At 51.5% G+C, this 56,242-nt stretch overlaps 4 protein-coding genes and 2 long non-coding RNA genes across 12 annotated transcripts; 2 read left to right on the forward strand and 4 right to left on the reverse strand.

The window, feature by feature from the left end:
- Positions 1–2,505: 2,505 nt before the first annotated feature.
- On the reverse strand, positions 2,506–10,137 carry LAG3 (lymphocyte activating 3). Of its 2 annotated transcripts, none has more exons than XM_069585834.1 (9): positions 10,025–10,137; positions 8,618–8,705; positions 8,168–8,315; positions 7,555–7,814; positions 6,649–6,912; positions 5,963–6,238; positions 3,447–3,689; positions 3,025–3,152; positions 2,506–2,740 (listed from the first exon to the last, which is right to left on the reverse strand). In XM_069585834.1, exons 2-9 carry the CDS (start codon positions 8,676–8,678, stop codon positions 2,570–2,572), a joined length of 1,551 nt encoding a protein of 516 aa, XP_069441935.1. In that variant the 5' UTR covers positions 8,679–8,705; positions 10,025–10,137; the 3' UTR covers positions 2,506–2,569. The 2 variants fall into 2 exon arrangements, with proteins under 2 accessions (XP_069441935.1, XP_069441934.1); XM_069585833.1 differs by lacking the exon at positions 10,025–10,137 and adding an exon at positions 9,093–9,266.
- A 390-nt stretch (positions 10,138–10,527) lies between these two features.
- PTMS (parathymosin) lies at positions 10,528–15,936 on the reverse strand. The gene is made up of 5 exons (XM_069585838.1): positions 14,898–15,936; positions 11,700–11,771; positions 11,442–11,520; positions 11,255–11,316; positions 10,528–11,079 (listed from the first exon to the last, which is right to left on the reverse strand). Exons 1-5 carry the CDS (start codon positions 14,940–14,942, stop codon positions 11,029–11,031), a joined length of 309 nt encoding a protein of 102 aa, XP_069441939.1. The 5' UTR covers positions 14,943–15,936; the 3' UTR covers positions 10,528–11,028.
- LOC138437868 (uncharacterized) lies at positions 14,415–26,886 on the forward strand. Its single transcript, XR_011256186.1, has 2 exons — positions 14,415–14,501; positions 26,109–26,886. It is a non-coding gene; the product is annotated as an uncharacterized lncRNA (long non-coding RNA).
- Positions 26,887–27,128: 242 nt separating this feature from the next.
- Positions 27,129–32,891, forward strand: MLF2 (myeloid leukemia factor 2). 3 transcript variants are annotated; one of them, XM_069585835.1, is made up of 10 exons: positions 27,129–27,344; positions 27,474–28,274; positions 28,864–28,941; positions 29,194–29,320; positions 29,569–29,604; positions 30,209–30,262; positions 30,585–30,713; positions 30,848–31,007; positions 31,721–31,942; positions 32,452–32,891. In XM_069585835.1, the coding sequence occupies exons 3-9, from the start codon at positions 28,892–28,894 to the stop codon at positions 31,906–31,908; spliced, it is 744 nt and encodes a 247-aa protein (XP_069441936.1). In that variant the 5' UTR covers positions 27,129–27,344; positions 27,474–28,274; positions 28,864–28,891; the 3' UTR covers positions 31,909–31,942; positions 32,452–32,891. The 3 variants fall into 3 exon arrangements, with proteins under 3 accessions (XP_069441936.1, XP_069441937.1, XP_069441938.1); XM_069585836.1 differs by having other exon boundaries at positions 27,141–27,223; XM_069585837.1 differs by having other exon boundaries at positions 27,154–27,403.
- Positions 32,892–32,976: 85 nt separating this feature from the next.
- Positions 32,977–35,468, reverse strand: LOC138437869 (uncharacterized). Of its 2 annotated transcripts, none has more exons than XR_011256188.1 (3): positions 34,930–35,445; positions 34,646–34,813; positions 32,977–34,157 (listed from the first exon to the last, which is right to left on the reverse strand). It is a non-coding gene; the product is annotated as an uncharacterized lncRNA (long non-coding RNA). The 2 variants fall into 2 exon arrangements; XR_011256187.1 differs by having other exon boundaries at positions 32,982–34,157; positions 35,364–35,468.
- A 13,316-nt stretch (positions 35,469–48,784) lies between these two features.
- Positions 48,785–55,105, reverse strand: COPS7A (COP9 signalosome subunit 7A). Of its 3 annotated transcripts, none has more exons than XM_069585840.1 (8): positions 54,922–55,105; positions 54,251–54,455; positions 52,298–52,373; positions 51,993–52,081; positions 50,997–51,199; positions 50,109–50,214; positions 49,790–49,941; positions 48,785–49,642 (listed from the first exon to the last, which is right to left on the reverse strand). In XM_069585840.1, the coding sequence occupies exons 2-8, from the start codon at positions 54,410–54,412 to the stop codon at positions 49,603–49,605; spliced, it is 828 nt and encodes a 275-aa protein (XP_069441941.1). In that variant the 5' UTR covers positions 54,413–54,455; positions 54,922–55,105; the 3' UTR covers positions 48,785–49,602. The 3 variants fall into 3 exon arrangements, with proteins under 3 accessions (XP_069441941.1, XP_069441940.1, XP_069441943.1); XM_069585839.1 differs by having other exon boundaries at positions 54,809–55,037; XM_069585842.1 differs by lacking the exon at positions 54,922–55,105 and adding an exon at positions 54,743–54,819.
- Between the last annotated feature and the right edge of the window lie 1,137 nt (positions 55,106–56,242).

Consider the following 56,242-nt stretch of genomic DNA (forward strand, 5'->3'; position numbering starts at 1 on the left):
CGCTGGGCTCCTCTGTCCATGGGATTCCCCAGGCAAGAGTACTGGAGTGGGTTGCCATGCCCTCCTCCAGGGGATCTTCCCGACCGAGGAATGGAAACTGCATCTCCTGCAACTCCTGCATTGCAGGCGGATTCGTTACCTCTGAAACCCTTGTGACACGGAAGTAGACAACCAATACACTCCCTTCCTTCTTTTTTTTGGCTGTGTCACGCAGCTTGTGGGATCTCAGTTCCCAGACCAGGGCTTGAACCCCGGCCCCGTCAGTGAAACCCTGGAATCCTAACCACTAGGTCACCAGGGAATTCCTCTCCCTTTCTTTTAAACAAGGACCTAAGCTGATTCCCCTCACAGCCCCCATGGGCTCCCTGCCTCCTGGTGGCCCCTTCCCCTCCCTCCAGCCTGGAACATCGGTTTGAAGGTAAACTTGCTAATACAGGGTGAATTTACCTGGCTCCCTGGAAGGCCCTAAGAGGACACAAAAAGGGTCCAAGCTTATCTTGCTGGCTGGGGAGTGGGGCTGGGGGCCAGAGGGGCAGGAGGAGGAATGTGAGACCCCCTAGGAGAGACCCCTCAGAGACAGTGGGAGGGGAGAATTAACCAAAGGAGAGCTGCTGTTCCCTGGCCCCACCCCCTGCCTGCTCTTCCTTCCTCCCTCTGCTCTTCTCTTCCTCAGTGGGTGGAGGAGCAGGTGGCCTCTGTCCCCTCCCTGTCCCCTTTGTGCAGGAAATCGGGGAAGTCCCTGCACGGAGCCCATGAATCCTCAGTGACTCCCCTCAGAAGCCCAAAGGGCAAGAGGGTGTCACCCCACAGAGAGGAAAATGCCACCCACAGAACTTTCCAGGAAACCCCTGCTCCTTTAAAACCTGCCCAGAGAGCGGGTCTTGGGTCTCCTGGCAGCCCCCCAGCAAGGGGTGGGGATGGTGTTTGACAGGATGCTCAAAGAGACTTCAGGCCTCTCCTTACAGTGACACCATCCCTGGCCAGCCCAGAGCCTCTTTTGTGCACTTCTGCCTGTGACAACACAAGGGTCACCACCATCCTAAGGTTGGGGACCTCAGGTGCCCTCAAACCGATGCCCCTCCCCACCAGGGCTCTGCAGCCATGAAGAGGCCCCTCTCCCGGTTCTGTCCCAAAGTCTCTGACCATTGTGCCTCCACAGGGCAGGTCTTCAGCTGCGTGGTTTGTGTCTGTGTCGCTGAGCAGGGCACACCAGGTCGGGAAGTGGCAGGAGGTGGGGGTAGGGGACAGCAGCAGGCTGTCCCTTTGCAACAACCCACGTCCGTGCGCTGCTGCACAACCACTCCTGCCCACTTGACCTGTGTTTCCCCTTCAGCCAGAGTGACAGACCCTTCAGCCTGAGTCCAGGCTGGGTGCCCACACACTGTAGGCGGAGGGTTGGGTCCCTCTGGGTACGGTTGGGCTGAGTCCCGCTGTGTGTGTGTGCGTGCATGTATGCATGTGCTCTGCTAAAGCACTGTCTCTCAAGCCGCAGAGGAACATTCCTCTCTTAGACAGACAAACAGAAAGACAGAGAGAGGGGGATAGGCAGGCTTGCTGGTCTCCTCCTTCACAAATGGATGCTTGGCCCTTTTATCATCTGATGTTTGCAACAACCCCTTTGGGTGCGTCATCATCCCATTTAACAGGTGAAGAAACTGAGACTCAGAGACTAGCTCTGGTCACATCAGCTCATCCAGGATCAGAAACCGGGTCTCCTGACCTCGGAAGCTTTAGCGGCAGCCAGTGTCTGCTTTTCTTCCCCACTTGGGGACTTGTTCCCAGGACTCCCCTGGGGCCCCAGTGATGTGCCCTGAGGGTGCCCAAGGCAGGAGACCACTACCAGGTTACGCTCACGTGCAGACCATGGACAGTGCAGCCACAGAGACAGAGCCACCCCACCAGCTGCTGAGCCCCCTGGTCCAGGGTCCCTGCACCGCTAATCTGCCCCGGCTCTGTGACCTCCGGTGGTGTGTGACACACAGTGACCGCTGGGTGGCAGTGTGTTCTTATGCCTGGGAACAGACAGGTCGCCCCTGGCTGTGGAACATGGGGGTGGGGTGGAGGCTGTCACTCAGAAAGGTTGAGAGACCCCCTCTCGGAGAGGACTCGACTGGCAGGGCTGCTCCAAGAGTGTGTGTGTGTGTGTGTGTGCGTTGCAGCCAGAGGGCCAAGGACAGTGCTCCGGGTCAGGCGCACATAGGGGGTCCAAAACAGCAAAAATAAAGGAAACCAGGGCAGCCAGCACAATGTGAGTGGAAGGACGGAGGAACGGGCTAGAGGAGTGAGGGCTTCTAGGACGTTCAGGAAAAGGACTACTCAGGAGAGAGAAAGAGCAAGACAGAGAGAGAGACCAGGAAGAGAGACTCTCCAAGAAACCAGGAATGGAAAAGGGGAAGAGGTGAGCCTGGATGGGGAAAGTAGGTCAGAAGGCCGGTGTGAGAAGGGAGCCCCAGAGGTTGGGCAAAGACAGAACATCCCCTAGGCAAGAAGGGGCCAGACTCAGGCTTGCTGCTGACGGGGAATTTATTTGGATTGAGCTGCGGAGACAAGGGTGGCTGCCTGCTGCAGGTCAGGGTTGCTCTGGCTGCAGCTGTGGCTGAGATTCCGGCTCAGGTTCCGGTTCCGGTTCTACCTCCGGATCTGGTTCTGGCTCCAGCTCTGGCTCCAGCTCCCTTGTTTTGCTCGAAGCCTGAGAGGGGTGAGTCCCATTCTCTAAGGCAGAGAATCTTCTGGGTCGCCACTGTGGGAAGAAGACATGGAGGGTAGGAGGAGGAAGAGGGGAAAGGGAAGAAGCTATTCTTCCCAGCCCTCACCCTGCCCATCTGGTCCCAGGCCTCTCAGCACACCCTACTCCACCCCGCCCCATGAGCCTTCCTTGGGTCCTTCGGGCCCAAGGCATCCCTGGAGCGCAGAGGCTCATGAAGAGGGACTCTGAAGCAAGTTCAGGGCCCGCTTTGCTCATCTTCCTCAGAAAGGGGTGCCAGACAGCATGCTGAGGACTGGGGAGGGAGGTTCCCAGCTCACCCGTCTTCTCCAAAGGTGAAAGCTAAAGGCTCCAGTCACCAACAGAAACAGGAAGAGGAGACCAAGGATGAGGAGAGGGAGGTGAGCTGTTCTCGCCGCCCCCAGGGCTCTCCCGGAGCGCTGGGCACCTACGGAGAGAGAACAGGATTTGAACAGAGACACACACACACACCACACACAGGGTCTCAGCTGGAGGGACGTCTAGCCACACTCCCATATTTTACAGACAATGAAACCCAGAGAGTTTAAGGGACTCGTCCAGGGTCACTCAGCTAATTCGTGGTGGAAGTGGGTCAGGCCTTGAGAAGAGCTCATAGTCAGCTCCCTGGTTGGAAAGGGAAGAGTTGGGGTGGGGTTCGGTCTGGAAGTGGGATGGAGGGGGCTGGTCTGGAGCTGGGGTTGTGGCGCTGTGGGTCTCAGACCTGGATGAGACAGCTCGGTGAGGTACACCGCAGTCCCGAGAAGTCTCTGCCCCTGGTACAGACGGCACTGCCAGGGCTGAGAGAGGGGTCTAGCGTCCGGTGTCAGCAGCCAGGGGCCTGGGGAACTCCTCTGAGACTGCTTGTCCAGGGGGCTCCACACAAAGCGCTCTTGTCCGGATGCCGGAGTCACCTCACAGAAGGGTTTTCTCAGGCTGCCGGATGATCCGTAGGGCTTGGGAGTGACTGAAAAAATAGAGGGAAGAGATCTTTGGGGGACCTGACCCCATTCCTTGAAAGCATAGGTTCCACCCAAGTCTTGATTCACCTGGGCTCTGACTGGGTGAACTTGAAGGGAGGAGATCGGGGTCAAGGCCAAATTAATCTCCTCAAGACAAAGCTCTGGTGAGGTCACTCGGCTACCCCCAAACTTTCCAGGCTCCCTACTGCCTCGGGGGGAATGTTCAAACTCAAACTGGCCCGGAGGGATCACATAAACAGGTATCTTTTCAGATTCTTTTTCATGACTTTTATTCAAAGACTCAGAACCCCCAATATCAGTCACGTGAGTTGGTCCCCAGAAGACTTTGCACTTTTTCTGCCTCCATGCTATGGCTTACATCTGTGTCCCCTAAATGAACCCTATTCCCATTTCTGAATGTCTAGAAAGCAGACCAACTGATGGCTCAGATGGGAAAGAATCCACCTGCAATGCAGGAGACCCGGGTTTGATCCCTAGGTCTAGAGACAGAGCACCTGGAAGCCATAAGGTGAGGGAAGGGGGTGGGAGGAGACAACTGATGGAGGACCTTGAGCTGACCGTGGTGTACAGGCCCCTGAAGACTTGATGGCATAGATACCTGAGTTTAGCCCCAACCTGGCTCTTCCCAGCTATGTGACTTTGAGACAGTTCCTTCTCTGTAAAACACAGACAACAATATTTCTCCCTGGTGGTCCAGTGGTTAAGAATCATCCTTCCAATGCAGGGGACACAGTTTCAATCCCTGGTCAGGGAACTAAGATCCCACATGGCAACTAAGCCTTTGCATCACAACTACTAAGCTCTGATGCTACAACTAGAGAGAAGCTGGCATGCTACAATGAAGACTCCACAACCCACAATGACGTGAGTAGATATTTTAAAAATTCATAATAGTAAAAAAGAAGATGACCTTGGACAGAAAGAACTGGCAGACTGTGGCAACCGATTAGGAGGAAGGAGGTCAGGTTTCAGGATGAGTAAAACATGATTGGAGCTACTGATGCAGAAGTGACTTAGCAAGAGGACTGGGTATGAGGAAAAGATGGGGTTCAGAGTGAGGCTGAGTTTGGGTACCATATCTAGGTAGAGAAACATGGGAAACAAGTGCAAATTCAGCCCTGGTCTTTGAGATATGGGTTATTTATTAGTAGATTCATTTATTCATTCAACCAATATACATTATTAAGCACCTACTATGTGCACACATACATGCTAAGTTGCTTCAGTCATGTCTGACTCTTTGCAACCCTATGGACCATAGTCCACCAAGCTCCTCTGTCCATGGGATTCTCCAGGCAAGAATACTGGAGTGGGCTGCTATGTCCTCCTCCAAGGGATCTTCCCCACGCAGGGATCGAACCAGCGTCTCTTATGTCTCCTGCAGTGGCAGGTGGCTTCTTTACTACCTATGCGGCACTACTATTTAGTGGCTATAGATGAGCACTGCAGACTCGGACATAGTTACCGATCAATCAACACATACTTTCTGAGTCTGGTGTTTTCTCCTATGTTTCTTTTACACTGTCTTGAAAAGCCCTCGTTCAGTAAATATTTGCTGACTGTGAAAGTCGTTTAGCCATGTCTGACTCTTTGCAACCCCATGGACTATACAGTCCATGGAATTCTCCAGGCCGGAATACTGAAATGGGTAGCTTTTCCCTTCTCCAGGGGATCTTTCCAACCCAGGGATCAAACCCAGGTCTCTTGCATTACAGGCAGATTCTTTACCAGCTGAGCCACAGGGAAGCCCAAGAATACTGGAATTGGTAGCCTATCCTTTCTCCAGTGGATATTCCAGACCCAGGAATCGAACTGGGTCTCCTGCATTGCAGGTGGATTCTTTACCAACTGAGCTATCAGGGAAGCCCTATTTGCTGACTAAGGGATGATTTATCAACTCCCCCCAGTCCAGATTGCCTCCTGCAACTTTAATTCAATCCCTGGCTCCAAAATGGGCAAGAATTCTGAAAATAAATATTCCACTTCTTTGGAAACATTCAAACTTTTGTGACCTCTCCTTCTAACTTCTCTGACCCTCCCCCCAATTCAGAGCTGGGGAGTCCCTTACAGAAGGGTGGAACATTTATCCAGTGACTCAGGGGAGATTTTCAGTTTCTGTTCATTATACGGGGGTGAGAAAAGAAGAGGCCAAGGGGGCAGCCTGCACAATTGTGCCCAGGGGGCTGGCATCATGAGGTGGACTTGCCCAGTCTTTGCCCAACCAACCTGCCCTTCCTGTCTTGTCCCACCTGCTAACCTGTGATGACTGCCAAAGTGACAGTAGCACTGAGCTGCCGCCCTTGCAGGTGGATGCGGCAGGTGTAGGTCCCGGCCTGGGCCTGACCCACAGCCTCCAGCCGAAGGGTAAAGTTGCCCCGGTCTCCAGCCACCAGGAGATCAGGGCCTCCCCCGGGCAGGGTCCACATGGCAGTGAGAGAAGACTGGATCCCCACACCGGGAGGCAGGCGGCAGGGCAGCTCCACCTTGGAACCGGCTCCAGCGTACACTGTCAGAGGGGCTTGGGGCTCCAGGCCTGTGGAGAAAAGGGAACCTCGAGTTAAAGCTGAGGAGTACAGAGGGGCTGGAGCACTAGGTCTGCAGGGGAGGCAGGCAGAAACATGAAGGAAGTGGTCCAGTTTGAAGGGTGTTAAGGAGCAGAACAAGGTGGATGAACAAAGGATGCCAAGAATGCCCAAATGCGGGCCGGCAAGCAGAAGACCAAAGGCTGGCAAGGGAGGCTGGATGGCCGAGGGAAAAGCTCGAAGGGGAAAAGCTGAGGAAAGGCCGTAAAGGAAAAAGAAATGGGTGGGACAGCGAGGCCCAGAGTAATCACAGGTGTCATCTGCTGCCGGAGACTTGATCTGGGGGCTCAGAAGTCAGCAGAAGGTGTCAGGGGGCAGGAAGGGGTTGTGGTCAAGTGTGAAGGCAGACTGGAGGAGTTACCCAGAACATTCAGGTTGTACGTGATGGAGACATTGAAGCCATCTCTGTAGGTGAGACTGCAGCCCCAGGTCCCAGAGTCCGAGGAGCTGACTTGGGGCAGGAAGAGGAAGTTTCCAACTAAGTGGTGATGTGGGGACTCCTGAACAGGGACTCTGCCTGGGCCCCGGAACCAGTGCACGGAGGCTGGGAGGTCAGGGCGGCTGAAGGAGCAGTTCAAGACGACCCAGCTGGAGGTCCACAGAGGCCCTGGGGGGCTGGCGGTCACTGGACAAAGACAGAGAAGGTTGATCAGCTTGCTTGCCCAACACGTCAGGTCAGCTAAGCTGGAAGCTCCCGGAAACAGGTACCTGGTTGTAGACCTCCTTGTCTTCTCCCTCCCAACCCTCCTCCAGACCACCTATCCAGCCCAGAGCCTGGCCCCTGGAGGTGCTTCACATACAAGCCCAGGAGTCCGGTGCCTATTTCCCCCGCCCCCTGCCTCCAGTTCACTTGGCTTGGGCTACCCTCCGCTTCTCCAGGTCTTGCTTGAGGATCTCCCTAAGCCCATTCTCGGAGTTACAGGTATCTAAATTGAGTCACTCCAGCCGCTCAGTCTCCCCTCCAAGGGGTGCCTCCCCTCCTCCAACCTGGCACTCCAGCTGTGGGTGGGGGAAGGAGAGCTCAAGGGGTGATACGATCTCTCCACCGAGCCCTCCCCTCAACACACGTGCTTGTCTGGGGGCACCTCCCATCCTGCAGGCAGGCTCACCACCCCCTTCCGCCCCTGGGCTGGAAGCTCTCCGGCAGGGCCTGGGGCGCATCCTTAGAAGCACAAGCAGCCTCTGCCCTGCCCTTCCTGCCTCCTGGGCGGCGGGATACCGGGCGCCCTCCTCCCAGCCTCGCTCCCCGCGTCCCGCCCCCACCTACCCGCCGCCTGGCCCACGCGCAGACGGAGGCGGCAGGCAAGGGCGCGGTTCCCGAAGCGCACGGCGGCGTGGTACTCGCCGGCGTCGGCGCGTCGGGCCGGGCGCAGCCACAGCGAGAAGTCCCCGCGCTGGAGGCCCATTTCTTCCAGCTGCACGCGGGGCTGCAGGGGCAGCTTGCCAATGCGCAGGCCTCCGGGGGCCAGCCTCAGCACTGTGTAGCGGCGGGGCCCGGGACCCCGGGGGGTGGGCGCCGCGGAGCCACTGGACGGGACAGAAAGATGGGACTGAGAAATCCGAGGGGAAGAAGCCCCGGGGAAGAGGCAGTCCAACCACACCTTGAGGATGAAGGAGCCCACCCAAAGGGAAGATTTCTGAACTGCTAACCGTCCTGTCCCCTCGTTCTGATTGGGCGAGCACCATCCACTACCGGAGAGGCAGCCGTGCCTGGGGATGCAGGTGTGCGAGTAGCAGTCTGCAGAGGATGGGGGGAGGGGCAGGAATGGGGGGGGGCACCTCTGTATTTACAGAGGGCTGGCTTGGGCTTTAGAGCCTAAATCTAGGTGCCATTACCGCTGAATCTGGGGGTCCCTGTCATCGCAGTTTGGGGTGCATACCTCTCTGGTACATGCTGCCAAGTGACTTGTCTTGTACGCGGAAGGCTGAGATCCTGGAGGGGGATTGTGGGGCTGCAGGGGAGCTGGGCGGGAGCCCCCTCCTGGGCCCACACCACTGGGACCTCTGCCCCCGGCTCTGGAGCCTCCACTGGGGAGGAAAAGAGAGGCCAAGGGGAGGGGCCATGAGCCTAGAGACTTCAAAGCAGAGAAGGAGCCTCAGTGTTTCCTGAGGGAGAAACTGGGGAGAAGGGAGACCTTGGGTTTCTGCCCCTTCCCTGCCAAGGGAGAGATGAAGAGAGGCTTTAGGGGCTGAAAATGGCCCCAAGGAAGGCATAGGAGAATCCACCCGATCTAAGGACCTTGGCATCTGTGTGGTCACCGGGAGCTCCCTGCTGAATCTCTGCTATGGATCTGGAGGTCAACCCTCCCAGAGAGTTGTCCCCATCTTACCTGCAGCTGCCCATAGGAGTTGCAGAAACAGCCAGACCTGGAACTGAGCCTCCCACAGCATCTCCCCCGAGGCCTGGACCACACAGCCCTCCAAAGGGAAGAGGTCGGAAAGTGGGGAAAGACAAAAGTTGAAAGTGGGGAAAGACTCAAGTTTGAAAGAGAGGTTCTGCAAGGAGGGAGCCAGAGGAAGAGAATCTAGAAAAAAGAGGGATGGAGGCTTGGAGAGAGAGGGAGGAACCAGTGACCAGAAGCTGGAGTCTAGAGGAGAGCTAGCCAGATCAGGCAGCCTGAGGCCGGGGTCAGGGGAGGGGTTGGGGCCCCCAGGGAAGAGCAGGGTGCGGGCAGGGGGAGGCCCAGTGGCTGTCTTGAGCTGAGGCTGTTCTACTGCTCCCAGGGCCCTGGCCCCTGTCCTGCCTTCCCTCCACCTTCCCCACTTCCCCTCCCCGTTGCCCCCCCCCAACACCCCAGGGCTCACAGTTTCGCTTCGCAGTGGAAAGTCTGAGGGGGCTGATTCCCAGCAGCGTTACCCTCCACCCTTGTGGTGGCGCTTCCCTTGTTTATTTCCTCAGTCCTGGGTGTCCCCACCGCCCCCTCCCCCTCCCCCACCCTTGACTGTTCTCTTTCCCGGGGGAACTTCTGCCTCTGCCTCGAAGTACCCATTTGCTCATTTCTGAATTGCCTCCCCAGGCCCCAGGTTCATACTTTCTTGGAAAGCCCTTCCCTTGGTGCTCATCCCTTAATGTCCCAGAACTTCATTACCCTGTCCACCTGCCTCCCCACCCATCAAATGACCCCTAGAAGCTTTACTGAACTCTAAAAGATGTTAGGTCTGAAGGGCACACCTAAGCACAGGGGATAGAATAGCTACACTGTATTGTTTTCATTATATACTGGGCATTGCAATGCAGGGCACTTTGTACAGTAACTCATGAAATCTAATCTTACCCCCCATTGTACAGATGCATAAACTGAGGCAGGATCAGAGATTAAACAATTTGCCAAGGTCAGGGAACGTGAAGACAAAAGTTGTGTGTGTGTAGTCCTGATGCCAGGTGACTTATATATGTCTTCTCATCTTAATTTTTTGGCCATGCTGCATGCAGGATCTTAGTTCCCTGACAAGGGATCAAACCCTCACCCCCAGCAGTGGAAGCCTATAGTCTTAACCACTGGACTGCCAATGAAGTTCTCAGTCTTCTCATCTTTTGGGGTGAATGGCATCAATGAATCACACACTCCTGTGATTAGACCTCTGTGTAATCAGCAGGCTCTCCCAGTCCAGACCTTCTGAACTGAGAGAGTGATATGGAAAAAATGCAGAAATCCTGCAGCTCAAACTCAGGAAAAACTGAAGCAGAACTAGGAAAGGAAGCCTGAGAAGGCCAGAGGGGAACGCATGCTCCCTACCCCGCCCAGGCTAAGGAGCCAAAACTCAAGCAGGCCTGGGACCACAAGAGCCCTGGAGTTTTCCCAGCTTGACCAGGAGGTAGCTGACTTCCTCAGTGCCAGCCAACTCTCACTATGTCCAAGGAGGCCAAGATTTAGGCCGCCTGCCCTCTCCCACTTCAGGGGCGGGACTTCCTGTTTCTGAGGCTACTTCTGTGCCTGGCTCAGCACAGTAGGGCTTGGTAGCTTTCCACTGGCCTCAGCAGTGTCTAGCCTGGTGTGGGCTCGCAGCACAGGGGGTGTGTATGGCTGGGAGGAGCATCACCAGGAACTCAAAACCGGGACGCCAGTCGGCTCTCAGAGCCACAGCGCCCCCTGTCCACCCCGGAGTGCAGCAGTTATCTTCTCAAGGGGGTGGAGGGTGGGGTGGTAGGAAGGTACTGCTGCTTTTTCAGAGGGGAAGGGTCCAGACAGAATGTGCCCTGGGCCACCCTCCTCGCTGTCCCGGGAAAGCAGGAGACAGGTTAAAAACAGAAGCGCGACCGTTTCTTTATTAAATTATACAAAAAAAGGGAAGGGGAGGGGGGCAGCTGTGGGGCGCGGACCCAACCCTGGCCCCACCCCGTCCTGGCGCTGTCTGAAAGGGATCTGAGGGAGGAGACCCAGGGATCAGGCAGGGTAGGGATGGGCAGGGCAGGATGACGTGAGGCTGGGATGCAGAGGTTAGGAAGGAGAGGCTATTGAAGGAGGGAGAGGCTGGCTGTGGGAAGGGCGGGAAGAGAGGAACGAGAGGGAGGCGGTGACTGGGGACCAGCTGGGGAGCTCAGATGGAGCAGGTAAGGAGGTGGAAGATGGCAGTGAGGAAGTAGGTGCGGCATGAGAAGGCTGGGGGGAAGAGAGGGCGGCAACTCTGGCGCGGGCCCAGAGCAGGGAGCCAGGTGAAGAGTGGTTGCCCGCGGCGCTCCCCACCCCCACCTCCAGGCCCCGAGGGGCCTCCCACCACCCCCAGCCCACTGGCAGGGGGCTCATGCCGACGCCCCATTTTCTGTCTTCTGCCGCTTGGGATCCGCTTCATCCTGTGGAGAGGGAAAGAGCGGGGGTAGCTGTCAACCAGGAGAGGGACCGCCCCCTGTCCTGCTCCAGCCCACCCCGCCCTGCACCCCTGCACCACCGTCATCTCGGTCCAAATCCAAGGGCTCCCGGCCCTGCTGCATCCCTGACAGCCCCTCAAGCCCGCAACCCAGCCCAAACCTCCTCTTCAGCAGCTCTCTTCAGCGCGGGCCCTTCGTCCTCATCTTCTTCTTCTTCCTCATCTGAGGAGCCAGAAATGGGTCATTGGGGGAAGGGCTGGAAGCTCCAGCAGAGACCCCCTGTGGCGGCCCTCAGCCCTGCTTTTAGTTCTTCAAACCCGCCCTGACGGTTCCCCGCCCCTCCCCACCTTCCTCGTCCCCTTCATCCTCCTCCTCGCCGTCCTCGGCAGTTTCTTCTTCCTCCTCCTCGGCGCCGTTCTCCTCCTCCTGCGGGGACCGGGAGAGGGAGGCGGCAGGTTAGCCAGTGCCTCCACCCATCGTCCCCACCAATGGCAAGGGGCCTGGGCGGGCCCCCGGGGCGGGGCGACTTGGTGGGCGGGGTCACGGAAAGGCGGGCCCCGGGGGTACGTGGCTGGGGGCCCAGTGGGCAGGTGACCCCTGCGCACCTCCACCACCTCTTTCTTTCGCTCTTTCCGGCCTGCCTTCTCCTCCACCTTCTCTTTCTTCTCCTTCAGGTCCTACAAGACAGAGAAAGAGGTCACCTTCCTCTGACCACACATGATCTGCTGCCCTTAATTCCCTCCAGCTGCGCTTCTCCCTCTGCAGTGAGCTTGTGCGTCAAGTTGCTCAGTCCAATCGGACTCTTTGCGACCCCATGGACTGTTGCCCGCCAGGCTCCTCTGTCCATGGGATTCTCCAGACAAGAATACTGGAATTGGGTTGCTATTCCCTTCTCCCAGGGAGCTTCCCGACCCAGGGATTGAACCCAGGTCTCCCACACTGCAGGCAGATTATTTACCATCGAGCCACCAGGGAAGCCCCAGTAAGCTTAGAGGGGTGGAAAATGGAAAAGGTGGCCAGGGCGGCTCGGAGGCCCAGCAGAGGTCCCAGGCTCGCCGCTGCCGCGAAGGGGCTGAGACCAGACCGCTTCCCCAAGGGAGGAGGAAGAGTGATGAAGCCAGGGGAAAGGCAGTCAAGGTAATCGCTTTCCACCCCCACCAAGCTCTGCCCAGCCTCACCGGCTGAAGAGTTCAGCTCAGCAAAGCAAATCCCCCTCCATCTGCTCGCAGCCCTGACGCCCCACCCCCTCTTGAGGTCCCTCCTTCGCCTGCCCCCTCCCACTGCAGGCCCGGCTCTGCCTTTTGTCTACCTCTGGGGCCTTTTCCGGAGGACTCTCTCCTGGGCATCCCTTCTTGCTTCCCCCTCAGCTTCGAAAGGCTTTGTTTCTCTCCATCTGTGTGCCTCCCTCATCTTCAGGCTCCTACCTGGCCCAACACTACAGGAATAGGGAGAGCCCCCGGGGGACAACTCCCAGTGCCCTCTCTCACCTCTGCCCACTCCTGGCCAAGGGGGCTTCCTCCTCCCGACCACCTGGAGTGTGTGCATGGGCACAGTGTGTACCCTGGTGTGGTATATGCGCTGGTGTGTAGAAGGGCAGGAGTGACCATTTCTGGGGGATGTAGGGGGAGCAGAGTAAGGGAACCGTGGAAGGGGAAGTCTATGGGACAGGATATAGTACAGGAAGAGACATAAGGTCTGTGTGGGTGGGATGGGAAAGCTGGTGAGAATAAGGTACCTGCCTGGAGTCCCCTCCCTCCACACACTGGTCCCTCTCTCCTCCTCAAGACCCCAGCAGGCACACCTTTGACGTCTTGTCTTGATGTGATGTGGCTGAGAGAGGTGCTCACCAGAGTCCTAGTCTCTGGGGACACCACATCGGTTCTTCCCATTGACATTCCAGTCCTCTCTCCACCCCACCCCTTGGCAGGCACTGTGGTGCTCTGGATGATCAGGTGGGATCTGGTGTTGGTGTGCAACTCTATATCCGATTCCATGGGGATGGAAGTTTTCTGGGTGAGTGGATCACCCTAGGAGGGTGTGTCCTTTCTGGAGCAGGGTTGGGGGTAAGAGAGGTTTGGTGAGGGGGTGGTTGGCCAGGCAGGACACTCAATTCCCTTCTCCCTTTATGGGGCACACAAAACACTAGCTCCTCTCACTCCAACTTCGTTTCCCCATGCCACTTTGCTGTCCTCATTTCTCTGCCAGATGGTCACTATGGCATTTCTCCTACCTGGTGGGCTTCCCCCTACAGCCTTGGCCTGGGGAGCCTTGGCTTCTCTTTGGGGGTCCCAGCACCAGATCTGCATGGCCCTGGCCCAAGTTTCTCATGGGGCTGATGGGGGAGAGTGAGTGAGTGCCAGGGAGGGAGGGAGTCTACCAGAGGCCAAAGTCCAAGGGGCCGGGCCCTCTCCTGCCCTGTCTGGCCCCGTCCTGTCCTTCTGGTCACTGTCCTTTTATGATCCCTTTTCCAGGGGGGTATGTGACCTAGGTCTTGTGCTAAGCAACTCTCTGGCCTCATTTACTCAGCACAGGCACACACACTGACACAGGCTGACACTGATTCACACTCACGGCACAGAGGGGCGCCCACGCGATCCGGAGACACATGGCCCGGTGTTTGGGCATTCTGGCACACACTCTCGAGGCAGCACAAGGGCACAGTGGAGCCACTCGCCACTCACAAAGCGGCAACAGGGCCCCGAACAGCTACGTCTCTGCATGCACACATGTAACTGACACGGGCAGTCCCACACACTCGCTGGATTTCAGACACACAAAGACACCTACTCAGTGAAGTCACATGCCACCGGAGGGCCGCTTGGCACACCTTGTCAGCTCTCACACGGAGCCCCTCTCTCCCACTGCCTCCAATCCCATTGGTTCCCCCTTTCACTTCCCTGGCCTCCGGGAGACCTCTGTGACCTCCTCAGCAGCCACCCCCGCCCAAGGTTGGGCTCCCAGCCCCCAAACCCTGGCCGAATTAATTTCCCCAAGCGACACTGAGCGGGTTCCCTAGGGAAATTAGAGGAAGGCTGGAAGAGAGGAAAGGGCGAAGGGATGAAGCCGGGGAAGGGAGCTGATGAGAGCAGGGGCGGCGCGATGCCATGCCATGCAGTGCTAAGCAGCCCCAGCTTTTTCGAAGGCTAGTGCCGGCCCTCTTCAGATATTTAGGAATTCAAGATTCTTTAAGTGTGGGGGGAGATACTGGAGGACGGTTATGGGGACTAGGAAAGCTGAAGGCCAGTGGAGGAAGGAATGGGTACAGATGGAAGGAGAAAATAGAGGCAGTAGCTGTCTGAGCAGAGGAGCGAGAGACGGTCGGGCCTCGAGGGGAGGGGCCTCGAGGAGCAACCTCCCGGGAGAGCCCTGTTTACACCAGAGGCTCTCAAACCGCTTAGCAGAGGAAGGTGAGGTCAGACTGGAAGGGGAGACGGGGGACGGGGAACCGGAGAGGGACGCGGGGAAGGGGACAGGGTAGAAGAGACGCGCAGAGCTCCGACGGGCACGGGCCGGAGTGGAAGCGCGCGAGCCGGGGCCGGAGAGGGGTGGGGACCGCGCGGGGCCGGAGCGGCCGGGCCGGGAGCCGGGAGCGCGGCGCTCGGAAAGCTAGAGGGCGCTGGCGCGAGCCGCGCGGAGCGGGGCAGGCAGCGCCAGGCTGGGGCGCGGGGGGAGGGTGGAGTGGGGTCCGCGGGGACCCCGCGTCCGGGCAGCAGTGTGAGGCCGTCGGGGGCGGCCAGGGGCGCACGACTGCGCGGAGCCCGGGGGGCGCGCGGGTGCCGGGCCGCAGCCGACCCCGCCCGTACCTTGGCGCTTAACTCGGCCGCTGCCTCCACGCTCTTCTCCGACATGGTGCCGGGGCCGGGGCCGGGGCTGGCGGGGAGTCGGGGTCCCGGGGCCTGGACAGAAGGGCCCTGGACGGCAGAGGCTGGCCGCGGCCGGAACCTGGCGCGGTGGCGGCGGCGGCGGCGACAGCGGCAGCGGCGGCCGCTCGGCAAGCTGGGGCTCAGGAAGAGGCGGCAGAGGCGCGCGGGGTGGGGCGGGGGTGGGTCTGGAGCGGAGACCCGCAGGGCTGCGGCCGTCCGGAGGGCGGGCGGAAGGGCGGTGCGGGCGGTGGCCGGCGCGCTCAGGCCGTGGTGGCTCGGTCCTCGGCTCGCCGCCCCCGCACCCGCAGAGCTGCCGCCGACCAGCCGCGGCCGCCCCCGGGCAGGGAACCCGCTTATAAAGCGGCGCTGCCCGACGGGAGGGGCTTCCCAGGGGTGGGGCAGGCGGGAGCTGGGAGGAGAGGAGAGGGGAGGGGGATGAAAGCGGAGGTTGGAGAGGTGGGGATAGGAGGATGAAAGCGAGGGGAGGGAGCGCGCGCGAGGCGGGAGGGAGCACTAGACTAGGAGGGGGAAATGGAGAGACTGTGGTCGCGGAGAATGGAGTGGGGCGCGGAGGTGGGAAGGGGTGGGGTTCCTGCGGGGAGGGACCTCCCCGAATCCCTACCCACTGCTTGCGAACGTCGAGTCTGGCTTTTGGGGGCGGACTAGAGGGATGGCCTGGATCCTGCCGACACCCCCTCCAAAAAAAAAAGCCCCTGAGATTTTGCTAAAGGATGGGGTGGGGGGAAAGCAGATGGAAAGGCCGGGCAGGTATTTGAGAAACCAAAAGCTGAAAGAGGAGGAAGAGGGCGGGAGCTACTTCCACTTCTCGCTGGATTTCCCCTCTCCTCCGGCATCTTCGTTCTCTGGGTGGCCTTGAGAGGGGGTGGGAGAGCAGAAAAGGCAGCCCACCCTCCGTCCTGCCTGAGGCTGACATTTGTGACCCCGGCTGGGTTCCTCCATTCCTGCTCTTGTCTAGGATCTGAGGGAAGTCAGAGGCCTTCCAATCGCCTCTCCCTTTTTTCATCTTCGACCTTTCTTATTTGCCCATCCCACCTCACTTTTCTCTGCCTGGTCCTTCCATCTCTCCTCATCCCTTCTCATCCATTTCTGTCTCACATCTCTCATCTTCTGTCGCCTCTTCACTCCTCAGTTGCCCTCTTCTACCTCCCATCTCTGTTTGTCTTCCCTCTCCAGACAACACTGTTCTTGTCTTATCTGAGTCTGTCACCGGCCTTGCATCTTTAGCTCATCTTCCTCCTCTTCACGTCCTTATTTCCCACATTTTCCCTCTCTTGGTGTCTCTTTCTTCTGCCATCTTCCCCAGCCTTTCTGGATTATATTCATAACTGCCTCCTCTGCAGGGGTTTCCAGGCCACAACTGTTCCACGCACCCTCAGCTCCTTGCCCTCAGTCTCAGTCCCTGGGTCATTTTGAGAAGCTTGGAGTTTCAGGAGGGGACAGCAGCTGGGATGTGTAGCAAAGGTCGTGAGGAAGATGGATGGAATGGAAGGCTGGGGTTTGAACCAAGATATCTTTGGTGTATGCGCACTCCTGTATTTGTCCCTCAGTCATCATTTTCATTTTCTTAATAAAGACATAACCGACTCATCGGCACCATTTAGTCTTTGAGTCCATTAATACTCCCTCTTTTGGTCCTTTGGTGTCCACACCTCCCAATTTCTCTTTCTGACTCTTCTGTCAGTTTCTCAGTCTCTGACTCCTCAAAAATCTTGGAGCCCCACCCAGGTTTTTCCTTGCCGAACTCTGTCCATCTTGCTCAGACCTTTCCATCTCTCGCTCTCTATTTCTCTGACACACTCGCTGATGTCTTTAGCGATCTCTGACCCTCTCCATCTCTGTTCTCTCTGGCTTCATTTACCTCCCTCTCCCCCCTCCTTTCCTCTTCCCCCCCCCCCCGCCCCGCCCCAGTCTCCCTGTCTGGCTCCCTCCCCGTCAGTCTCTTTCCTCTCCCTCCCACCCTCCTTTCCTCTTCCCCCCTTCTCCACCTCGCAGCCCCGCCTGTTGTCTCGGACACCCTGCTGGGCTCTTACCCTGTTGCCCTGGTAACCGCCCCCCACTCCGGTCACCTCCACTCCCCTCCCCCCCTCCAATCACCGCCACCAACAACCTCCATCCACCTTCCTCCTATTTTTCCTGAGAGCCAATAGAAACCCTGTTGCCAGGTGGAATGCTCATTTGAATCAGCCAATCCAGGAGCCTCACTGCTTGCCCTGCCTTATATGGGGATTTGAGGAGGGCCACTCCCCCCACTCCAGCCCCACAGGGGGCCGGCCCCTCCACTGCCCTTTCTCCCTGCCCCGGAAGGAGCCTGGGTCCCTCCCTCTCACCCTTCTATAAGGGTCTGGCCTCCCATTTCTCTAACTGAGACCACCGGGGTTAGTGTGGGCTGTGGGTTGGACTGTGGGCTGGGCCTAAGGCCTGGGGGGTGGGATCGAGGTGTGATTAGGAAGGGGAGGCGGAGGGAGCCGGGAATTTTGCCCAGGGAGGGGTGTCTGGGAGCGGAGGCAGCTGCAGTGGAAAATTCCAGGGAGGTGGAGAGGCAGAGAATGGGAATCCTGCCCCAAGGCCCAAGGGAGAGCCTTGAGAATTTAAGAGTTTGGACACTAGGGTCCGCAGGGACCAAAGGAAAAAGATCTAGAAAGCAGAAGGCCTGGATCTAAGTCCTTTCCTGCTTGGGAGAAACACCCCTTAGCCCTCGCTGTCTGGTTGGACAGCAGATCAGTCTCCCGAAGCTTTGGCTTCACGAAAGAAAAAGCTAGACAGGACACTTAGGATGAATTTGGAATGAGTAGGGTGCTGAAAGCGCACCTCCTATTCCTTGGGGTTGGTCTCTGGGCCTCTGGGGCTGAGAGTTAAATGACGCCACCCTGTCTGTTTGCTCCTTTCTAGAGCACCATCTCTGAGGCCTTGCCTGTTCTAGAGTTTTTACTACACAGCTCAACAGAGAACTTTCCACTAGTTGAATGGGGGGAAATTCTGCTTCTTACACATTTTCTGGAGGTGGGAAAAGGGAAGCCAACTAAGAAAAGGGGAGGCCTGAGTCCCCTGGAAACTCTGCCTTCCGACATCCTAGCAGTTCCCTCACCACTGTGTGGAAGATGTTCAACTCCAGCTATTTCCATCTCATTCTTAAGCGAATTCTTCCCCCTCTCCAACTTCCTGGTGTTTTGTTTTTTTCCTAGCTTGCCTATTTATCTGTTTGTTCAAGTGCTAAGGAAGGCCTGCTAAGTCACTTCAGTCGTGTCCGACTCTGTGTGACCCCATAGACAGAAGCCCACCAGGCTCCCCCGTCCCTGGGATTCTCCAGGCAAGAACACTGGAGTGGGTTGCCATTTCCTTCTCCAATGCATGGAAGTGAAAAGTGAAAGGGAAATCATTGCTCAGTCGCGTCCAACTCTTAGCAACTCCATGGACTACAGCCTACCAGGCTCCTCTATCCATGGGATTTTCCAGGCAAGAGTACTGGAGTGGGGTGCCGGTTAGCTATTATTCAAGGGTGGGAGGACAAAAACCTGAAAGCTGGACCCCTCCACTCCTCACTATGCTCTTCATCTCACTCACTGCCGATGAACTCATTTGCTATTCTTCATTTTTCCTTTGCTTAAAAAAAAAAAATTTAATTTCAAAACTCAAGACAGTGGAGAGTCAGAATCAAGAGGAGACAGACTGCTAAAGAGATTTCAACCAGCCTAACTTTGGTCAAGTTTGCTTTGAGGATGTTACCCACAGGAGCGTTCCTAAAGAAATCATCTTTCCTTATTCTTCCTTTTTTTTCTGTGCTATGCTGGATCTTTGTTAAGCTCTCTGGGCTCAGTAGTTGCAGCATGTCAGATCTTAGTTCCCCAACTAGGGATCAAATCTGCATTGGAAGGCAAATTCTTAACTGCTGGACCGGTAGGGAAGTCCCAAGAAATCCTCTTCATGACAACATGAAGCCACGTTTGTCAGGAACATGCCCCGTCAAGTTGTCAGTGTGGGAGACCTGGGTTCGATCCCTGGGTTGGAAAGATCCCCTGGAGAAGGAAATGGCTGCCCACTCCAGTATTCTGGTGTGGAGAATTCCTTGGACTGTATAGTCCATGGGGTCGGAAAGAGTCGGACACGACTGCGTGACGTTCACTTTTGCTCTTGGTGATGAGCCCCTGTGCTATGTGGTGGAGACACAAAGCTGAATGGAAAAGATCTGGTCCCTCCGTGCCCTCCAGGAAGAGATGGGAGAGGTCATTCAAAGTACAAACCTGAAAAGGGACAGGTATCCAGCACTGTCTTACACCGGACAGCACCTTGTCCCATGTCCAGGGGTGCTCCTTTTCTGGGATACCTCCCTGATCTCTCTGGATTCTAGACCTCTTGTTCCCAACTCCAAACTGCCTTCCTCACTCCCCAACCCTTACTGATGTCTCCTTCTCCTGAGAAGGGTGCCTGGCACAAGGATGTTCAATACATCCTTGAGTTGTACAACCCTGACACCACATCTTCAATTCTGCCTCAGAGCACTCTCAGCTTTCCTTCCTTGAGCAGCTGTGGAAGCACAGGGCATGCATCAGGGTATGGGCTGGCCTCTCTCTGACTTGGGGTCTTCTCAGCAACTACTGGTGTCCTGGTGGTCAGTCTGTCTTTTACGATATCAGCATCACAATAAAAATTTCTATGGCTTTCCTACTTCCTCATGAGCTTTCTTTCTAGCAAAAATCATTGGTTTTGGACTTTCCTGGTGGTCCAGTGGTTAAGAATCTGCCTGTCCATGCAGGGTACGGGTTTGATCCCTGGTTGGGGAGATTCCACATGCCTCGGGGCCGCTAAGCCCATGTGCCACAAATACTGAACTCACGCACCTAAGAGCCCATTCTCTGCAACAAGAGAAGCCTGAGCACTGCAACTGGAGAAAGCCCTTGTGCAGCAACAGAGACCCAGCACAGCCAAAAATGAATAAAGTTTTTAAAAAACTTTTAAAAAATCATGGGTTTTATCATCATAGCTCTCCTCTAGATTCTTTGATTGGCTTTTCTTTTTCTCTGTGCATCCTTCATGACCTCCTTCACTTTTACAATTAGAGTTCACTGTTGCCCAATTCTCTGCTGCCCTCCTTTCAGTTTCTCCCTTTTATGTGTGCTTTTCTTTCTTTTTTTTCTTTCAGTTTTACTGAGATATATTTGACATCTGGCACTGTTTGTCTACAGTGTACAGCATAATGATTTGACTTTACATGTATCGTGAAATGATACCCACAATAATTTTAGTGAACATGCGTACATGTGTGCTAAGTTGATTCAGTTCTGTCTGACTCTTTTGCAACCCTATGGACTGTGGCCCGCCAGATTCCTCTGTCCATGGGATTCTCCAGGCAGGAATACTGGAGTGGTTGCCATGCCCTCCTCCAGAGGATCTTCCCGACCCAGGGATTGAACTCGTGTCTCACATGTCTCCTGCTTTGGCAAGCAGGTTCTTTACCACCTGGGAAGGGCCAAGTTTAGTGAATAGTGAATATCCATCATCAAATCCAGATACAAAATCAATGAATTAAAAAAGTTTTTTTTCATTGTGATGAGAACTCTTACATGTATAACATACAACTGCTAATTATATTTATCACGTTGTATGTTACATCCTCATATTTACCTTATAACTGGAAGCTTATACCTTTTGACTGCCTTCATCCAATTTTCCCCTCTTCTTTTCCAAAAGCCTTAATGCTTTCTGACTCTGTCCAGTAAAATTTTCTATGGTGATGGGACTGTTCTATATCTATAGTTTCCAATACAGTGGCCGTGAGCCATGTGTGGTTACTGAAGACTTGAAATGTGGCTAGTGCAACTGAAGAACTGCAATTTTTTTACTTTAATTAAATGTATTATGTATTTAAAATAAGTCTGCCTCATTCTTTTTTTTTTTTTCTTTTTTCCAGCTTTGCTAATTGACTTGTGGGATTTTAGTTCCCTGACTAGGGGTTGAACCCAGGCCACAGCAGTGACATTGCTGAGTCTTAACCACTGGACTGCCAGGGAATTCCCAATTTTAATTAAATTTAAATACTACCTGTGCCTAGTGGCTACTGTATGGTGCAGCACCACTTCGGGCCTTGGTCCTAAACCTCCTTTTCTTTTTCTGCCTCTTTTTCCATCTCCATCCCAGTGTTCAGTAGGTAGAAAAGTCAAGAGAAACTCTGGCTGCCGTGTTAGAGGGTCACGTGGGCCACTCTTGTCGTGTACTTTACCATAGATGCATGTTTGCTCAGAATTTCCACATTTTCACAGATGAAATAGACTATGTGGCTGACCCAGAGGAGAGGAAAGTGAAATTGAAAAGGCTAGGGGATGGAGAAGGGAATGACAACCCACTTCAATATTCTTGCCCGGGAAATGCCACGGACAGAGGAGCCTGGGGGGCTACAGCCCATGGGGTCGCAGGAGTCAGACACAACTGAGCGACTAAACTACCACCACCACCACTGGGGGTGGATGTCTAGCACCACAGTTCCATCTGCTGTGGTTCCCACTTTGAAGATGTTTCCAGCAGCTCCTTGTTTTGTGCACTTCCATCCTCTAAAACTAAGTGGAATTAATATTAAAGGTGTAAACAATGTTAAGTATTCAATAAACCACTTTTTTTAAATCCCCATCTTTTAATGGTTGATACCTCAAGTTTTGAAACAAAACTGTTATATTTGTTTCCATTATATTTAAAATATTCAGAAGTAAACTAAATTATCATGAAAAAAATAGAAAAGGCTAGGGGACAGGGACCAGGAGTGACAGCTAGAGGCTTATTTTGCCCAGCAGGTAAAAGGCCAAGAGAGGACTTCACAACCTGGAGGAGGCGATTGCTGGGTCAGCTGATCCCTTCCAGGTGGCTCAGGTCTCAGGGGAATAAACATAATTTTCCTCAAAGAGCCTAAGTAACTGAGAAATTAGGAGATGATCTGGTCATGCACACATGCTGAGTGGCTTCATTTGTGTCCGACTCTGTGTGATGCTATGGACTGTAGCCCACCAGGCTCCTCTGTCTATAGGATTCTTCAGGCAAGAACACTGGAGGAGGCTGCCATGCCCTCTTCCAGGGGATCTTCCCAACCCTGGTATTGAAACCATGTCTCAGGTCTCTGCATTGGCAGGCAGTTTTTTACCACTAGTGTGCACCTGGGAAACCCCAGAGCTTGGGTCTTGGGAGTCCTGTTCTCAGTCTCCCTAAGCGACTCCATCATGCATCTCCAATGGCTTAAGTCCCACTGCCAACACAGATCTCCAACCCTGATGACTCTCAAGGACTTCCCTGGCAGTCCAGTAGTTAAGATTCCCCCTTCCAATCTAGAGGGTGCAGGTTTGATCCCTGATCCTTCCTGTTCGGGACACTAAGATCCCACATGCCGAAGCGTACAGCCAAAAATTAAATAAAAATCCATTGAAAACAACAACAAAAACCCTGATGACTCTCAAACTCACACCTCCAGTGCCTGCTTCACTCCTGAGCACAAATCATGACTCCAATTCTCTTCTGTCTTCTCTCCCTGGATCCTCCACAGTGCCTCAACCCCACACCTTCCAACTGCAGTTCCTCTGTTTTTCTATTTCAGTTAAAGGTCCTGTTCTCCACCCATTCATTCATGCCAAGGAGTCATCTGAGACATGGCCTCTTCTTTCCCTCCCTAGATCCCTCAATTTTCACTTTCTAAAGATTCCTTGAGCTTCTCTTCTCTCCAAGCCCAGTCTTGCCCCTCCTCCAGAGGTCAACATCACTCACTTGACTTTAAGCTTAATTCATTTGGGTTTTCAACCATGATTTAAGAATTTTTGGATCTTCACACCTACCTCGGTATATGGCATAATGTAGCTGAGAAATGTTTGCTGAAATGTATAAACTGCCTTTCTACCCAAAATACAAATAGACTGTTTCCATCTCCCTCCATAAAACCTCCTGATAGCTTCCCCAGGCCAATGATAAAGTCCAAAAGTAAGTATGGCTCTTCAAGATCTGGTCCCTTTTAACCTCTGTAGCCTTGGCTGTCACCAAGGTTCCCTCAAAAGTTTTGCTTTGGCATTAAAAAAAAAAAAAAACACTCTTCATAGTTCCTCCCCAGTGGAGCCTACCTCTGTGCCTTTGCTTTTTTTAAAATTTTTAAAAATTTTTTGGCCATACTGCACAGCATATGGGCTCTTAGTTCCCCAACCAGGGGTGGAACCCACGCCCCCTGCATTGAACCGTGAAGTCTTAACCACTGGACAGCCAGAGGAGTCCCAGTGTCTTTGCTTTGATCTTAACTTCAGCCTAAAATGGTCTCCTGGGGACTTCCTGGCAGACCAGTGGTTAAGGCCCCATGCTTCCAATGTAGTGGGTGCAGTTTTGATCTGTGGTCTTGGAACTAAGGTCCCACATGAACATGGGGTGCCCCCCCCCAAATTAGAATGCTGTCCTGGCTGCCCTGCCCCAGGATGCCCAAGCCATCCTCTCCCTTTTCTGAACCACCTTTCCCCTTTGAATATACATCTTTATCTTTCTATGGCAGCTTTCATTCCTGGATTATCATTGACTCCATGTTGGCCACCTCACTGGGGCTGTGAACCCTGCTGAGCAGAGACTATGTCTTATTTGTCCTTCATCCCCAGCACCTTGCACTGTGCCTGGCACATAGTAGGAGCTCCATAAATGTTTATTGACATGAACTACCACACAGGCTTCCCTTGTGGCTCAGTGGGTAAAGAATCCGCCTGCAAAGTGGGACTCCCTGGGTTTTGATCCCTGGGTAGGGAAGATCCCCTGGAGAAGGGAAAGGCTACCAACTCCAGTATTCTGACCTGGAGAATCCCATGGACTATCCATGGGTCTCAAAGAGTCGGACACAACTAAGTGACTTTCACTTTCACTTTTCACCACACAGAGAGCACAAGCTTCAATCCTTAAAGCCCATGTTAATCATGAGATATATGGCCTCCTTAGGGATGGCTCCTTGAAATGATCAAGGGACAACAGGAAGTTCTTAAGACTTAAAACTCCAGTGCTCATGCCGACCGTTAATATTAGCATATCTACCCAAGGTGATCCAACATCTCATATCTGATAGCCGAACTAGCCTCAGGATTCCCATATTCCTGTCGCCCTCCTCCACTTCAGGTGGCTCAATTCTAAAGAGAAGACTGTGGGACTTCCCTAGTGGTCCAGTGGTTAAGACTCTGCAATTCCAAAGCAAGGGGTCATAGGTTTGATTCCTCATCAGGGAACTAAGATGCCACATGCCATGGCCGTAAAATAAAATACATAGATTAAAAAAATAATAGTAAAGAGAAGACTGTCACTCAGTTACCCTGTGTAGCCACTTGGTCAGGATCACAATTTCAGCCAGATGTAATTTCCATATGTTCTCAAGCCTGTCCTGATACAGAATGGTCATTTATTTCTCATTCAGATTGCCCAGATCAAAACAAAAACAAAAACCTTGAGTCACTTAAAAATTTTGTTTATTTTTATTTTATTTATTTTTGGCTATGCCTCATGGTTTGTAGGGAACCTTAGTTCTCCGACCAGGGATTGAACCTGGGACCACAGTAGCGAAAGCACTGAATTCTAACCGCTGGAAAGTAAAAAATGAAAGTGTTAGTTGTTCAGTTGTGTCTTTTTGTGACCCCATGGACTGTATCCCGCCAGGCTCCTCTGTCCTTGGGATTCTCCAGGCAAGAATACTGAAGTGGGTTGCTATGTTCTCCTCCAAGGTATCTTGCCAACCCAGGGATCGAACCCACATCTCTTATGTTGCCTGCACTGGGACGTGGGTTCTTTACCACTATTGCCACCTGGGAAGCCTTACACAATAGGTATTCAATAAATATTTGTTAAGTGGACATGGATATAAAACAAACTGAAAAGATGGACTTAAAAAACTGTTCCTGAGCCATTTTTCAATCTCATTTTGATCTGGTGTCCACTACACAACTCACTCTCTCTTCCTGGGGCAACTTAATGCTCAATGTCAGGATTTATCTCCCTCCCCCCAAATGGCAATCCACTCCAGCACTCTTGCCTGGAAAATGTCATGGACGGAGGAGCCTGATAGGCTACAGTCCATGGGGTCGCAAAGAGTCAGACATGACTGAGAGACTTCACTTTCACTTTTCCAACACACATACACATATACACTCATGTTAGCTCAAGTTGGAATCCAGTGTCCCGTAAATCCACCATCACCCCATCCTCACTCTGCTCCAGAAGCCAGCTGCCCTGGGATTGTTCCAGATGCCAGACCTCACATCTGACAAGGGCACTTTTCTGACCTAGATCTGCACTCTGAGTTTCCCTAGCGACTCAAATGGTAAAGATTCCATCTGCAGGAGACCTGGGTTCGGGTTGGGAAGATCCCCTGGAGAAGGAGATGGCAACCCATTCCAGTATTAGTGCCTGGAGAGTCCCACAGACAGAGGAGCCTGGTGGGCTGCAGCCCCTGGGGTCACAATGAGTCTGACATGACTGAGCAACTAACACTTTCTTTCCCCTCTCAAGGACATCTGGACTTTGGCTTCATCACATAAAGCAGTGAGGAGAAACTGTTTCTCTTCCTCCCAACAATGCTTATCCCCTTCGAGTTCAGCCTCACCCAAGACTGGGCCCACCCTCCCTCCTACATTTTATCATCTACAGGAAACTCTGATGACTGAGGAATTTCTGTTCATCAGAGTTTACGGGACAGAGACATATTTAAGAAAGGAAGGAAGGAGGGATGAAGGGAAGGAGGGAAAGAAGGAAGAAAGGAAGAGAAGGCAGTGAGTGGGGGAGGGAAGGGAAGGAATAGGAAGGTGACAGAGAAGGAAAACAGATACAAACTCTGTCTGGACAGAAAGGTTGCTTGTAAAATTACATTCCTTCAATTCCTGGAGTGGATGGCTGCCTATACAGTCCATTGCTGGGCATGCGGAGAATGAACTCTTGCGTCTCTTCCTTCATCCCCACCTCTTCAAAGCTCTCTTTTTAACCTGAGAGAAAGCCTAGGTTTAGAGCTTTGTGTCATAGATGGATGCAAAGCTGTCATTTGTAATTATTCTTAGGGGAGGTGATTGATTAAAAATCATGCAAAAGTAAAAATGACTGATATTAGGGTGTTTTTTTTTTTTTTTTTTTGCTGTGCCCTGTGGCATTCTGGATCCTTAGTTCCCTGACCAGGGATGGAACCCATGGCCACTGCAGTGAAAGCAGAGTCTTAACCACTGGATGGCTAGTGAAGTCCCCGATATCAGATTCTTAAGTCTTGGAAGGAAGAAGAGAAAGAGCTCTACTAGGCACCTTCCCCAATGGCTCGGTGGAAAAGAATCTGTCTGCAGTACATGAGACATTGGAGGCACAGACTCAATCCCTGGGTCAGGAAGATCCCCTGGAGGAGGAACTGGCAACCCACTCCAGTATTCTTGCCTGAAAAATCCCATGGATGGAGGAGCCTGGTGGGCTACAGTCTATGGGATTGCAAAGAGTTGGACACAACTTGGCGACTAAACAACACAGAACACCAAGTAACCGAAGAAGACCAAAGGAGAAGGCTAGAAGACTAGCTGCATCTCCTATCCAGCTCTGAGCAGGCTGGACATGATGGAACCGGGACGGAGATGCTGAAGGTGAGGCCCACACTTCACTAAGTTTGGGCTGCAGAACTCTCACTGAGACAATTCTTAACCACTTGTCACACTGCTTCTGTTTGGAGGCAAGAAGAAAGGGGCACTGGCATGGTGGGCTGTTCAGAGACAGAGCATTTGGAAGACGAAAGCTTTTACTAAGTCTATTCCCCAGAAATATCAATGGAAAACACATTTTCTTTTATTCTATCTTTGGCTTTGCCAGTCTGCCAGCTTCTAATTTCTCTGTCTCTCTTCCCCTCTGTTGCCACTATTGTCTTCGTTTTTTCCTCTCTCTTTAATAATAATCAAGTCCAAAGAAACCTGAGAAGCCCCACTCGTTCCACTTCTTCCTGAGTCACCAGGGAGCAACCCCTTTTCCTCTCCAGGGAAGTGCTGGAGATGGGAACAAGTCTCTCTGGCTGTCAGGCCCACGGAGCACGAACGTGGCTAGCGGCCAGTGTAAAGAACCAGGCGAGCTGGCGTCTGGTTGAGTCCGGTCTAAAGTCCAGCCCAGACAGCCCAAATCCCTGGACACCCAGGGGGAGGGCCCTTCTCTCCAGTTGGGCAGGATTTTATGCAACACATTCAGTATGTCAAAGTGTCAGCCTTTGGCCTTCGAGTCAGGTCTCCTGGGCCTGTTTGCAACTCTGCCCCTCGGTGAGCTTGGTGAACGGGGAGCGCTCTTCTCCCTCGACCCACCTACCAACCTGCCTGACTAGAGAAGAAAAACAGTGCGGACTGGGAGCTCCTGAGGATACTCAGAGAAAGGAAAGGGGAGGTTGGCATTCAATGAAAAGATTTCAGAACTCTCTCCCTAGTCTGACTCCTCACAGCAGGGTAACTGGGGGCGGCGGGGTGGTCGCGGGGGTGGGGGGTGGGCGGGTCTCTAGAGCCCCGCCAACTCCAGTTCCCCAGGGGCTGCAGTTCCAGCCCGGCCGAAGGGCGCCATCTGGCGACCAGACCCCCAGCCTGGATCCTCCGTGCCCCAGCCCGAGTTCTCAAAGCCAGAGGAAGACCTGGGCAGCACTGTCACCTCCTCCCGCTACGTCACTCCGAGGGGACGCCGCCCCGGCCTGGAACGCGCCTCCTCCCGAGGGGACTGGCCCCAGCGCCTCCCCCGCAGAATTGCCGTCCTTCCTCCATCTCGGGATGAACGCTTCCCCGGTAGAAATCTGCTGAAAGTTCTCCCCAGGGATCCGCCCCACCTCGTCACCCACTGAGAGCCTGCCCTGTGCGGGGGAATCTGCCCCCGTCCTCTTCCCCCCTCTTCCCCTCCCGGCGATGGACTCCGCTGCTCCTTCCCCAGCACCCTGACAGGGAGCCTCCTCGGGGCCACAGAACCCAAGTCCAGGTTACTAACGAGGCCTCCACTCCCCAAGTCCCAGAGGACCCCGAGGTCCCCAGCAGCTAGGCCTGAGAGCCGCCCCGCGTGCGCCCCACGCCCGCCGGTGGGCGGAGCTCCGCAGGCCCGGCCTGGGGTGGGCTGTCCCATCGTGACGTCACTTCCGTCCGGGCCTGGCTGGGGTTCGGGCTCCGTGGGCCGACGGGCGGGGGGTGCACGGAGGTGGCAGCTGTGAGAGGAGGCGGTGCGGGAGGCCGAGGAGCTCACGCCCGGACCAGTCCCGCGTCCCGGGCCGCTAGCCCCGATCCTGCCGCGCACGAGAGGCGAGACCGGCCGGATGGGCCGCTGAGCCCGGACCGGGGACCGGTGAGGCTCGAGCGGAGCGGGCAGCCGGTTCCGGGCGGGAGCGGCCCGCCGGGCTGCAGGGTCCCCGGGAGCCTGGGATGCGGGGAGGGGAGCGGGTCAAGCCTGCCTCTCCTGCTCACCCGGCAGGAAAGCAGGGTTCGGGGTGAGGGGGCAAGGCTCCAGGCGCGGCGGGGACGGTGAGGCCCACCCGGGGGAGGTCTGGCGGCGGCCGGGATGTGAGGAGGGAGCGGAGTGGTTGGGGTCATTTATGGGGCGGGGGTGGGGGGTGGCACTTGAGATTCGCATCCGGAAAGGTGGCGTCGGGGGTTGGGGGAGTGTGCCTTTGGCGGTGGCTTTGGGAAGAGGATGGCTCTGAGTGGGGGAGGCAGAAAACAGGCTCGGGAAAATTTTCCACGGTCCTCCTTCGGAGAGAGGGTTGAAGAGCTCTGCTCTCCCTAGAGGCTGATGTTGAACACCTGGAGAAGGGTCTCCCTGGAGTTTGGGGGCCAGTTACAGTGTTTGGAAGGGACCACGCTCTGAGAGTCCCTGCCCTGAGGGGTGTGCAAAAAGCCTGGCCCCTTCCAACCTTTGAGCCTCCACATCTTCACAGCGTGGAGCTCCCTGGAGCTGAAATCAGGATGTTCCGCTTCATGAGGGATGTGGAGCCCGAGGACCCCATGTTCCTGATGTGAGTATCCCCTCCCCATCTTGCTCCAGAGCACACATCGGTCCACTTAGTCTCTGAGTAGTTGAGACAGACACCTGGGCTCCTGTTGTAGGCTCGGATCACACCTGGGTGGCCACTCTAAGCTCCAGCTTAGACTTGGAGGGGATGTCTGTGCCACTGGTTCCCTATGGCTCTTTTCTTTGGGGCTTGGGGGAGCAGGGAGGTGCTGACCGCTGCCCCTTCTGCCACCTGCTCTGTACTCTCCCTGCACAGGGACCCCTTTGCCATTCACCGTCAGCACATGAACCGGATGTTGTCAGGGGGGTTTGGATATAGCCCCTTCCTCAGCATCACAGATGGCAATCTGCCAGGGACCCGGCCTGCCAGCCGCAGGATGCAGGTAATGGTGCTGCCACAGACCTGAGACTGTGGTGGGAGGGTGGTTAATGCAGTGCTTCATTTTTCTTGCATGCTGGCTGACTTAGCAAGTGGCGTGCCTTCTAGGAGTGGGGAAAAGGGTGTGGAAGACAGGCTTTGCGATGCTCCTTTGAGAGAAGGATGGAAAAAAGCAAGGGAGGCCATGGGCTTGGTTTGGGAGGGTGAGGTCGCATGTGGCCTCTAATTTCTATTCCTGACATGTTCCTGTAGGCTGGGGCTGTCTCCCCTTTTGGAATGCTGGGAATGGTAAGTCTTCATCTCCCTGCATCCTTCCATTTCAAACTTGCTCTGTAACCCTTAGATATTAGTTCCAAATTTGCCTCTCTGAAATATAGACTAATGGGTAACCCTAGAGTCGTCATGTGCTCACAGATCTCCGGGCCTGCTGTGTGCTGAGTCCTGTGAGCTGATGACGCTAACTTACTGACTCCTGTGCTTCTAGGAGTCATCCCCATTAGGGAGATATAATTGCCTGGCAAGATGTCTTCTTTTGAGGAGGGAGGTGCTGTTGGAGGGCCAACTAGAGATGTGTAGGAGATTTTTCTACAGCTTCAGAAACAACCACTTTATAGGTTAGACTCCAGTAACATAGACTTGCTTCCTAAAAGTAGGAGGAAATAGGTCAGGCAGGCAAGAAGAAGATGGGATCCTAGTAGCCACAGAGCCTGAGGAGGAGGGCGGGGTGGGTGGGAAGAGAAGCACAGAGAGGCACACTTGTTCTGCTCCTGCTCAAGAGGAATGAGGAAGAGCCACTGCCAGATGTGAAGGAAGGGGAGAGAGGGACCATGTAGCCAGGTGGCCTGTGGGAGCCTGAATTCGACCACCTGACTCGGTTTCCTTTCTGCTCCAGTCAGGCGGCTTCATGGACATGTTCGGGATGATGAACGACATGATCGGCAACATGGTGAGGGTCTTGTGTCCCGCCTCCCCTGGCGAGTCCCTGGAGGTGGGAGTGGGGAAGGCTGTGCTCACAGAGGCCTGCAGGCTAGATAAGAGGGCCAGACCCGGAGAGCGCAGGGGTCCTGAGTAGGAAGCAGCGGCAGGCATCTCATGAAATGGGCAGTTAAGGCTCGGCCTCTCCAGATCTGCCTGGCTTATTGTTGGACTCAGAGGGATTGAGGGGGTGATGGTGAGTCCTCACGTTTGCTCCGGGGCTGCAGGGAGGGATCCCTGCTCCGGAATCCAGGCCCTGCCCACTCAGCCGTGCAGTTCCCTTCCCTCCCCAGGAGCACATGACAGCCGGAGGCAATTGCCAGACCTTCTCCTCCTCCACTGTCATCTCCTACTCCAACACCGGCGACGGGGCCCCCAAGGTCTACCAAGAGACGTCGGAGATGCGCTCGGCCCCAGGCGGGGTGAGTTGGAGGGCTCCTTCTATCCCAGGGAGGCACGGTCGGGTGGCCTGGCTGGCTCCTTTCAAAGTGTTTCCAGCCTGGCGTAGTCAGGTTTGGAAGGATCCACTGAGCATGTGGCGCTCCGCCTCCCCCAGATCCGGGAGACCCGGCGGACCGTGCGCGACTCCGACAGCGGGCTGGAGCAGATGTCCATTGGGCATCACATCCGGGACCGGGCTCACATCCTCCAGCGCTCCCGAAACCATCGCACGGGGGACCAGGAGGAGCGGCAGGACTATATCAACCTGGACGAGAGTAAGCCCCCTTCTGGCTCCAGCCTGCCGGCTTCCTGCCACCAGCTCCTAGCCCCCCGTCTCGTGAGCTGAGAAATGGCAGCATTTTCTCCCTGCTTCGATTCCTAGGTCGGGAAGATCCCCTGGAGAAGGAAATGGCAACCCACTCCAGTATTCTTGCCTGGAAAATCCCATGGACAGAGGAGCCTGGTGGGCTACAGTCCACGGGGTCACAAAGAGTCAGGACTGAGCCCTCACGCATGCTCCCTGGCTCTGTACGTGTGTCTTGGGCAACATTGTGGATGAGCTCCATGTTCTTTACTTACTCGGGGCCTCTTTGTCAGCTTAGGGCTAAGTCAGTGCAGGAGATGGCCTCACCGGGGAGGGCAAACTCTTGTCACCTAAGTCAGATATTGATAGTAATCTACCCTATTCCGTCAGTGTCTTCCTTTCTCATTTTTATTTCTTTCAAATCAGCCAACATTTATTAAAAACGGTGTGTATGGGATTATGCTCCTTAACTAAGTATCCATTCCTGATTTCCTGCTCGTGGCTTCAGGCAACCATGATGAATCCAACTTCCCCTCTCCCTTCCCCCCGCCTCCCTTCCCCAAGGCCTTTCAGCCTTGGGTTTTGGTCTCAAGAGCCTGTGGCTCAAGCCTGCATCGGGCACGGGTCTGCCTAGCAAGTGGGGTGGTACTCAGGTGCCCTGTGTGGTCTCCGTGTCCTCTTCAGGTGAGGCCGCGGCCTTTGATGACGAGTGGCGGAGGGAGACTTCCCGATTCCGGCAGCAGCGCCCTCTGGAATTTCGGAGGCACGAGGCTTCCGGGGGTGGAGGACGAAGGGCTGAGGGGCCTCCCCGCCTGGCTATACAGGGACCCGAGGACTCCCCATCCCGACAGTCGCGCCGCTACGACTGGTGAGGGCCCTGGGCCCTCGGCCTCTCTTGTATCTCTTGTAAGTACCATGGGGCGGACAGGGACAGGAGAGGGTGAGGCGTGTACTATGTGAGCGTCACTCAGCCTTGAGGCAGAAGCAGCCTAGGTACCCAGCAACCACCACCTTGGATGGTAGAAGAGGTTGTTTTTTTGTTTTTTTTTTTTTAATTTTTAAATTTTGGCTGTTACCAAGTTTTAGTTGTAGCATGTGGGATCTAATTCTCTGACCAGAGATCAAACCCAGGTCTCCTGCATTGGGAGCGCAGAGTCTTACCCACTGGACCACCAGGGAAGTCCCTTAATGTTTATTTATTTTGGCTGCACCAGGTCTTAGGTTGTGGCCTGTGGGATCTAGTTCCTCAACCAGCGATGACACCAGGCCCCCCTGCACTGGGAACACAGAGTCCTAGCCACTGGACCACCAGGGAAGCCCCCAAGTAGAAGTTCTAATTGGTAGAGAAAGACAGAACTCCTGGCTTCTGTATCTTGTCTTCCTTTTAATTTGTGTGTTTCTGTTTCCCATCCCAGGTACAAGCTGAGAGGCTGAGATGTCATCCCCTGAGATAACTTTTCCTCTTCAACTCCCACTCCCAATTTAATATTAAATTAACAGGCAAGCTGGCCCCAGCCCCTCCCTGGGGGTCTCAGGGAGAACCTTTCACTGCCCCTTTTCCTTTCCTTCTTTAATCTTTACGAGGATGACTTGATTTTTCACTTTGCTACTCCATCTCTGAATCTCCTTCCCTTCCTTGTTCTACTCCTGCCATGCATTGATGGGGCTTTGAGGGTGAGCTCTGGGTTTAGGGGCCCCAGCGACCCTGGCTCTCTGCCCACCTCCTCCTCGGATCCCCTACTGTAGGGGCCACAGCCCTTGTCCAGGGCTGTGTGTGGAGGGAGAGGACCTGTCCCCAGCCCTTTCTCCCTTCCAACCCGCTTCACATCACAAAGGTCTTCCCCACACCCTCTCTGCCTTTATTTTTTGATTTGTGCAACTTGTAACTAGGTGTTTATGAAATAAAGGAGAATGGAAAAAAGACCAAGTAGGCATCTGGCTTTACTTTTTTTTTCTTTTAATGTATTTTATTGAAGTATAGTTGATTTATGGTGCTGTGTCTGGCTTTGTTGATCTCTTCCATGTTCAGTTTCAACCCTCCTGTCTCCTAGTTACCTTGTGTTTAGTTGCTGAGTCGTGTTCAACTCTTTGCGACCCCATGAACTGTTTTCCAGGCAAGAATACTGGAGTGGGTTGCCATTTCCTTCTCTAGTCGCCTTATCTTCCCTCTATCTCCGTGTGTGGCCTTCTTAACTCGTTCAAGCCCAGCACCGCAGTGGTCCTGCAGTGGAGTTGTCAGTGCTTCATGAGAAGCAGCAATGCATGTGGCTAGGTTAGGGGTGAGACTGACGGCGACTGTCCTGCAGGCTTCCTCGCTTTTGAGGGTGTGGCAGAGCATACCTGTAGGTGTCCAACAAGTTTTCCACCCCTTGTCCCTTGGGCATTTCTTGCCTGGACTGTGGGCAGGAACACTTGGGGTACGAGCAGGAAGGACCCTGTTCCAGTCTTCAAACGGGAGGAACTCGAGGCAGCAACATTCTTCAAAACCTCCAGCCCCAATTGTTGAGAATTTGAGCCCAGGGAAGAAAATTAGCCTGGAACCTGAGCAGCTCTGGACCAGCTTGAGGAGCTCTAATTTCTTAAGACATTCGCTCCTGCTTGACCTGGCTCAGCAAATGGGTCATGCTGTCCCTCCCGGGAACTCACCAGTGATGGAGAGTGCCTGTGAGAGTCTGAGAGTGGTTTCTGCTTTATAAGCATTGCTGCCCTTTTCAGTTGATAAGTCAAAGGTAAAAACAGCACCAGGTCCTTTCTGGGAAGGAGATTTTCCCATGCCCTTGACAGGCAAACAGATTCAAGCGGATTTATCCAGACACACAACGAGCAGACAAAGGTGAGCTCGTCAGCAACCAAGCACTGACGTCCTGTTCAGATCAGGTACTAAGTCTTAGTCACCCAGCCACTGACATGCACTTCCAGGGTCAAAGGAACCAACCAGTGATGAAAAGAATCCAGAAATCCCAGAAGTCAAACAGGAGTGAATTCATCTCCACCTGGGATGCTGAATTGGAGCTCACAGCGTCCCCCGTCCTCAACTTGCAGTGTAACCTGTGCCCTGTCCAGATTGCCCCTAGTTTCTTCCTCTGGGAGTGGAGGAATTGTCGTCAATCTCCTGAGGAGGCTGCAGGTGAAAAAGCATGGGAGTGTAGAAGGAGCCCCCAGGCTCCCCAGCTCAGCTCTGCCACCAGCCCAGTCATGTTGCCTTGGGCAAGACCTCCCTTCCCTGGACTGCATTTGTGGGTGTCCCTTCTCACTCCAACGTCTCAGGCTGCAGCTCAAGCCCAACCTCTCAACCTGGATTCCAGCTCCAGTGCCCACGCTCTTGGGCGCAGTTCTGAGTGGGGGCTGGAGCAGGCCAAGGGTTGCCCTGGTTTCCATCCAGGTGAGTCATCCAGGGTTTCACAAGCATTGCTGTTTGGGTCCTGGCTTCAGACACATGAATAAATCAATTTTCACCCCTGCTCCCAGCTCCTGGGTGATGACCACCTTGCAAACCCAGCTCATATTTGCAAGGCCCGTGATGGTATTCTTCAGCTAAGATACATGGTGGGCAACTAGGCACTAGCAAAGTTGAATGAAATGCCCTAAAACCAGCCCCCTGGCACTTACCTGTCTGCCATGGCAGGTGAGGGTCAGGGAGCAGGAAAGCACGCAGGAGGAATGCTGATGCTCCATTTCTGGGTCAGCTCTTTGAAATGGCTCAATCGCCGTGACCCAGCCTCGACCTGCCAGGTGTCCAGAGGACGTGGCCAGACTCACTTGGACGATTTCCCCCACCTGAGAAAATGACAGGGTGGGAGAGTCTGAGACTTGGTGGGAGACTATGAATTAGAGAAAGGGGTGAAATTAGGAGTACAGACCAGCAGGAGCAAGCCCGGGGGAAGAGTATTTACCTCTCAGAGTTGGTGTCCTGCTTTGTAAAATGGGCCTTTTTCCAGGCCCTGTTGGCAGTGGGGACACAGATTTCATAACTCAGAATTATGAGAGTGGGGTGCATGAGTACAGAGGATGCGTTTGACTCAGTGCGTGAGACAGACGCCTGATTTTGTCCCTGTGACCCTGCCCCTGTCCTGAACCTTTGGTCCACCATCTGGTGGCTCAGACAGTACAGAATCTGTCTGCAGTACAGGAGACCCGGGTTCAATCTCTGGGTCAGGAAGATCCCTTGGAGAAGGAAATGGCAACTCACTCCAGTATTCTTGCCTAGAGAATCCCATGGACAGAGGAGCCTGGTGGGCTACAGTCCAGGGGGTCGCAAAGAGTTAGACACCACTAAATCACTGGTTTCTCCCAGCATCCAGCCCATTCTCCTCATCTGCTCTGTTACCTGCCACCTAGATTGTGTGCAGGGTCTGAACAATTATCCCCGAGATGTCAGTTTTCTCCAGATGGAGACCGACCGAGCGTCTGAAGGTCTGAGGCTAGGACATCTGCGGATGGAAGAGAAACGGGTGTGAGAAAGGGGCGTGGAGTGGGGTTGAGTCTCTAAAAGGAGGAGCAGAAATACCAGGGGAAAGGTCAAGGTGACACTGATGTGGGAAATGGTTTAATGAAAGAAAACAGAGCTAGGGCTTCCCTGGTGGCTCAGTGGTAGAGAATCCGCCTGACAATGCAGGACACACGTTCAATCCCTAGTTCTGGAAGATCCCACATGCTGTGGATCAAATAAGCCCGTGCACCACAACTTCTGAGCCTGCACTCTAGAGCCTGGAAACCGCAACTACTGAAGCCCAAGCGTCCTAGAGCCCTTATTCCACAACAAGAGAAGCCACTGGGATGAGAAGCCTCCACACTGCCACTGGAGAGTAGCCCCTGACCACCCCATCTAGAGAAAAAAGGCCCTCACAGCGACTAAGACCCAACACAGCCAAAAATAAATAAATGTGTGCTAAGTCATTTCAGTTGTGTCTGACTCTTTGCAACCCCATGGACTGTAGCCTACCAGGCTCCTCCGCCCATGGGATTCTCAAGGCAAGAATACTGGGGTGGGTTGCCATGCCCTCCTTTAGGGCATCTTCCCAACCCAGGGATCGAACCTGCTTCTCTTTCATCTCCTGCATTGGCAGGCAGTTTCTTTACACTCACGCCATCTGGGGAGCCCTATAAAATTATTTTAAAAGTCTTATATTTTAAAAAGAAAAAACAAAGAAAACAAATCTAGAGTCTAAGAAAACCGCTGCTGAACTTAGCCTAGATTTGGAGTGGGGGCAATTCCCAATCCACAGGGAAGGTGGCACAGATAGACCTTAATTCCAAGCAAAGCCAGTATATGATATAAGTAACAGCTGTGGAGTTGAAGACCTTTGAGATCACCTTCTCTGGAAAGGGGCAGCTGATCAGAACCACCACCCCAGACTCACTAAAGCAGAATCTCAAGGTTGAAGAGGATTCCAGTGCAGCCTAGCAACAATTACAGATGCCCTCCAAACCCCTGCTCCTGTTTCACTGCTTAAGTAACAGGTGACTTGTTGAACCCCATGCAGCTACCTAGCAGAACTCAAGAGCCAGGACTCAAAGTCCAGATAGACACAAACCATACTAACGTGCTGTGTGGCATGATTCCACATGGTGGTCCTTTAAATAGAACATTCCTTTATTTTTTTTTTTTTAATTTCAAATGTATAACATTTACCCAAGTCAAAGCATAGTGTTTAAAATGATGGATGCCAGTGGCCCAGTATGTCTGGTTTATTTGTGCTTTTTTTTCAATGTTTTTTAACATACAATAAAATTTCTGTGCATGGGTTCTATGAGTTTGAACACGTGCAGACTTATGGAAGCACCACCACTATCAGGATCAAAATAATTCCCTCACAGGGAATTATTCCCTGGTGGTCCAGTGGTTAAGACTCCAAGCTTCCATTTGCAGGGGCCCTGGGTTCAATCCCTGGTCAGAGAACTAGATCCCACAGGCTGCAACTAAGAGTTCAAAGATCCTGAAGGCTGCAACTAAGACCCGGCCCAGTCAAATAAATACATACATAGATATTTCTAAAGAAAGTTCTGTCACCCCAAACCCTCTTCTGCTACTCCTTTGTGGCCACCCCCTTCCCCCAGTCCTAACCCTTGGCAACCACTGATGTGTTTCATCATTGGTACAAATGTACCATTTCCAGAATGTCATATAATGAAATGATACACAGGCATACGTTGTTTTATTGTGCTTTGCTTTATTTACTTCGCAGATTCTGTTTTTTTGTGTGTTTTTTTTTTTTTTTAACAAATTGAACATTTGTGGAAGCCCATCACTGAGCAAGGCCATTGGTACCATTTTTTCCAACAGATTTTGTTCACTTCATGTCTCTATGCCATGCTGTCGCTTCAGTGTGCCCAGCTCTTTGCGATCCTATGGACTGTAGCCTGCCAGGTGTCTCTGTCCATGGGATTCTCTAGGCAAGAATACTGGAGTGGAGCATGCCCTCCTCCAAGGGATCTTCCTGACCCAGGGATGGAGCACATGTCCCCTCTGGCTCCTGCACTGCAAATGGATTCTTTACTGCTGAGCCACTGGAGAAGGTAATTCTGGTGACATTCAAACTCTTTCATTATCATTATATTTGCAAAGGTGATCTGTGGCCAGTGAGCTTTTTTAAGTGTTTATTGAACTTGTGACAATACTGTTTTTTCTTTATGTTTTGGTTTTTTGGCCAAGAGTCATGTGGGATCTTAGTTCCCGACCAGGGGTCAAACTCACCATCCCCTGCATTGGGAGGTGAAGTTTTAACCACTGGACCGCCTGGGAAGACCTCGATCAGTGACCTTTGATGTTATGACTTGCTGAAGGCCCTGATGATTTTTTAGCGATGAAGCATTTTAAATTAAGGATGAAGCATTTCTAAATTAAGGTATGAAGCATTTTAAAATAAAGCATTTTAAAATTAATTAATTTTTAGACATAATGCCAGTGCACATATAATAGACTATAGTATGGTGAAAACATAATTTTTATGTGCATTGGGAAACCAAAAAAATCATCTGACTCACTCTGGAACCAAACCAGCAATAAAGGTGTCGCTATGCCATGTAACCTTTAGAGAGTGACTCTTATCCTCAGCATAAAGCCTTTTAGATGCACTCATGTTGTTCTGTGTATTAATAGTTCACTCCTTCCTACTGCCAAGTACTGTTTCACTGTGTGTTTATAGTTTGTTCATTCATTCATCTGTCAAAGAACATTCCAGTTGTTTCCAGTTTTTGGCAGTTATGAATAGAACTGCCATAAAAAACCATGTACACGTGTGTGAACATGTTTTAGTTTCTTTAGGAGTGAAATGGCATGGGATTTCTAGGTCACAGGCAAGTGCATATTTAACTTTGTGAGAAAATGCCAAACTGTTTCCCAGAGTGGCTGGACCATTTTGCAATCCCACCAGCCATGTAAGAAGAGTTCCAGTTGCTTTGTATCCTTGCCAGTAGTTGGTATTGTCAGTTTCTATTTTATTTTACCCATTCTATTAGGTGTGTGGGTATTCTTTTATGCACAGTGAAACATTTATAAACATCTCACCATGGTTTTAATTTGTATTTCCCTGGTGATTAATGGTGTTGAACATCCTTTCATGTGCTTGTTTGTCATCATTATAACCTCTTTGATGAAGAGTCTAAGGCTTTCAGATCTTTTTCCAAAATTGGGTTATTTTCTTACTATTGAGTTTCAAGCTTTCCTTATGTATTCTAGTTAGAAGTCTTTTGTTAGATAGGGATTTACAAGTACTTGCTCCCATTCTGTAATTTGTTTTTTTCCTCTTTTTGGTGTTGTCTTTTTCAAAGCAAAATTCTAAATTTTGATGAAGTCCAGCTTCTCACTTTTTTTTTTCTTTTATGAATCATGATTTTGGTGTCATATCCAGGAACACTTTGCTGAACTCTTGGTATCTGACTAAGATTTTCTTCTGCTATTTTCTGAAAGTCTTCTGGTTGTACATTTGTATTTACATCTCTCTTCTTGGTTGTGTTTTGGTAACTTGTGACTTTCAGAGTTGGTCTCATTCATCAAAGCTGTTGGATTTGTGTGTAGAATTATTTGTAGAGTTCCCTTACTAACCTTTAATCTTTGTGGGGTGTGCAGTGATATCTCCTTTTATTCTGATATTGGTTATCTGTACTTTCTTTTCTTTTTGTTTAGTATGGCTAGAGGTTTATCAATTTTATTGATCATTTCAAAGAATCAATGTTTGTTTCATTGATTTTTTTTGTTTGTTTTCATATTCATTATTTTCTGCTCTTGGGTTTTCCTCCTACTTGCCTTTGCTCATCTTTATGTACCTTCTCAAGGTAGAGAAGTACAGATTGTTGACTTTAGACCTTTCTAACGCAAGCATTTGATACTCTAATTTTTCCTATAATCACTACTTTAGTGATTATACATATTTTTAATATTTTATATTTTCCTTTTTGTTAAGTTCACAATATTTCCTAATTTCTTTTGAGGCTACCTTTGGACTCTGGGTTTAGAAGTGTGTTGTTTAATTTCCAAGTGTTTGGCAACTTCCTTTTTATCTTTCTGTTACTGATTTCTAGTTTTAATTATATTATGCTCAGAACATATACTTTGTATGACCTTTTAAATTTGTTAATTTTATGACCCAGGATATAATCTATCTTGGTAAATGTTCTGTGTGCACTTGGAGAAAAAAAGTGTATTATACTATCTTGTGGGAGTGTTCTAGAAATTTTAATTAGTCCCTGGTGTTTGATGGCATCATTCAGTTCTATGAAGTGAAGTTGCTCAGTCGTGTCTGAGTCTTTGCAACCCCATGGACTGTAGCCTACCAGGCTCCTTCCTTGGGATTTCCCAGGCAAGAGTACTGGAGTGGGTTGCCATATACGGCTATATATTCACTGATTTTGTTTACTTGTTCCATTGATTACTGGGAGAGCAGTTTTGACTTTTTTTTTTGTTTTGCTGTAACTGTAGACTTGTCCATTTTCTGCTTGATATATATCAGTTTCTGTTTCATGTAGTTTGAAGCTCTGTAGTTAGACACAGAGACATTTTGAATTATGTCTTCTTGGAAAACAACTTTTTATCATTGTTCTTCATCCCTGGTAATTTTCTTTGCTCTAAAGTTAATTTGTCTGATATTACTACAGCCACTTCATCTTTCTTTTGATTAGTATTTGCATGGTACTTCTATTCCCATCCTTTCACTTTTTTTTTTCTTGTAATATTTGTTCATTTAGTTAGCTGCACTGGGCCTTAGTTGCGGCATATGGGACCTAGTTCCCTGAACAGGGATTGACCCCAGGCAGTGGAAGCATAAATTCTTAACCACCGGATCACTAGGGAAGCACCTCTTCCTTTATTCTTGACATCTTACGTCTCTTCTGTTATTTCTCCTCTGTCTCAAGACCATCCTTTAGCATTTCTTTTACAGTAGATCTGATGGTAACAAGCTCTCATACTTTTCCTCCAACCAAGAATGTCTTTATTCCACATTCATTCCTGAGTGATATTTTCACTGGGTACAGAATTCTGAGTTGACAGTGTCCTTTCAGCATTTTAAGCATTGTTCCACTTTATTCTGGCTTCTGTAGCTGCTCATGAAAAATCTTCTGTAATCTGAGTCATTGTTTTTGATATATGTTTTTGTATATGAAATGCATTGTCTTTCTCTGAATGGCCTCAGAGTGTTTTTCTGTTTTTAATTTTTAGCAATTTGATTATGATGAGTCTGGATATGGATTTCTTTGAGTGTATCCTGTTTGCTCTCACCAAGTTTCTTGAGTCTGTATGTTTATCTTTGAAGAAAGTAAGAAAAACCACTAGACCATTCAGGTATGACCTAAATGAAATCCCTTATGATTATACAATGGAAGTGACAAATAGATTCAAAGGATTAATCTCATAGACAGAGTGCCTGAAGAACTATGGACAGAGTTTCATGACATTGTACAGAAGGCAGGGATCAAGACCATCCCCAAGAAAAAGAAATGCAAAAAGGCAAAGTCTGAAGAGGGCATACAAATAGCTGCGAAAAGAAGAGAAGCTAAAGGCAAAGGAGAAAAGGAAAGATATACACATTTGAATGCAGAGTTCCAAAGAATAGCAAGGAAAGATAAGAAAGCCTTCCTCAGTGATCAGTGCAAAGAAACAGAGGAAAACAGCAGAACGGGAAAGACTAGAGATCTCTTCAAGAAAATTATAGATACCAAGGGAACATTTCATGCAAATTTGGAAAACTTGGCAGTGGCCACAGGACTGGGAAGGGTCAGTTTTCATTCCAATCCCAAAGAAAGGCAATGCCAAAGAATGCTCAAATTACCGCACAATTGTGCTTATCTCACATGCTAGTAAAGTAATGCTCAAAATTCTCCAAGCCAGGCTTCGACAGTACGTGAACCGTGAACTTCCTGGTGTTCAAGCTGGTTTTAGAAAAGGCAGAGGAACCAGAGATCAAATTGCCAACATCCACTGGATCATCAAAAAAGCAAGAGAGTTCCAGAAAAACATCTACTTCTGCTTTATTGACTACATCAAAGCCTTTTTTGACTGTGTGGATCACAACAAACTGGAAAATTCTGAAAGAGATGGGAATACCAGATCACCTGACCTGGCTCTTGAGAAATCTGTATGCAGGTCAGAAAGCAACAGTTAGAACTGGACATGGAACAACAGACTGGTTCCAAATAGGGAAAGGAGTATGTCGAGGCTGTATCTTGTCACCCTGCTTATTTAACTTATATGCAGAGTACATCATGAGAAATGCTGGGCTGGAGGAAGCACAAGCTGGAATCAAGATTACTGGGAGAAATAACAATAACCTCAGATATGCAGATGACACCACCCTTACGGCAGAAAGCAAAGAAGAAAAAAAGAGCCTCTTGATGAAAATGAAAGAGGAGAGTGAAAAAGTTGGCTTAAAGCCCAACATTCAAAAACCTAAGATCATGGCATCTGGTCCCATCACTTCATGGCAAATAGACGAGGAAACAATGGAAACAGTGACAGACTTTATTTTGGGGGGCTCCAAAGTCACTGCAGATGGTGACTGCAGCCAAGAAATTAAAAGACGATTACTCCTTTAAAAAAAGTTATGACCAATGTAGACAGCATATTAAAAAGCAGAGACATTACTTTGCCAACAAAGGTCCATCTAGTCAAAACTATGGTTTTTCCAGTAGTCAAGTATGGATGTGAGAGTTGGACTATAAGGAAAGCTGAGCACCGAAGAATTGATACTTTTGAACTGTGGTGTTGGAGAAGACTCTTGAGAGTCCCTTGGACAGCAAGAACGTCCAACCAATGAATCCTAAAGGAAATCAGTCCTGAATATTCATTGGAAGGACTGATGCTGAAGCTGAAACTCCAATCTTTAGCTACCTGATGCAAAAATCTGACTCCTTTGCAAAGACCCTGACGCCGGGAAAGATTGAAGGCGGAAAGGGAAGGGGACAACAGAGGATGAGATGATTGGATGGCATCACCGATTCGATGGACATGAGTCTGAGTAAACTCCGCAAGTTGGTTGTGGACAGTGAGGCCTGGCTGTAGTCCATGGGGTCGCAAAGAGTCAGAAACGACTGAGCAACTGAACTGAACTGAACTGATGTTTATCTTTTGCCAAATTTGGGACATTTTTAGCTACGATTTCTTTTTTTCCTTAATATATATATTTTATTGAACTATAGTTGACTTACAATGTTTCAGGTGCACAGCAAGGTGATTCAGTTACACATATACACATATTATTTTTTAAATTATTTTCTATTGTAATAATTTTTCTGTTCTGTATTTTTCGCCTCACCTTCTGAGAATCTGTTGACACAAATGTTAGACCTTTTAACATTGTTCGACAGGCCCTGAGGCTCTGGTCATTTTTTTTTTTTTTTTTTTTTATCTGTTGTTTAGATTTCATAATTTTTTTTTTTTTTTTTTTTTTGGCTGTGCCGCTCGGCTTGTGGGATGTTTGTTCCCTGATCAGGGATTGAACCCAGGCGCTGGCAGTGAAAGCTCAAGTCTTAACCACTGGACCACTAGTGAATTCCCCCAAATTGCATAACTTATATTGATCTACCTTCAAACTCATGCTTTTGTCTGTCACCTTCATTCTGCTATTAAAACCTATCCAGCAAATATTTTATTTTGGTTATTCCTATTTTTTGGTTCTAAAATCTCCATTTACTTCTTCTTTGTACCTTTTACTTCTTTGCTGAAACTTTTAATTAATATATTTTTATTTGTTTCAAGAGCATTCTCCCTTTCTTCTTCCAGTACAGTTATACTGTTTTGGAGTCTTTACCTTCCAAAAACTCTGTCATCTCTGGCTTTTCCTAGAGAGCTCTTTGTATGCTGAGTAATTTCAGATCATACCCTGAAAGTTTGAATACAGTTTCAAGACTCTGAGTCTTATGAAAATACTAAAGAGAATATCCTCTGTTTCAGCAAGTGACCAATCAGGTTAGAGTCAGGCAGCAACCTGCCCTTTTTTGCACTGTGGTTCCAATGTCAATTTAATTTTCAGTTTGCAGTGCTATTTGGATCAGTCCTACATGTGTGCCACCCAGTGGCCAGTCAGACCTGGACAGTGGCCCATCCTATAGCTCAGCTCACAAGGCTTCAGGTAAGCTGTTCAGGCTCAGATTTATCCTTGCCCAGTTCAGAGGTGAGCCCAGGAGTTTGCACAGAGCTATCTGGGCTGCTCTCTGGATTTCTCTTTCTGTGATCTCCTAGTACTTTCTGGTTCTCTGGAGCTTTTCTTTCCAATCCTCTGGCCCAAAATTCAGAGTTTTAGTTTCTCTGCTCTGCTGGACATTTTTTTTTTAACATTTAGCTGAGCCATGTCTTAGTTGTGGTGCTTGGATGTTTAGTTGCAGCATATAGGATCTAGTTCCCTGCCCAGGGATCAAACTTGGGCCCTTCGTATTGGGGGGTCTTAGCTGCTGGACCACCAGGGAAGTCCCTCTGCGGGACATTTCTTACTGTGTCTGAGTCAAGCAATAAGAGAAGAGAGAAAGGAAAAAGAAGCGCAGATTTGCTCCACAGTTTTGTGCCCACAGTTCCAGTGGTCAGAGAGAAGGGCTCTCCTTCCCAGAGTTTGCAGTGTCTGCCCAACTACCGTTGCCGTCACTGGCTACCGCCACCCTGGTGTCCAGTGGGGCTGGAGGGGAGAGGCGAAAGAAAGAGGGGACTTCCCCCCACTGTCAGAGCCCCTTTCTTAAGACCTGCAGCAGAGGGCTCCAAGGGGAGCCTTTCAGCTCACACCAGATGTGCACTTCTAGGTTTGCGCAGCCTTTGAGTTCATTCCGGGTGATACTGGAGGAGTGGGGGGAAAGGAAAACTCACCACTGCTTTAGTGGAACTTTGAATTCTGGTGTCTTTCTCCCAACTACCATTTACTTCTTGTTTGCATTTTGAGTTTTTCTGGTTGTACTGTGTGGCTTGCAGGATCCCAGGTCCCAGGGATCGAACCCCAGGTCCTTAGCAGGGAAAGCACATGGGTCCCAACCATTGGACCACCAGGGACTTCCCTGCTTTGTCTACTCTTCACCACAGATCTCAGATAACTGCTCTGTGCGTTCTGTCCAGGACTGTCAGACAGGGTGGGGTGAGTCTACTCCGCTTACAATCTGTGTGACCCTAGGCAGGTTAAGACGACTTCTCTGTACCACGTCCGTCATCTTTAGAAGTGGATGGTAGTGATATTAACCTCAGAAGGTTGTTGTATTAGATGAGTTTATGTCCATAAAGCACTAAGAGTGCTTGATCACAGTAAGTGCTTAATAAATATTACTAATAGTACTTAATAATAAATAATATTTTTCATTAGCAATTATCATAGAAAGATTGGAAAATAGAGATGGGCAAAAAGATGAGTCACCCAAAATCCCAATGCCCAGAAGTATAATATATGCATTATGATTTGTATTATTTCAGATTTTTCAGTCAAGATATATTTATTAGTTGATTGGATACATGAACAATTAGTAGAAGCATAGAACTATATTCCCTGTCCTGTCCCCCAAACAATACATTTCACTTTAGGGAGCCAAAGCAGGTCACAGGAAGAAAACTTTCCAGCTCTAGGCCTTCTTCCCACGATTCCTCCCACTCAGAATGCTCATCCTCCCCTATCTTTATCAGGTTAACTGCTACTTGGGTATCTAGTTTCAATTTAAAGGTCACATCCTCGAAGGAGGCTTCCCTGACCCGAGATGAGAAGTAGATTCTCTGGTAAGGGCTTTCGTGTCACCCTATACTTCTTAGCACTTACCACGAACTTAATTATGTAAGCATATAGTTAAGAATCTCAGAGAGCAGACAGGTTCTGTACTCAAGAGTTTCACATTTGCTCATTTTTCTCTCCCAGATGGTGCCCCTGGCCTCCCCATCCGTCCTCCAAGGCCCAATGGTCAAAGCCTGATCGGCTGATCCAAGGTGGCACTAATCTGGACAAGTCTGCTTACATAAATGGGCCATCACAGCTCCGAGCTGAGTCAACGGGCAGTGAAGTCCCATTTTCCAGTCCAACCACAGAGATCCGAATTCAGTAGGAACCGGGGTGTGAGTGGGGTCCAGCAATACGCATTTTCAAAAGCTGCCCTGATGATTCTGATGCTGATGGACCAAAAAAACTGCTTGTGGTAGGACACCTCTGACACACCTTCCAAAGATCCTTGCCTTCTAACGATCGATCACTAGGCTGGACCTGGTGACTGGCAAATGACAGGATGTTTCCTCCCCAATTAGGTTACAGAAGACTGGGCTTTCACCTTGCTGGGTGGTCTCTGGCTCTCGCTCTGACGAAGGGGGCAGCCTCTGACCTATAGTCAGCCAAGGAGTGAGGACCTCAGCCTGACAACCCAGAGGCAGGGAATCCTGCTGACAATCACTGGCTATGCCTGGAAGTTAAGTCCCACCCACTGGAACCCTGAGCTGAGACACCCTCACTCACACCCTGCGGTAGCCTTGGAAGCGACCCTGAAAACTCAGCAGAAAACTGTAGTGCTGAGATGTGCAGATTTCCGGGCGGAAGAAACCGAGATAATAACTATGTGTTGTTTTAAGCCACTAGGTTTCAGGGTAATTTGTTACACAGCAACAGAGAACTCACTCACTGCCTAGACATGCCCCTCTAAACTACTGTCTCTCCACTCATGTTGGAAGATACACCTAAGCAGAGAATTTCTTTCTCTTTAGTAGGATCTCATCAAATATGGGCTTCCCAGGTGGTGCCAGTGGTAAAGCATCTGCTTGCCAATGCACGAGATGCAAGAGACACGGGTCTGAGAAGAGGAATCTGGGAGACCTGGGTCAGGAAGATCCCTTGGAGAAGGAAATGGCAACCCACTCCAGTATTCTTGCCTGGAGAATTCCATGGACAGAGGAGGCTGGTGGGCTACAGTCCACAGGGTCATAAAGAGTTGGACACGACTGAGGACGCATGCATGCACGCACATCAAATAATGACTGGAGACATTGTCTTTGCTTTCTGTGTAGAAGGTGCACCCCCGTCCAAATGCACTTTTTTATCCAGAGACCTTGGCTTAACCTTCTCAAAGTTACCTGTTTCATGTGTGTGAACTCTGAATTCGCATGCAGTTCTCTTTCTCCTCCTATCACAGTGGCCCAGCCCTAAGCTCCTCTAGCTAGGGTTGCCATCGAGTTGGGAGCATCATGTGAGAATGTACAAGTGATGAGAATTTTCAGCTGGGAGAATTTTCCTGGAACCCCAGGCTTTGTTATACATGGAATCTCTAATGTGCTAGTCACTTCAGTCCTGTTCGACTCTGTGATCCTATGGATTGTATCCCACCAGGCTCCTCTGTCCGTAGGATTTTCCAGGTAAGAATACTGGAGTGGGTTGCCATTTCCACCTCCAGGGGATCTTCCTAACCCAGGGATTGAACCTGCGTCTCTTGCATCTCCTGCATTGGCAGGCAGGCTCTTTACCACTACTGCCACGTGGGAATCCATAAATTCTGAACCAATCCCATGGTCAAAACAGTCCACAATAATTCACTCCCCCATATCCAAGCCTTGGGAGGCAAGTGCTCCGTCTTTGTAAGTCAAAGACAAACTGCATTTGCATGTCCCTGAGGCTGTGAATGGCCCCTTCTCCCTCTGGGTATAGGACCTGGCAGGCCAAGACCACCCACATCAGACCCTGGAGCCACTCACTGAAGGTTGGAACTGCAGGGATCAGGGCAGTTATGGAGTCAGAGCTGGAGGCAGCTTACCGGAAAACGAGATATTAAAGTTCAAGGAAAAAGTGGGGTATGGGCAGAGGGAGAGGACACAAGCTCGAAACACCAGGAGTTAGCGACTTCTACAGAAATGGACAGTGTGGGAGGAAAAAGGGATTTATTTCAAAGGTAAAGACTTGAATCAAGATGCGAAAGTCTCAATAGGCTCCAATACTTTGGCTACCTGATGTGAAGAACCAACTCACTGGAAAAGTTTACCCTAATGTGGGGAAAGATTGAGGACAGGAGAAGGGGGGAATACAGAGGATGAAATGGTTGGATGGCATCACTGACTGAGTGGATATGAGTTTGAGCAAACTCTGGGAGATAGTGAAGGACAGGGGAGCTTGGTGTGCTACAGGGTATGGGGTCACAGAGTCAACTTAGCAACTGAACAAGCAGCTAGTCTAGACCAAAGCTAAAATGAGAGGCCAAGAGCGTCAACTGCGACAACAGGGCTCACTGGACTGGTCTCAGTAAGTCTCCACTGCCCCTCAAGACAACAGACTCACCCAGCCCACTTTTAACCACTCAGGATCCACCCCTACTTCCAATTCTATTTCAACTGATACTTTAAGACCAGTAAACGACTCAGCAGCAGCAGCAGCAAACGATAGTCTCCCCCTAGAGGACAGCACAAGCTAGGGAAAGCAGCTCGGTCAACACTGGGACCCTCAGGAGGCAACTGCCTCTCATGCAAGTGGGAGAGCAACTGTCCCTTACACTAGAGCACCCCAAGTTTAGGGTGTGCACAGCAGAGCACTGAGCCAAGGGGACCAAACCTCTCAGCACACCTCTCGAATGCTCTGCCATGGACAGGGGACAGGAGTCCAACTGTGGCTTCTTACCGAGACCTAAAAGTCCTGTGTGATTTGCTTTATTTTCGGCTGTGCTGGGTCCTCACTGTTGCTCAGGCTTTTGGGGGCTACTCTAGTCGTGGTGTGTGGGCTTCTCATTGTGGCGGCTCCTCTTGTTGTAGAGCGCGGGTGCTAGGGTGCACAGGCTCCAGTAGTTGTGGCACGTAGGCTCAGCAGTTGCAGCTCCCGGGCTCTAGAGCATGGAGTCGGTAGCTGCGGTGCACGGGCTTAGCCACTCTGCAGCCTTTGGGATCTGCCCAATCAGGGATCGAACTTGTGTCTCCTGCACTGGCAGGCGGATTCTCTACCACTGAGCCACCAGGGAAGCCCTCCTATGGGGTTTTGATGCAAAAATCAAAGTTTACTATCAACCCTTCCCCTACAATTCTATGAGGTGGATGTAAACAGGCTGAACTCGGAGTTCCCTGAGAGCAGGGACAGTGACCATCATTTTGCATCTCCAGCCAAGCACACGCTGGTGCTCAGCAAGCGCCCTCGGCTCCTGAATGAATGCCGACATACTGAACAACCTGTTCAAAGTCCAACGGCCTAGGATCTAGGTCTCCAGGCACCCAGTAGGCTTCGGCATAGTACCTGGTTCTCTTGTTTTTCTGGCACTTTGCTTTAGAGTGGGCTGGAAAAGAGCCTTCTTTGCGTCCACAAATACCAAAGACAGAAGACACCCCCTGCAGGGCTGGTGAGATAGTTTGTAGATAGACTTCTCATAGATTTATTTGTGTGTCATGTTATATATAGATATATGTATATATACTCTTTTTATACAATCTACATCCCCTCCCGTTCCCCACCAAACTTACAAGAGGAAGTATAAATCCTTCCAGGATGGCCGTCAGGCTTTCAAGGACAGCCAGGGCCAAGAAAGAACCATCTCATGACAGCTTGAGAACAGCTGGCTTGAGGCTCTGGGGTCACTGGGGCAGCAGTGCTCCCAGGACCCGACGGGGGGAGAGAGGATGGGAACGGCTGCAGAGGGACAAGATTCTAGGCTGCAAGTGTCCAGCGACTCCTAGAATGGCAGGCTGGCTCCCAGAGCTCTTGGCGTGGGAATAAAGGTGGGAGCCCTATGGCTCTTTGGATGCTGCCTTAACAGGCTGGGGGTGGGGGGGTGGGGGCAGGCGGGGAGAGGCATGCAAGGCGTGGGTGGTAGGAAAGGAACTTGGGGGGTTATGCTGGGGACAGTGGTATGTAGTGAATGGGGGCAGATGCTGGGTCCTAAAGAAACAAGGCGAAGAGTGTGACGAGGAGGAGGAGGGGACAATGGAACACGTAAGAAAGTCATGTGAAACAAAAAGTACCAACAAAACCATGACTTGTACTTCCCTCATCCCTGGGGAAGGTGCGGCCTATGCTACGGGGTGGGGGAGCAGGGATGGGAGCCGGCAGGGCTAGGGGTCAGGAACCTAGATTATCAGCTGGCCAGGGGCACAGGAAGGCTGAGGACTCCTACGAGGCGGGCAGGTGGGCAGTGAGCACCCCATATCCCGAGAAGAAATGACAGTCCTTTCAGTTCGACTTGGACCAAATCTTGGCGCTCCCTCGGAGCCTGGCAAGGTGGAAAGAGAGACAGGGGGTGCTGTAGGGAACTGCTAGGCACTGCAACCCCCCATTCCTGACCCCCACAAGCATCTGAAGGGATGAGGGAGGCAGGAGCAGGCAGCCTGGACTCGAGTGGCCCCCCACACCCCCTCACCCCTTGCCCTTGGAGGCTTTCTTGCTGGGCTGGCGCTGGTTGGTGCCTGGGGCCGGCTCCCTCAGCTCAGTCAGGTGCTGCTCTGGGTCCTGAGATGTGGCCGCGGCCGCTGCGGCTGTTGTAACCTTAATGGTTTTCTTCAGGTTGGCGACCTACCCAGAGGAAAGGAATGGGGGGAAACAAGGAAGGTTCCAGACCCTGACCATCCCTGCCCACCTGGTCTGTCTCCACCGCCGCCGTCCAAACCCTTCTGCCCAGGACAAGTGGCCCAGGCCGGAGGAGGAGCTGGGTCTGGCCGGCTGGCCCCCCAACCGCTCACCTCACTCTCGATCTGCTGCTTCAGGCCCAGCTGCTGCTCCTTGTGCTGGTTGGCCCGGCTCACCTGCTCCTCAATGCCTGACAGGACCACCTCACAGCCCAAACACCTGTGGGAATTGGTGGGGAGGCAGTCAGCATGGGAGGGCGCTGACCACAGATTCACGAGAAAAAGACTCAGGAAGACCCCTCGGTCCTGGTGTCCGGAACCCTGTCTGAGCTAGAAGCTTCGCCAGGGCACCTGGGGACCGCCTGTGACAAAATTCCCAGGACAGAAGGACACTCAGGGAGGAGATAGGCAGTGCCTAGAGTGATGCGCAAGACAGGAGAGGGCAAGTGTTAGTCACTCAGTCATGTCAGAGTCTTTGCGACCCTATGAACTATAGCCCACCAGGCTCCTCTGTCCATGGGATTCTCCAGGCAAGAATACTGGAGTGGGTTGCCATGTCCTTCTCCAGGGGATCTTCCCAATCCAGGGACTGAACCTGGGTCTCCTATATTGCAGACAGGTTCTTTACCTGCCTTGGAAGCCCCCCCAAAATAGGAGTAGGAGCTAAAACAGAAACAGGGTGGGAAAGGTTACAGAGGAAAAAAGGAAGGCACATTAACAAACTGAAGTCAGACAAGAACACAGAGAAAACAAACGTGGGGGAAGCCAGTGGTCTGTGGACAGTGCTTGTCACAGATCGGGGGAGCTGCATCCAGCCTGAGACGGGTGACCCACTAGCCAGGAGACTACCACTCAAGGTTACCACTCCCGCCCGCACCAGGTACTCCAGGCATGCTTCTCCCTCTGGCCCCCACCCCTCCTCCTTCCCTTCCGAAGTCTCATCCTCTGCCCTGCCCAGCCCTCCTCCCTCTCCAAAAGCACCCCTCCCTTCTGGGGTCTCACCACTCCTGCAGGGTCCGGGCAATGGCGCTGAGGTCCTGGCGCTGGATGTCCCGCCCAATGCTGTAGTCGACCTCCAGCCGCTGGTGGCGCTGGTCTAGGGAGCCGCGCAGCACGTCGGCGTACACGGCCTCGATGACCAGGTCTTCTAGCTGCCTCACGTTGCGCAGGGCTAGCGCCTCCAGCAGCACTGCATAGGGGATACACTGGGGCCCCAGGGCAGCGGGGTTTGTGTGGGACCGTGGCAGAGACGGCTTCCAAGATCCCCTTCTCTCCACCCCCCTGCCCACCCTCCACTCCTACTCCTGATCACCTCCTCTAAGAGGCTGGTTCTAAGGTAACATAAATAACAAGTATTCCCACCTGAGAAATAACAGGGTAAGAATCTTAAATAAAAGACATACACCCTCTTGGACTTCCCAGGTGGCGCTAGTGGTAAAGAACCCGCCTGACATCATGGGAGGATATGGTGTGGGGGAGGTCTAGAGCTCCTCCATCTACTTCCAAAGAGGCATCTCACAGGAGACAGCCTGATTTAAGTAAAACCATAAGCATGACGGAGAGTGAGGTAACAACTGGGAGATGCAGATGGGAGGGGGGATAGTCAAAAAACAGGACCCAACAGTGAATACAAATGTGTAACACTTCTGGGTTATAGGCTTCTTTCTTTTTGGTCACATGGTACAGCTTGCAGGATCTTAGGGGAGGAGGGGGCTGTTGAAGGACACAGCCAGCAGCATCCGTGTTGCTATCCTGAATCCAAACGCAAAAGGTGTTTTACTTAGAACCTGAGTTGGTCGAAAAGCAAAAGAGAAAACTTCCAGAATCATATTCAGCCCCAAAGGCCGAAGGTAATGGAGTTCAGATGTGGGACCTGGAGGATCGTTGAGGGGGGCAAGAAGAAGCAACACGGTGACCGTTCCCTTCCGATGGACCCTCGAGAAGGGACATACAGAAAGGTGTTCTGTGACTCAGGACCCGGTAGGGACTGTCACTCACCTTGACTTTGGCAGCCAAGGTGACGACCGATAGGTGTCGAAGCTTATTCTTTTGAGCCTCTGTGAGTGGGGGAAGATTCCGGGCTTCGGCTAGAAAAAAATAAAGTGTAGGAAATCCTGATTTGCACTTTTGTGGGAAGTCCTAGCCTCCTTTTTTCTTTTTTAGTTTTCCATGCCAATTCAGGTCTTGACTCTGACCCTGACCCAAGGGATCTAAGTCAGGTACCCCGGGAATGTCTTATAAGTCCCTCTGTAAATTGCCCTTCTCCCACCTCCAGTCTTCAGAGCTCCAACCCCTCCGGTTACCTAAGTAGTCAGCGTACGTCCCGTAAGCAAACACTGTGAGCAGCCGGAACGTGGAAGCGAAGTCGCTCTCAGCCAGCTGTGGAAACACGAGGGAAGAGAAGCGATGACAGGAAAGGCCTCTCTCTCCACCCTCCAGACCCTGCCTGTTTGAACTCCAATCTCCAGGCCCAGCTCTCCCCTCCAACATTAGCTCTCCCAGCTCACCGAAAGGAATTCTCTGCGTCTCGGATTGCTCTCCCCAAGGAAGCCTCATTTTCACCTCCAGGCCTTTGCGGAGTCTGTCCCCCAGACCCACAATACCCTCTTCCTCCATCTGCCTCCCAATTCCTACCCTAAAGTCAAAAACTTTCGTAGTGTTTAGTTATCTAACACATTTCACACACACGCACACCCCCCGGACATTACAAACTGTGTTGTTTCATCCTTAGAGTATATCTAGTATTTCTGAATTTGAATACCTTTAGGGAGTCTGCTGTACTCGCCAATTCACCAAGGACTTCTGCCTTCGCCTCACTCCCTGGACAGCTGCAGGATCTGGGCCGGCATTGGGAGGTGCCTCTGCCTCACACTGGCCTCAGCTGGGAGCATGTATCACTCAAGCCAGTCCACCCAGGCCTCCTCTCCTCCTACCACTGATCACCCACTTAGTCCATCAAAGCCCACCTGATGCTGTTACCTAACAAGGTCTTTCTTTTCAACAAGATTACAGACCTAGTTCCTGCTATCCCACTCAGATCTAGCAGAAAATGTTCATGTACTTGGCTTTGCTGATAAATACTTGCTAAATAAGTGATTTATACATGGATATCCATTCATCTTATCTGCACAACTGGAATGTATGTTTCAAAAGGGGAGCCCCGTGGTTTGTACTCTTCTGGTATTTCCAGATGACTAGAAGAATGCTAAACAGGCACCCCAAACCTACCTCTTTTCCTTCCCCTTGATTCTCTTTGATTCCACTGCAGAGGAAAGCAGGGAAAGAAGGCAGCCAGTTTTCTTTGGACAAGAAGGATCCCAAAAGGTTAACTGCATTGACTCAATCACTGGCCCTCAAAAAATTTACTCAGAGTTCACCCACCTACCACTGTCAGAGTATCTCAGAACTTTGGCTAGTGCCATACATCTTGGTAATCTACTCACTCTGGACTTCAAACTCTTAATTCTATCACTTCTGTGGGAACAGTTCTCTCCCCTGTGTTCCTAGCATATTATTGTGCGTCTTGAAGAAAAAGATAACTTCTACCTTAGCTAACTTAAGCGAATTTACCGGTCATGACAATTTCACATTCATTCCTTCTATTTGTACCAGACTTTACACTTTCACATAATCTCACCTGATTTTTACGACACTGAGGGGCAGTAACAGGTCCATTTTGTTTTGTTTTTGTGGCCATACCATGTGGCATGTGGGATCTTAGTTTCCCCACCTGGGATCAAACCTCCACCGCCTGCACTGGAAGGTGGAGTCTTAACCACCGGACTACCAGGGAAGCCCCCGTGTCCAGTTTTTAAAAAGAAAATGTAGGTCCTAAAATAAAAGTGACCTGATAAGGTAACAGGCTTCCCTGGTGGCTCAGACAGTAAAAAAAATCTGCCTGCAATGCAGGAGACCCGGGTTTGATCCCTTCCTGGGGAAGATCCCCTGGAGTAGGAAATGGCAACCTATGCCAGTATCCTTACCTGGAGAATACCATGGACAGAGGAGCCTGGTGGGCTACAGTCCATGGGGTCACAATGAGTCAGATACCACTGAGCAAATAACACATACTACAATCAAGGTAATATGATTAAGAGCCATGACATTGATGGAGACAGGCTAGAATCAGGTCTCCTATTCTGAATCACAAGCTCTTATTCAGCTGAATGGTTATCGGGTTGAAAATGAGCCCTGTCCACCCATTCTTAGTCTTTAGCCCCAAGCCTCCTTGGAAGCTATCCAGGTCAGGAACCCACCTCTCTAACATTAGGCATATCCAGCAGTTCCCCAAACACGTAGACACCAGGGGCCTCCAGCACCTGGTGGATGAGTGTGGCCAGCGCTGCCCCCTTGGCCGACTTGGCCAGGAGCAGAAACTGCTCCTGGTTCTGCCCCGTCACCTTGACCTCCGCACTCATGTTGGCGCTGAGCTGGGGGGACCTGGGCTCAGGAAGTCTGCAGCTGCAAGTAAAGAGGATGGGAAGCTGGAGGTTTCTGAACTGGGGAAGCTGGAAATCACAAGGCCTACGGGCTGGATTGCAGAAGCACTGAGCCACTTTGTAACCATAGTGTAACCCTTGTATCTTAGGAATCCTACGATCAGCCACTTCGATGGCACCCTGGCTGATACAGCGTTGTCACGCCCACCTCCCCCATGTCTGAACCTATCCCCAAATCCCACCACGTGCACCCCATGGAACTCCAAAGCACAAGTCTCAGTGGGGAAAGGGATGTCACATAGTATTCACCCCAAAGACGACGCTCCCCCAAATATCCACTGTGCCCCGCAGGTGCCCCACACCACGTGACCTCACCCTAGCGATCCTTTCACGTGGCTCCGCCCCCTCCCTTAAAGAGGCCGCCGAGGGACCGTGGGCTCCCGCCGGCCACCCCGTCGTACTCTGGGTCAGACTCTGCGGCCCGCTACCTGGAAGCTCCGTCTTCCAGCGCACCGGGCGGGGCCACCGCTCCGTCACCTCCGGCAGCTGTTCTCAGCTTTTCCTGCCACCTCCCTGCAGGGTCACTCTAGCCCCTAAACTCTATGGCTGGCTTCCGGCCGTACTTCCGCTCTTATGGGGAGGATTTCGGGCGCGACATGCCCCGCCCTCGCCTCTGACTGTGAAGCTCCCGAGAGCGACGCAGGCATTCTGCTCTCTGATTGGCTGTTGAGGAAAGGCTGATGGGCGGCTTTTTTTCCTGCTCTGTTTTAATAAAACTTTATTGTTGGTCGGGTGCTAGACGCTAAATGACGGGGGGCTCCTAGTCTCCGGCAGGTCCGGGCTTGTTCAGAGTTAGATCTAAGCTGCCTGCCTAATAGCTCGGAGAAGGAAATGGCAACCCACTCCTGTAGTCTTGCCTGGAGAATCCCATGGACGGAGGAGACTGGTGGGCTGCAATCCATGGGGTCGCTAAGGGTCGGACACGACTGAGCGACTTCACTTTCACTTTTCACTTTCATGCATTGGAGAAGGCAATGGCAACCCACTCCAGTGTTCTTGCCTGGAGAATCCCAGGGACGGGGGAGCCTGGTGGGCTGCCGTCGATGGGATTGCACAGAGTCGGACACGACTGAAGTGACTTAGCAGCAGCAGCAGCCTAATAGCTCGACTTCTGGCTTCATGGGGTGGTTGAGGTGAGAGGAAAGTTGTGATCGGAAGAGAGGGTCAGAAAGGAAAAAGGAAGGTAGGATGAAGAGAAGAGAAGATGACGACATCAGTAGTAGAGGTCCAGTAGCAGAGATCACCTGGGTATAGCAACCACTCATTTTTTTGGAGGAGCAAGAGAAAAAAGTGAAAACAATAAAGGAGATAGTAATAACTGCCATGTAGTGAATATTCCCTGGTGGCTCAATGGTAAAGAATCTACCTTGCAATGCAGGAGACTCCGGTTTGATCCCTTGGTTGGGAAGATCCCCTGGAGAAGGAAATGGCAACCCACTCCAGTATTCTTGCCTAGGAAATCCCATGGACAGAGGAGCCTGACAGACTCTAGTCCATGGGGTCGCAAAAGAGTCTTAGCAACTAAACAACAAATTGAATTTAACTATTGAATTGAACAAATTGAACTATTGATCAGACATCTTTTAAAATTAAAACTGCATCCCACTGAATCCTTTTAACAGAGTCCCCATTGTGACTCCAGGACACCATCTTATCATGATTACATGTGTTTATACAGCGATGCTTTTCTGTAATATTGACTCTTTTACTTCCTGGGGAAGGAAAAAAAAAAAAAACCTAAGAGGAGGG

Source organism: Ovis canadensis, chromosome 3 (assembly GCF_042477335.2).
Source record: "Ovis canadensis isolate MfBH-ARS-UI-01 breed Bighorn chromosome 3, ARS-UI_OviCan_v2, whole genome shotgun sequence".
Classification (NCBI taxonomy): domain Eukaryota; kingdom Metazoa; phylum Chordata; class Mammalia; order Artiodactyla; family Bovidae; genus Ovis; species Ovis canadensis.

Bases quoted from the DNA above. Each gene is read 5' to 3' on its own strand.
- LAG3 (XM_069585834.1), bottom strand. From the start codon at position 8,678: ATGCTGTGGGAGGCTCAGTTCCAGGTCTGGCTGTTTCTGCAACTCCTA. The intron at 6,913-7,554 runs GTAGGTGGGGGC...GTCTTTGTCCAG, and splicing joins GCGCGTGGGCCAGGCGGCGG to TGACCGCCAGCCCCCCAGGG. The intron at 3,153-3,446 runs GTCTGAGACCCA...CTCTCTCCGTAG, and splicing joins CACCGAGCTGTCTCATCCAG to GTGCCCAGCGCTCCGGGAGA.
- PTMS (XM_069585838.1), bottom strand. From the start codon at position 14,942: ATGTCGGAGAAGAGCGTGGAGGCAGCGGCCGAGTTAAGCGCCAAG. The intron at 11,317-11,441 runs GTGGGGAGGGGC...CTGGCTCCTCAG, and splicing joins GGATGAAGGGGACGAGGAAG to ATGAGGAAGAAGAAGAAGAT. The intron at 11,080-11,254 runs GTTTGGGCTGGG...CCCTCTCCACAG, and splicing joins AGAGAGCTGCTGAAGAGGAG to GATGAAGCGGATCCCAAGCG.
- MLF2 (XM_069585835.1), top strand. From the start codon at position 28,892: ATGTTCCGCTTCATGAGGGATGTGGAGCCCGAGGACCCCATGTTCCTG. The intron at 29,321-29,568 runs GTAATGGTGCTG...ATGTTCCTGTAG, and splicing joins CTGCCAGCCGCAGGATGCAG to GCTGGGGCTGTCTCCCCTTT. The intron at 30,263-30,584 runs GTGAGGGTCTTG...TTCCCTCCCCAG, and splicing joins ACGACATGATCGGCAACATG to GAGCACATGACAGCCGGAGG.
- COPS7A (XM_069585840.1), bottom strand. From the start codon at position 54,412: ATGAGTGCGGAGGTCAAGGTGACGGGGCAGAACCAGGAGCAGTTTCTG. The intron at 52,374-54,250 runs GTGGGTTCCTGA...GTGTTTCCACAG, and splicing joins ATATGCCTAATGTTAGAGAG to CTGGCTGAGAGCGACTTCGC. The intron at 49,942-50,108 runs GTGAGCGGTTGG...TCCTCTGGGTAG, and splicing joins AGCAGCAGATCGAGAGTGAG to GTCGCCAACCTGAAGAAAAC.